The 72,089-nt window shown below is 45.7% G+C and overlaps 2 protein-coding genes across 4 annotated transcripts; one reads left to right on the forward strand and one right to left on the reverse strand.

The window, feature by feature from the left end:
• Window positions 1-11,716: 11,716 nt before the first annotated feature.
• Window positions 11,717-31,228, reverse strand: mtres1 (mitochondrial transcription rescue factor 1). Of its 3 annotated transcripts, none has more exons than XM_078212400.1 (5): window positions 31,083-31,228; window positions 21,655-21,735; window positions 20,103-20,543; window positions 16,459-16,531; window positions 11,717-13,291 (listed from the first exon to the last, which is right to left on the reverse strand). In XM_078212400.1, exons 3-5 carry the CDS (start codon window positions 20,528-20,530, stop codon window positions 13,112-13,114), a joined length of 681 nt encoding a protein of 226 aa, XP_078068526.1. In that variant the 5' UTR covers window positions 20,531-20,543; window positions 21,655-21,735; window positions 31,083-31,228; the 3' UTR covers window positions 11,717-13,111. The 3 variants fall into 3 exon arrangements, with proteins under 3 accessions (XP_078068526.1, XP_078068525.1, XP_078068524.1); XM_078212399.1 differs by having other exon boundaries at window positions 20,103-20,535; window positions 21,633-21,735; window positions 31,083-31,186; XM_078212398.1 differs by having other exon boundaries at window positions 21,633-21,735; window positions 31,083-31,186.
• A 15,297-nt stretch (window positions 31,229-46,525) lies between these two features.
• On the forward strand, window positions 46,526-49,698 carry LOC144493461 (uncharacterized). The gene is made up of 2 exons (XM_078212401.1): window positions 46,526-46,770; window positions 47,984-49,698. The coding sequence occupies exons 1-2, from the start codon at window positions 46,708-46,710 to the stop codon at window positions 48,242-48,244; spliced, it is 324 nt and encodes a 107-aa protein (XP_078068527.1). The 5' UTR covers window positions 46,526-46,707; the 3' UTR covers window positions 48,245-49,698.
• Window positions 49,699-72,089: the final 22,391 nt, after the last annotated feature.

Here is a 72,089-nt window from a genome sequence, read left to right on the forward strand (position 1 = left end):
GAATTCACTCCCATAAAGAGTTGAAGTGAATAATTAATGAGATATACTGATAGGGTGAGATGAAAGGAACATAAACACAGGCATAAAGCTGGGCGGCACGGTGGCACAGTGGTTAGCACTGCTGTCTCACAGCGCCAGAGACCCAGGTTCGATTCCCGGCTTGGGTCACTGTCTGTGTGGAGTTTGTACATTCTGAGTGGGTTTCGTCCGGATGCTCCAGTTTCCTCCCACAGTCCAAAGATGTGCAGGTTAGGTGAATTGGCCATGCTAAATTGCCCCTTAGTGTCAGGGGGACTAGCTCGGGTGAATGCATGAGGTTATGGGGATAGGGCCTGGATGGGATTGTGGTCGGTGTAGACTTGGTGGGCTGAATGGCCTCCTCCTGCACTGAAGGATTCTATGACGGATCAAAAGGGCTCTTTCTGTGCTGCACTTTCTATGTCAAGTGCTGCCAGATACAATGGCAGCACCGTTCCTCATGGGCAGTCTTGGCACTATCTTCTTGAGTGAAAACCGCCAGTTATTCCCAGACTCCCTTCTTTCGTGTAATACAAAGAAATGATCTCATCCTGATGCTGCCTTCTCCCTTGAGTTGTGTGCCCCAGGTCATCAGCGAATCATCCTGCTACTTACACCAGGATCCAAATCCTGTTGCTTTTCAACATCAAGATCTACAAACAGGTTCATCCACCAGACCACACAGGATTATAAACACAGGTAAGGGATTAACAAAGAGAACAAAGAACAAAGAACAATACAGCACAGGAACAGGCCCTTCGGCCCTCCAAGCCCGCGCCGCTCCCCGGTCCAGGATTGAATCCTGAATCCAGGATCCCCGCCCAATTTTCCAGCCTATCTACATACCAATATCCTATCCACCGAGCTGTCCCTCACAGCTACGATGCTTTGTTCATTACAACCTATTAACTCACCCCCACCCCCCCATTCCAGACCATGTGATCTCCAGGGAGAGGCGAAAACCCAGAGTGAAAAACCCCAGGGCCAATATGGGAAAAAAAAATCTGGGAAATTCCTCTCCGACCCCCTGAGGCGATCGAAACGAGTCCAGATCACAATGGCCCCGATCGGAAAATGCTTCCCAACCCTAGTCATTTCCACTTCCACGAACACCATATGAATTCCCTGCCCCCAAGACAGGTTCCCAACTATCCGCAGTCTCGCTCTGTACTGGCACCAGCAAGATGATCATAGAATGAAGCCTTGAAACGAGAAACAAGGAACAATTAGCCCGCGCCGCTCCCTGGTCCAAACTAGACCACTCTTTTGTATCCCTCCATTCCCACTCCGTTCATATAGCTGTCTAGATAAGTCTTAAACGTTCCCAGTGTGTCCGCCTCCACCACCTTGCCCGGCAACACATTCCAGGCCCCCACGACCCTCTGTGTGAAATATGTCCTTCTGATATCTGTGTTAAACCTCCCCCCCTTCACCTTGAACCTATGACCCCTCGTGAACGTCACCACCGACCCGGGGAAAAGCTTCCCACCATTCACCCTATCTATGCCTTTCATAATTTTATACACCTCTATTAAGTCTCCCCTCATCCTCCGTCTTTCCAAGGAGAACAACCCCAGTTTCCCCAATCTCTCCTCATAACCAAGCCCCTCCATACCAGGCAACATCCTGGTAAACCTCCTCTGTACTCTCTCCAAAGCCTCCACGTCCTTCTGGTAGTGTGGCGACCAGAACTGGACGCAGTATTCCAAATGGATTGAAAATATTTTTATTCCCATAATAGTTTACATCGAGAATTCACACTTAGGAGCTAAGAAACGATAGCATATGGTGTACTTTGTACTTGCTGCTGTATGTTGCTGTTCCTCAGCCCTGCACTGTTTGCAGTTGTACAAATGATCGCTAATTCAGTGTGTAAATCGCACACCAACACTATCTCTCTCACCATACAACCAACTTCTCTACACCAAGAACTTACCGCCGTATAAAATGTACTAATGTCCGGTAGAGGCGGCTGAGGGACTTCACTGGTACATTCTGGGAGAAGTCGGACCAGCAACATTTACCAAGTGGGGAGCGGAAGATCTGGTGTCTCAGAGCGGTAAGCCCGAAACACTACATTAGTGTTTCCCTCCCTCCCTCCCTCATCTGACCAAAAAAAAAGGCCACTGTGAGAAGGTAAAAGTGAAGGTAAGAGTTTTATAAATTTTCTCAAATAATCTAATTGGTGCTCGAAATGTCGGTCAGTGGGCTTAAGTGCTGCACGTGTGAGATGTGGGAGATCGGTGACGCTTCCAGTGTCTCGGACGACTACATCTGCAGGAAGTGCATCCAATTGCAGCTCCTCACAGACCACATGGATAGGTAGGAGCAGCAGTTGGATGCACTCAGGAGCATGAAGGTGGCGGAAAGCATCATCGATAGAAGCTTTAGAGACATGGTCACACCCAAAGTGCAGGCAGATAGATGGGTGACTGCTAAAAGGGGCAGGAAGACAGTGCAGGAATCCCCTGTGGTCGTCCCCCTCTCTAACAAGTATACCGTTTTGGATACTGTTGGGGGGATGGTCTATCAGGGGATAACATCAGCAGCAGCCAGGGCAGTGGCACCATGGCTGGTTCTGTCGTTAAGCAGGGAGGGACAAAGAGGACTAGAGCAATAGTTATAGGGGACTCTATAGTTAGGGGTGCAAATAGGCGCTTCTGTGGACGTGAAAGAGACTCCAGGATGGTATGTTGCCTCCCTGGTGCCAGGGTCCAGGATGTCTCTGAACGGACAGAAAGCATTCTGAAGGGAGAGGGTGAACAGCCAGAGGTTGTGATACATATTGGTCGTAACAACATAGGCAGGAAGAGTGATGAGGTCCTGCAGCAGCAGGTTAGGGAGTTAGGTAGAAAGTTAAAAAGCAGGAGCTCTAGGGTTGTAATCTCAGGATTACTCCCGGTGCCACGTGCCAGTGAGGCTAGAAATAGAAAGATAGTACAGCTCAACACATGGCTGAACAGTTGGTATAGGAGGGAGGGTTTCAGATATCTGGACCACTGGGGTCTCTTCTGGGGCAGGTGGGACTTGTACAAGAAGGTTGGGTTGTATCTAAACTGAAAGGGCGTAAATATCCTGGCCGGGAGGTTTGCTAGTGTCACACGGGAGGATTTAAACTAGTTTGGCAGGGGGGTGGGAACCAAAGCAAAGGTGAATTAACTAAAGGGGAACCAGAGTAGGGCCAGTAAGACTCAGAGAAACAGCAGGCAGGGTGGGATTGCTAATCAAAGCGGGTCTGGTGGACTGAAGTGCATTTGTTTCAATGCGAGAAGTGTAACAGGTAAGGCAGATGAACTTAGAGCTTGGATTAGTCCGAGAAACTATGTTGTTGTTGCCATTACAGAGACTTGGTTAAGGGAAGGACAGGGTACAGATGTTTTAGGCGGGATAGAGGGGGATATAAAAGGGGTGGGGGAGTTGCACTATTGGTTAAGGAGAATATCACAGCTGTACTGCAGAAGGACACATTGGAGGGCTCATACAGCGAGGCAATATGGGTAGAGCTCAGGAATAGGAAGGGTGTAGTCACAATGTTGGGGGTTTACTATAGGCCACCCAACAGCCAGCGGGAGATAGAGGAACAGATATGTATGCAGATTTTAGCAAAGTGTAAAAGCAACAGGGTTGTTGTGGTGGGAGATTTTAACTTTTCCTATATTGACTGGGACTCACTTAGTGCTGGGGGTGTGGATGGGGCAGAGTTTGTAAGGAGCATCCAGGAGGGCTTCTTGAAACAGTAAGTAGATAGTCCAACTAGGGAAGAAACCATACTGGACCTGGTATTAAGGAATGAGCCCAGCCAGATGGTCAATGTTTCAGTAGGGGAGCAGTTTGGGAACAGTGACCACAATTCAGTAAGCTTTAAGGTACTGATGGATAAAGATAAGCGTAGTCCTCACATGAAGGTGCTAAATTGGGAGAAGGCTAATTACAACAATATTAGGCAGGAACTGAAGAATGTAGATTGGAGGCAGATGTTTGAGGGCAAATCAACATCTGGCATATGGGAGGCTTTCAAGTGTAAGTTGATAGGGATTCAGGACCGGCAATTCCTGTAAGGATGAAGGATAAGTATGGCAAGTTTTGGGAACCTTGGAATTTGAGAGATATTGTGAGCCTAGTCAAAGAGAAAAAGGAAGCATTTGTCAAAGCTAGGAGGCTGGGAACACATGAAACATCTGTGGAATCCAAGGAAAGTAGAAAGAAACTTAAACAAGGAGTAAGAAGGGCTAAATGGGGTAATGAAAAAGTATTGGCCAGCAGGATTAAGGAAAATCCCAAGGCTTTTTACACATATATAAAGAGCAAGAGGGTAGCCAGGGAGAGGATTGGCCCACTCAATGACAAGAGAGGGAATCTATGCGTGGAGCCAGAGGAAATGGGCGAGGTATTAAATGAGTACTTTGCATCAGTATTCAAAGAAGAGAGGGACTTGGTGGATGATGAGTCTGGGAAAGGATGTGTAGATAGTTTGAGTCATGTTGAGATCAAAAAGGAGGTATTGGGGTTCTTGAGAAACATTAAGATAGACAAGTCCCCAGGGCCTGATGGGATATACCCCAGAATACTGAGAGAGGCAAGGGAGGAAATTGCTGGGGCCTTGAGAGAAATCTTTGTATCCTCACTGGCTACAGAGAAGGTCCCAGAGGATTGAGAATAGCCAATGTTGTTCCTTTGTTTAAAAAGGGTAGCAAGAATAATCCAGATAATTACAGGCCGGTGAGCCTTACATCCCGTGGTAGGGCAATTATTGGACAGGATTCTTCGAGACAGGATTTATTCCCACTTGGAAATAAGTGGACGTATTAGCGAGAGGCAATATGGTTTTGTGAAGGGGAGGTCGTGTCTCACGAACTTGATAGAGTTTTTCGAAGAAGTGACTAAGATGATTGATGAGGGCAGGACAGTGGATGTTGTCTACATGGACTTCAGTAAGGCCTTTGACAAGGTCCTTCATGGCAGACTGGTGCAGAAGGTGAAGTTGCATGGGATCAGAGGTGAGCTGGCAAGGTGGATACAAAACTGGCTCGGCCAAAGAAGACAGAGGGTAGCAGTGGAAGGGTGCGTTTCTGAATGGAGGGCTGTGACAAGTGGCGTTCCTCAGGGATCAGTGCTGGGACCTTTGCTGTTTGTTATATATAAATGATTTCGAGGAAAATGTAACTGGTTTGATTAGTAAGTTTGTGGATGACACAAAGGTTGGTGGACTTGCGGATAGCGATGAGGACTATCAAGAGGATACAGCAGGATATAGATCTTGGGTGGAGAGATGGCAGATGGAGTTTAATCCGGACAAATGTGAGGTAATGCATTTTGGAAGGTCTAATACAGATAGGAAATATACAGTAAATGGCAGAACCCTTAAGAGTATTGATAGGCAAAGGGATCTGGGTGTACAGGTACACAGGTCACTGAAAGTGGCAATGCAGGTGGAGAAGGTAGTCAAGAAGGCATACGGCATGCTTGCCTTCATTGGACGGGGCACTGAGTTTAAAAATTGGCAAGTCATGTTGCAGCTTTATAGAACCTTAGTTAGGTCGCACTTGGAATATAGTGTTCAATTCTGGTCACCACACTACCAGAAGGATGTGGAGTCTTTGGAGAGGGTACAGAAAAGATTTACCAGGATGTTGCCTGGTATGGAGGGAATTAGCTATGAGAAGAGGTTGGAGAAACATGGTTTGTTCTCACTGGAACAATGGAGGTTGAGGGGTGACCTGATAGAAATCTACAAGATTATGAGAGGCATGGACAGAGTGGATGGTCAGAAGCTTTTTCCCCAGGTGGAAGAGTCAATTACTAGGGGGCATAGGTTTAAGGAGCGAGGGGCAAGGTTTAAAGGAGATGTACGAGGCAGATATTTTGCCCAGAGGGTGGTGGGTGCCTGGAACGCGTTGCCGGGACAGGTAGTGGAAGCGGATACAGTAATGACTTTTAAGGGGTGTCTTGACAAATACATGAATAAGTTGGGTATAGAGGGATATGATCCCCGGAAGGGTAGAGGGTTTTCGTTAAGTCGGGCAGCATGGTCGGTGCAGACTTGGAGGGCCGAAGGGCCTGTTCCTGTGCTGTAATTTTCTTTGTTCTCATGTTCACAATGTTCTGCAATATGGCTTGCCAATCTCTTTAAAAGGCCACTGCTCTCAATTAGGGCGGCAAGGTGGCATAGTGGTTAGCACTGCTGCCTCACAGCGCCACGGACCTGGGTTTGACTCCCGGCTTGGATCACCGTCTGTGTGGAGTTTGCACATTCTCCCCGTGTCTGCGTGGGTTTCCTGCGGGTGCTCCGGTTTCCTCCCAATCTGAAAGATGTGCTGGTTTGGTGTATTGGCTATGCTAAATTCTCCCTCAGTGAACCTGAGCAGGTGCCGGAGTGTGGTGACTAGGGTATTTTCACAGTTAACTTCATTGCAGTGTTAATGTAAGCCTACTTGTGACACTAATAAATAAACTTTACTTTAGGGGGATCTTAAAACAGCTGGTGATGGTCTGGAATGCGCTGCCTGGGAGAGTGTTAGAGGCAGGTTGCGTCACATCCTTTAAAAAGTATCTGGACGAGCACTTGGCACGCCATAACATTCAAGGCTACAGGCCAAGTACTGGTAAATGGGATTAGGTGGGAGTTCAGGTGTTTCTCGTGTGTCGGTCCAGACTCGATGGGCCGAAAGGCCTCTTCTGCACTGTATGATTCCATGATGACAGAGACGTACTTGTAAACTTTAGGCGCCAAGTCAACAATTGGCTTTTCTTGCTTCATCAATAATGGTTTTAACATTTACAACATGATGTCTGGAGTTTGCCAGATGTGTACTAGACTTTTACATATGGTGGATCACCTGTTGCAGTTACAGTAGGCCATCCAGCTCAAGTTCCTGCAAGATAAAATAAGGAACACTATCACCATGGGGACAGTGTTTGGGGAGGTGTGGGACGTTTGTTGGTGACCATGGGGAGGCGGTGCTAATTGGTTTATGGTCACCTTACCTCCCCCTGGTGGCTGACAGTTGGCTGACAAAAATAAACAGAGGCGCAGGTCAGAGGAGACTCCCACCCTGTCCCTCACATCTGGCCTGGAAATAAGGCACAAAAGGGTCCCTTTGGGACAAACAGTCAAAACAACAGATAATCCCTTAAAATGAAGCATTTGGCCACCTTGTCCTTCAGGTGATTCTCTGATCATGCTGGCCTCGTATCTCAAATTCATTTACCCACCTTTGCTCCTTAATCCTTGGTGACAGGATGTGCCACCTTAGAATAGAATCATAGATTCCCTATAGAAGGAGGCTATTTGGCCCATTGAGTCTGCACAATCCCTAACCTCTCATTTTTACCCTGCTAATCCTCCTGACACTAGGGTTAATTTAGCATGGTCAATCAACCATGGCAGCACGGTAGCACAGTGGTTAGCACTGCTGCTTCACAGCTCCAGGGTCCCGGGTTCGATTCCCGGCTCGGGTCACTGTCTGTGTGGAGTTTGCACATTCTCCTCGTGTTTGCGTGGGTTTCCTCCGGGTGCTCCGGTTTCCTCCCACAGTCCAAAGATGTGCGGGTTAGGTTGATTGGCCAGGTTAAAAATTGCCCCTTAGAGTCCTGAGATGTGTAGGTTAGAGGGATTAGCGGGTAAAATATGTGGGGGTAGGGCCTGGGTGGGATTGTGGTCGGTGCAGACTCGATGGGCCGAATGGCCTCCTTCTGCACTGTAGGGTTTCTATGATTTCTATGAACCTAACCCGCACATCTTGGAGAGCGGGAGGAAACTGGAGCACCTGTTTGCACATTCTCCCGCAGAGACACGGGAGAATGTGCAAACACCACACAGTGACCTGAGGCCGGAATTGAACACGGGTCCTGGCGCTGTAAGGCAACAGTGCTAACCACTGTGCCGCCCCTTGATAAGAGTTTTAACAACACCAGGTTAAAGTCCAACAGGTTTATTTGGTAGAAAATGCCATTAGCTTTCGGAGCACTGCTCCTTCATCAGATGGAGTGGATATCTGCTCACAAACAAGGCACAGAGACACAAACCCAAGTTACAGAATACTGATTAGAATGCGAATCTTTACAGCTGATCAAGTCTTAAAGATACAATGTGAGTGGAGAGAGCATTAGGCACTGGTTAAAGAAATGTGTATTGTCTCCAGACAGGACAGCCAGTGAGATTTTGCAGATCTTCGGGTAAGCGTTCTCCAAGGCGGCCTTCACAACACATGGCAGTGCAGAGTCGCTGAGCAGAAACTGATAGCCAAGTTCCGCACACATGAGGACGGCCTCAACCGGGATCTTGGGGTTTATGTCACACTATCGGTAACCCCCCCACAGCTTGCCTCCTGGACCTGCAGAATCTCACTGGCTGTCCTGTCTGGAGACAATACACATTTCTTTAACCTGTGCCTCATGCTCTCTCCACTCACATTGTCTGTATCTTTAAGACTTGATTAGCTGTAAAGATTCGCATTCTAATCAGTATTCTGTAACTTGAGTTTGTGTCTCTGTATGCCTTATTTGTGAGAAGATATCCACTCCATCTGATGAAGGAGCAGCGCTCCGAAACCTAATGGCATTTGCTACCAAATAAACCTGTTGGACTTTAACCTGGTGTTGTTAAAACTCTTACTGTGTTTACCTCAGTCCAACGCCGGCATCTCCACATCATGACTGCCCCTTGGCGACAGGATATGCCACCTTACAGAGCCTGCAACACCATGTATTACTCTGGTGCTGAAAGTGCAGGTGCGCGGCACTTTTAGGCTATAACGTGTATTCGCAAAGTCAACCGTTGGGTGAAACACATGTCAGACCGGCTTTCTTCATATTTTTTAAAGACAAGTGCTATTGTGAATTTGAAGGTAGAATTATAGATGTTTCTGATCACTGTGGCAGTGTGGAAAGTTTCTATTTTGGAGTTCTTCACAATTTACAAATGATTGAAAGAAAGCCGAATATCTTTTTAAATCCACGGCTCAGAAGATTGAAATAAAATGTGGCAGAATTCCAGAAGATCTGGGATCTCAGGCCATTTCCTGAGCTGCAGCTGCACTGCGCCTTAATACCCAGCGGAATCTGAATCCTGGCTGCAAATAGGCGGTCAACGAGGTGAATTTCTCCATGCAATAAAACAAATGGATTTCTTTATCTGCGAGAAACTGTGTGAGCAATCCGGTTCAACAAACTTGAAAAGCAGCTTTAATTCTGGTAGGGAGTGGGATAGCTTGATCTTGGTTTCAGATAAAGCTCGGCACAACATCGTGGGCCGAAGGGCCTGTTCTGTGCTGTACTGTTCTATGTTCTAATTGTGACAGAACTGAGACCCGAGCATGTTGGAGATACACATCTGGACAGATATTAGACACTAAAATAATTTCAATGCTGTAACCTCCTCAGACAGATACTAAAAACCTTAACAGCTTTGTGTTCCTCGTTGGTTTAGCTGTATGAACCATACAATGAGGTTACAGCCTGGGTATTACTGTGACACTGCCTCCACGTCTCCAGACATACCTGCAATCACTGCCCGCTATCCATTATTTAACACTGCGACTGATGGGAAAATCAATGTCAGAAACATCAAGAGTAAATCATGAGAGACTGACTGGAAATTAGTTCCACTGTGATGACTGGGGGAGCAGCCAGGCTTTGTGGGGGCGGGGGGGGGGGGGGGGGGGGGATTGCGAGGTGATGTGGAGATTCAAATCCAAAATATACTATCTGACATGGATTATTCTAATTATAACCTTAGGAATGCTTTCAACTGAAGAAGGTATACACACTTTTAAAAAATTAATTTGTGGGACATGGGCGTCGCTGGCTGACCAGCATTTATTGCCCATCCCTAGTTGCCCTTGTTCAGAGGGCAGTTGAGAGTCAACCACATTGCTGTGGCTCTGGAGTCACATGTCGGCCACACCATGTAAGGACGGCAGATTTCCTTTCCTGAAAGGACATTAGTGAACCAGATGGGTTTTTCCAACAATCGACAATGGTTTCAAGGCCATCAGTAGATTCTTAAATTACTTATTCTTTTTTTATAGAATTCAAATTCCACCATCTGCCGTGGTGGGATTTGAACTTGGGTCCTCAGAACATTAGCGGAGTTTCTGGATTAATAGTCCAGCGATAATACCACTAGACCATCACCTCCTCTACATTGTACACGTAACAAAAGTCCTACTTACAGCAGTTTGCAAAAGGTAAATAATTATTGCTTAAAGTACACTGGCTTTTATCAGTACAAAGAGCTGATAAAATGGAAACACTAAGGGCCCTATTGTACCATTGCGTGGGCGCGAAAACGTGGTAAAGTCGGGTGTGAGGCCATTAACAAGCTCCGTGCCCACGCAGATGGCCACTTTACTGAGACCCGGGAATGGCCGCGATCCGATTCGCGCCCAAAACGGGCGCAACGGCGATTTAAATGTATTTGCATGCATTTAAATTGAATTAATGAACTGCCCGCCCAACTTTATCAACATTTCCCCCTTTACCATCGTGTTCGCCAATCCGGAATCGCACCGAAATGGACCTGCTGAATAAAAGTCTGAATCGGGCGCTCCACCTGCTGAAGAGGCGAGTTCAGAGCCTTCAACAGCTCTCTGACTCAGATCGGTGGTGGAGGGTCAGGTCATTCTCTGCTTGGGAATGTGGTGGGGTCAGGGAGGGGGGGCGGGGGAAGTGAGGCCAGATCATTCTCTTGGGGGGGGGGGGGGGGGGGGGGAGTGGGAATTGAGGCCAGATCATTATCTGGTTGGGGCGGGGGGGGTGAGGCCAGTTCATTCTCTTGGGGGGGGGGGGTTAGGCCAAATCGTTGTCTGGTTGGGGGGGGGCGATCATTGTCTGGTTGGGGGTGGGGGGGGGGGGGAGGGGAATGGAGGCGGACCAGGTTATTCTCTGGTGAGGAGGGAGGAGGAGGCGGGTCAGATGTTCCTCTGGGGGCGGGGGGGGGGGGGGTGGAGGAGTGAGGCCAGATCATTCTTTTGGTGGGGGGAGTGAGGCCAGATCGTTCTTTAGGGGGGGGTTGGGTGAGGAGGGAGGTGGGTACGATGTATCTCTAGTGTGGGGGGGTTGGGGGCAGGGGCGGGGGGAAGGCCCGATCGCTCACTGGTTGGGGGGGGGGGGGGGGGGCAGATGGATCTCTGGTGGGGGGGCAGGGAGGGTCTGCTGCCACTCTGTGGGCGATCGGTGAGGGGGGAAGGGGGCAGGGAGTCGCGATCGGTCTGGGTAGCTGGGTGGGTGGGTGGATAATGGGGAACAGTGATGTCTGTGGGGGCCATCGCGATCTGACACGGGCGCGCTTTTTCAAATTTTTTTTCTGACTGCGCATGCGCAGTTCAGAACTCCGATCGTTTCGGGCACGATAAGCCCCGCCCACAGCGCGAATGGGACCCGCGATTGTTTTTTCAGGCTGAGTGCGGATGGGAGCACCTGAAAGCAGATTTCCAAGTCGGATCTGAATTGCGCCCAGATTCAGCACTTAGAATGAAAATGGTAAAATCAGGCCCTAAGTGACAGTGTTGTGGTCCAGAACATTCGGCACCCAGGACTCTCCACATAGCACATTGCTGATCTTGTGTGGACAGTCAGAGAGCTCCTGAGTGACTGGGCCTGGCTTCTCACCCGCAGGAGACGCACCCTCGAGAGAAATTGCCCCTCCGTCCAAGTCCCAGTGGTGGATGCTGTCAGCAGGTCAAAAAGTTCAGCGGAGTTCAGGTGAACAGCTGACAGAAGCAGCAACTTTAATGATCTCGAAATGACTGCTGCTGAGTTACTGGACAGGTGCTTACCTCCAACTGTCATTCTCCTCCAATATTCCACTGTCACTTCAGTGAAGGCATTCACCAACTCAAAATAAATGTATTAAAGTTACAGCCAAAGGAACATGTTCATCTGCTGCTTTCACAAACAATAGCTAATGGGTTAAAGAGTTTTCTAGATGTGGATAACCAAGAACAGTAATAATACTACTTGGTATAGTGAGGATCTGTCGGGATTTAACTGCCACTGTAGCCGAATCCATCAGTTTATCACCTGAAAGGGCAACTTTGTAAATACACTCAAAGCTTTTCAACCATTGTTGTACATCAACAGATATGAGAGGTTATGAAGAGAGATACAAGAGGTGAGGGCTCTTCTTCACTAGAGTGGATTATAGAATTCCTACAGTGCAGGAAGAGGCCATTTGGCCCATTGAGGCTGTACCAACTCTCCAAAAAAGCATCGTACCCAGGCCCACCACCGCGCCCCCCCCCCCCAACCCTATCCCCGTAACCCCGCACATTTAGCATGGCCAATCCATCTAATTTACACATCTTTGGATATTAAGGAGCAATTTATCACGGCCAATCCACCTAACCTGCACATCTTTGGAGTTTGGGAGGAAACCGGAGCACCCGGAGGAAACCCATGCTGACACGGGCAGGACGTGCAAACTCCACACAGACAGTGATCCGAGGCTGGAACTGGACCCGGGTCCCTGGCGCTGTGAGGCAGCAGTGCTAACCACTGTGCTGCACTACTTGCACAGTTAATCGAAAGACCTGCAGCTCCTGTTCACACACAAAGCACAATCGTCACCCAAACCCAACTGGCTGCGTATCTCAAGCAAATTCATTTCAGGATCCCTGTTCTCATTTAGTCTTGCCCCTTGTTATCGGAGTAACCTTCTCCATCATATTGTCCAACCCTGACCCTCCTCCAAGCCCCAGTCTCCTTATTCCTGCTTCTTCCCCATTCCCTCCCCGCCACTACACGAGGCAGATTTTTGAAGCATTATTCCCTTGGTTGCTTGAACACATTTGGAAACATCCTTGACTCTCTTCAAAAAGCCTTTCTAAAACCTCTCTTAGCTCCCTCCCACCGCTCCAAGTTCCCTCACTTGCCCCGAGTGCTGTTGATGTATCTCCCTGGAAAACAATTGGGAATGGTCCTCACGTTACCAAAGTTACATCAATGCAAACTGTTGTGAATGTATGTTGTCATGGAGAAAAGCAGGAAAAGGAGAGCGTCGGCCACATGAATTCCTGTTGCGTCGTAAACTCTCTGCATCACATCTCGCAGATACACGGCTGCCCTCAGTGTTCCTCCTGGTGGGAGCAGAGACTTATTTAAACACCTCCTCCCTGGACAACCGGAGATGTTTCCAGCACCTCAAAGTCACTCTGTATTTATCCGTATTCGTCATTTCCTCATCAATCTTTCTCACTATAATCCTCATGACGGTGACAGTTTCATCTTCCTTATCCTCCCCAGTAAGGAAATCCAGGACATCACCCTCTTTCACCTGCAAACACAAAAAGAAAACAAATATTGGTTCAGACCTTAAGTCAGTTAAAGTTTATTTATTAGTGTCACAAGTAGGCTTACATTAACACTGCAATGAAGTTACTGTGAAAATGCCCCAGTCGCCACACTCCGGCGCCTGTTCCGGTACACGGAGGGAGAATTTAGCATGGCCAATGCACGTAACCAGCATGTCTTCCAGACTGTGGGAGAAAACCGGAGCACCCGGAGGAAACACACGCAGACACAGGGAGAACGTGCAGACTCCGCACAGACAGTAACCCAAGCCGGGAATCGAACTTGGGTCCCTGGAGTTGTGAGGTAGCAGTGCTAACCACTGTGACACCGTATTGCCATTATAAATGACAGGGACCCATTACCCACAACCAAAATGCAAAAGGGCAGGATTGAGGATCTGTCCTGGACTCTCGCAATTTTGGCAGAAGATTAGCAGATTTCCCAAACATCGATGTAAACACCAGTATAGATCCTACTTCCCTGGGACATCTGCTGAATTTACTGTAGGAGATTTGGATATTAATTCTACCCATGCTTCTTTCAATCCCATTTAAGTTGATTCCTTGAATATGACACATTAAACGAAGCGAAGAGGAGGTTTGATAGAGATGTTCAAAATCATGACAGGCTGGACAGAGTAAATAGGGAGACACTGTTTCCACTCGTACAAGAAGCAAGAGCAAGGGGGCACAGATTTAAGGTGATTTGCAAAAGAAGCAAATGTGATGCAAGAAATAACTTCTTCACACTGGGTCTGGAATGCACTGTGTGGAAGTGTGGTGGAGGCAGATTCAGTCAAGGTATTCAAGAGAGCATTAGGTGATTACTTGAATAGGAACAAAGTGCCGGGGTACGGGAAAGGCAGGGGAATGGCACCAAGCCATGATACTCGTTTGGAAAGCCAGTGCAGACACAATGGGCCAAATGGCCTCCTTCTGCGCAGTAACAGCCGTGTGTGTGAAACAACATTCTTGGGGAGGGGGTCAACATTGACCAGAAGCTTAATTGGACAAGTCTGTGGCTGCAAGAGTCGGTTAAAGGCTGAGAATTCTGCAGCGAGTGACTCAGGGACGTAATGGAATATTTCCCGCTCGTCTGGATGAGTGCAACTCCAACAACATGCAAGAAGCCACCCCACCCAGGACAAGGCAGTCCATCCACCAACTTAAACCATCACTCCCTCCACCAGTGGTGCACTGTGGCAGCAGTGTGCATCATCTACAAGATGCACTGCAGCAACTCACCAAGGCACCTTAGACAGGACATTCCAAACCCGCCACCTCTACTGCGTCCACTGACAAGGGCATCAAGCGCATGGGAACAGTACAACCTGCAAGTTCCCCTCCAAGTCACGCACTATCTTGACTTGGAACTACATCACTGGTCCTTTACTGTTGCTGCATCAAACTTCTGCAAGTCCCTCCATTGAGCTCAGGTCCTGGAGTGGGACTTGAACCTACAATCGTGACTCAGAGGTGAAAGTGCTACCAACTGAGCCCCAGACGACATCTCGCATCGTAATCTTTACTCTCTTTGGAAGTTAACATATTGGATAGACACAGTAAGAAGTCTCACAACACCAGGTTAAAGTCCAGCGAGTTTATTTGGTAGCATGAGCTTTCAGAGCACTGCTGCTTTATCAAGCGAGTATCATATTGGACAGCGACCTTGGGTCGGTCCTGATGAAGCCACAGCACTTCTATAGATGCTGACTGAGCTGTGTTGCATTTTAAGGATTTTGCTGATTTTACCTCAGATTTTCCACAGCTCTGTTTTGTTCCCTTTCTGTGTTTTTTTTTGATTTGATTTATTATTGTCACATGTATTCACATACAGTGAAAAGTATTGTTTCTTGCGCGCTATACAAAGCATACCGTTCATAGAGAAGGAAAGGAGAGAGTGCAGAATGTAGTGTTACAGTCATAGCTAGGGTGTGGAGAAAGATCAACTTAATGCAAGGTAGGTTCATTCTCTATCTGTGAATAACCGACCAAACAGAACGCTTGTCTTGGCTTTCCAGAACGAATGTTTAAAATTTTTATTTATCAGTGTCACAAGTAGGCTTACATTAACACCGCAATGAAGTTACTGTGAAAATCCCCTAGTCGCCACACTCGGGCGCCTGTTCGGGTAACACTGAGGGAGTATTTAACATGGCCAATGCACCTAACCAGCATGTCTTTCAGACTGTGGGAGGAAACCGGAGCACCCGGAGGAAACCCACGCAGACACGGGCAGGATGTGCACAGACTAGTGACTCAGGCCGGGAATCAAACCCAGGTCCCTGGCGCTGTCAGGCAGCAGTGCCAACCACTGTGTTAAACATCTCTTATCTTTATTACCACAGCAAACTGTAGGGACCCAGCATTAAGTTAGGTTCTGCTGCAAAGAGGAACGAGGAGAGGGGCTTCTCGAAATCTCTCGCAACCTCCTGTGCCCAGTGGGCGAGAGGAAAGGTGATTCTGAAAAGTGTTCCCTTCCCAGCGTACAATTGTGGCAGCAAAGTGTCAGCAGCTGGGACTGCTCAGCGAGAGCTGCAGGGTAATCTTATCACTGGGCAGATGGTTTCAATCCCTGCCTAGGTTAATGATGATACTACCCACCCACCAGGCCCAGAACCAGGGATTAGGCAAATGTTTCAATCTCCTGCTTTGGGCTCACGCGAATCTCTTCTATTATTCAGTGACATTTTCGTTTAAACGGGAACAGCTCGGTAGGATTACAACATCAGATCCTCTATTATCCGCCCTAAAAAGATTCCCCCTCCCGAGTGAATATTCAAATTTCCCAGTTAATTGGGAGTCCCCACCTCCAGCTGGGTCCCTGACTCAGAGTTTACCCCCGAGTGTAGGTAAAAGAACATTCTGAATCCTCAAACTAATCTGACTCCAATACTGCAGTCCATCAATCCCCGGTGCTCTGGTTTTTCAGTAATGAAGGGCTGTGGAGTATTTCAGTGTAAAACCCAGCCAACATCAGCCATTCATTCGGGGTGGGTGTGAAGGATTGTCAGTTTTGTTTAACAAGGGAGGCAGATTTTGCAAAGGATGAAGATCACTCTTCTCCCATCGACTAACTTTACGCAGACAGCTTTTAGATTGCACAATGCGTGCATTCGAAATAAATGGAGTTGAAAATATAAAAACGCACCACTTTACTTTTCTTCAATAACTTTTCTCCGTTCAGTCTCAGTTTGTTGCTGTAGAAGGAATCTTCCACTTTACTGCAAGGAAAAGCACAAGTCGGCATTAGAGCGTACTGGCTGGTGTAACATTTAGCAATAGCTGCAGGACCCACAGCTTCTAATCAAAGCCCAGCTCGTGGCGGTCGCGAGTGACATGAAAGCAGATCTAAAACCAATTTCGAAAGAACACAATATCACTTTAGCAGGTACAAGCTAATCTCACCATATGGATTTGGGAGGTGAAAGGGTTAATAATCATAAAAATCACAGTAGGAAGTCTCACAACACCAGGTTAAAGTCCAACAGGTGTACTTGGAATCATGAGCTTTCGGAACGTTGCCCCTTCATCAGGTGAGTCTTTCACCTGGTGTTGTGAGACTTCTTACTGTGCCCACCCCAGTCCAACGCTGCATCCCCACATCATAAAAATCACCAGCTGCAAGCTGTATCTCAGTCACACAGGGAAAGCTATGATTAAAGTAGACCCAGATAAAGAGTCAAGGACCATTTAATTGAACGATGTGTAGCTGCAGCTTATGTTTGCCCATTAGAACAAGGAACAATGGAAAGGGAGGTTGATATATCATTGCCCAGAGATAGAGCCATCATTGCTTTATGATATAATTAGGAAAACATGCACAAGTTATAGTTGGGCACTATACCTTTATGTATGCATGATGTAACCTTAATCAATAGCTGAGAGGATAGAGGTAACTCCTATATTTTGATTGGTATATGCTAATTACTTGTAATCGAATTTGAAACTATAATTGCTTGTGTATTTCGGAATTCTGCACTCGGACTGGTCTTAAAGATTTGATGTGGAGATGCCGGCGTTGGACTGGGGTAAACACAGTAAGAAGTTTAACAACACCAGGTTAAAGTCCAACAGGTTTATTTGGTAGCAAAAGCCAAAAGCTTGTGTGGCTTTTGCTACCAAATAAACCTGTTGGACTTTAACCTGGTGTTGTTAAACTTCTTACTTAAAGATTTGGTCAGGGTTCTGTAGCTGCAATAATAAATCATCTTAAATCACACTGTATCTTTGTCTAGCTACTTGAGGGGAACAATAGTTTTAACTACAACAAGAAAAACGTCGTGACAGCCCTATAACAGGAGGTCATAGACACAGTGTCAATGGGGAATGTTACTGTAGGGACGGCAGCGAACTAACAGTTGTAAGGTAGCAGTGACCTACATTGTCTGATCAGCTGATGCCTTAGCTATCAACTGAAACACACCAGAATACCTTTCCCTGCCTCTCCATTCCTCATAAGCCAAGTTATCCCAGGGAAAGGGAATCAAGTCCACCCAGTCCATTGAAAATCAACAGGAGGGAAGGGGAATACAGTGTCGAGTAGTGGCCATAGCCAGCCAGGCTGGCAATGGCAACAGCAACAAAGCGGGACCCACCTTGGTTGGGAAATGGTGTTTGGGTGATCTAAAGATGAGGAGGAGGGAGAAAGTAAAGGTGTAAGGGGAGGGTTAGGTCACTGTCTGTGTGAAGTTTGCATTTTCTCCCTGTGTCTGTGTGGGTTTCCTCCGAGTGCTCCAGTTTCCTCCCACAGTCTGAAAGACGTGCTGGTTAGGTGCATTGACCTAAACAGGCGCCGGAGTGTGGCGACTAGAGGAATTTCACAGTAGCTTCATTGCAGTCTTAATGTAAGCCTTACTTGTGACACTAATGATTACTTTGTTGAAATAGCCACAGAAATGCTAGCAACATTTGAGGTTAATGATTTCAACATCACCTGTATTTTAGACAGACTAACAATTCAAACAGATAACTCCCCAGGGCTAGAGACTACCCACTGGGAATGCCGTGTGAGTCTCGGGATAAAATGCTGACAGTCATCACGAGGGAGTAAAGCAGTCTAGAAAATTGACCAAACACACCCATGTAAATTCAGATCTATTAGGTTGCCTGTTACCGATAAACTAAGTTGAGGATTACCATACGGGAAAATAATCCACCAAGTGGCAGCCCAACTTGGTTTCAAACGTCGAAGATCCCAACTCCTGAATGTTTCTGACAAAGGGATACCCCAGCTGCCCAGTGGCAGTCCCTGTGTCCATGTAACTGGATATCCAGAGGTTTTTAATATAGTTCTATGTGAAAGGCTGCTACACCAACCTCAGGTAGCGGATATCCTGGGCTAAACAGTATCCTTGTAGTTACGGTGACAGCTCCACAACCTGCAGGTTCATCGAATCATACAGAGCAGAAGGAGGCCATTCAGCCCATCAAGTCTGCCCATCAAGTGATGACCACAATCCCACCCAAGCCCTATCCCCATAAACCCATGCATTTACCCTAGCTAGTCCCCCTGACGCTAAAGGGTAATTTAGCATGGCCAATCCACCTAACCCGCACATCTTGAGACTGTGGGAGGAAACCGGAGCACACAGAGGAAACCCAGACAGACATGGGGAGAATGTGCAAACTCCACACAGACAGTGACCCAAACCGGGAATTGAACCCAGGTCCTTGGCGCTGTGAGGCAGCAGTGCTAACCACTGTACTACCGTGCCACTTGGTAGATTATTTTCCCACATGGTTGGGACTGCACATCCCACAGCGGAGAAACGGAACTCAATATATTTTAAAAATCGCATCAGAAAGCTGCTGAATTGATGGAAAAACACAACTGGTTCACTTAACAGCCTTCCTGGAAGAGAACCTTGGCCCAGCCTATACGTGACTCCAGACCACTCTATATAGTTAACGCCTATTACATTCAGGATAAATAGGGATGGGCAATAAATACTTCCTTGCTAATATCACACACATCTCACAAAAGAGTTTAAATAAAGGATTCAACACTGTTGCAAGGCAAATAATGCAGAAGGAGCTTCATGGGATTCAACATGTTTAAACAATTGTGTGGCCTACAAATGGTCATTTGGTCATATAGAACTTGAGTATTGCTGAAAAAAGACTATGTGTTGAAGTTTTTCATCTTGCACTCAGCAGGACAATCACAAGAATACCAATGGCAGGGGAAACATCAACTTTATAGTGCATAAAAAGAGGGTGCTGATTGGTTGGCCAGTGGACTCTGATTGGTGTAGGCATTGCCATGGAGAATGCACCAGTTGATGGTGACTGACAGTTAACTGCCAAGCATTGTTTGAAATTTAAACCAGACAGCTTAATTCGCAGTGTGGCACATTTGCCTGTACTGAAAGCTACATATATTAATGCAAAGGGTCGTGTTCTGTGCAGACTGAAAGAAAATGTATGGATATTGCACCTGTTTCAGCTTAACAAAATAAGTGAAGCCATTCACTGGATTGTTCTAGAGGGTCATGCCTTGACCGGCAAGAAGCTGCCTGGTTGAACAATTGAGACCAAAATGTTGTCTGATTTCAAGATGAAATTAGGTATAGCTCTTGGAGCTAAAGGGATCAGGATATTGAATTTGATAATCAGCCATGGTCATAATGAATGGTGGAGCAGGCTCAAAGGGCTGAATGGCCTACTCCTGCTTTTAGTTTCTATCAGTGTGTCAGATCTGATTGGCATGTACCTGCTGCTGAAATACAATAAAAGCGTCGACATTCTTGCGCCTTCCGAGTGCTTTCAACAGTTCAAAGACAAGACACTTACTTCCTCGCCATATCCAGGCCCGCTTTCATGATGAGGTCAAATCGAAAAGATGGCACGACTTTCTCAAGGTCTCGGTAAGCTTTGGGCTGGGTGTCCTCCTCTTCCTCTTCCGACTGGTCCTCGTAGTCACTTTTCTCAGCATCATCTTCTTCGTCCGACTCCTCTTGAAGCATTTGCTTTCTCCCCTTTTTTGAAGTTTTGCTGCTCTTGTGTCTCTCAAACGTAAGCAGACCCCCCACCCACAGTGCAGGCTGCTCACAGAGCTGTTTGGATCTCTGCTCAGCATTGTTTAGCTTCAGGTAGAAATTCCCACAGCTTGCCCTCACGCTCCGCGCTCCACACAGCTCGGGTGACGCACACTTCCTCCAGAGGATCCTGCAGGTGCTGAAACTCTTCAGGGCACGGACTGGAGAGATCCAGCTGTTCATGCTGCCTGAAAAACTAACACAGCGCTAAAATCAGGACGTGTGCCACTATCATAGAATCCCTACAGTGCAGAAAGAGGTCATTTGGCCCATCGAGTCTGTACCGATAACAATCCCACCTAGGCCCTATTCCTGTAACTCCACCTATTTACCCTAGCTAGTCCCCCTTACACTAAGGGGCAATTTAGCATGGCCAATCCACCTAACCCGCACATCTCTAGACAGGGAGGAAATCGGAGCACCCGGAGGAAACCCAGGCAGACACGGGGAGACTCCACACAGACAGTGACCTGAGGCCGGAATTGAACCTGGGTCTCTGGCGCTGTGAGGCAGCAGTGCTGACCACTGTGCCACCGTGCCTGTCACTGTCGGGAGATACCATCTTTCACATGAGATGTTAAAACCAAAACACCATCTGCCTGCTCGGGTGAATGTTTTTTGGGGACTTATTTCGGAGAAGAGCAGGGGAGTTATCCCCGGTGTCCTGCCGAATATTTATCCCTCCATCAACATCACTAAAGAGAATATCTAGCCTTTGTCACTTTGCTGCTTGTGGGAGTTAGCTAAGAGCAAATTGAAAAATTAGTAGACCTCAAGATATTCAAGTTACTAGACCCTAATGGTTTACATCGGCGGCTACTGAAAGAAGTCTAGAGTTTACTTATTAGTGTCACAGGTAGGCTTACATTAACACAGCAATGCAGTTACTGTGAAAATCCCCCAGTCGCCACACTCCGGCGCCTGTTTGGGTACTCTGAGGGAGAATTTAGCATGGCCATTGCACCTAACCAGCACGTCTTTCGGACTGTGGGAGGAAACCGGAGCACCCGGAGGAAACCCATGCAGACACAGGGAGAATGTGCAGACTCCGCACAGACAGTGACCCAAAGTGGGAATTGAACTGGCGCTGTGAGGCAGCAGGACTAACCCACTGTACCACCCCGGTGAAAGAGGCATTTGAGGCCCGTGAACTTATGGCACAGATTGCTTTATAGATATTTTCCACACAGGATTTGATAGGGAGCAGAAGGAATTTATGTGGCTCTGTTGATGGTACAATCGCAAAACATTGAGATTCAAACAAGCGACTGTTAAAAAAAGTTACCGTGTCAGTCGATTTGACTCACTCTTGCTTCTGTTGCTCCAGCTGCTCGGGACATGGGACGGCAGGAGACAGGTACGGCTGGATTATCGAATCAATTCCTCAACTGTAGAATATAAAATTTCACCCATTTACAAAAAATAAGAATCTCACGCTTCCAATTTCTCGTCCTCCATCTAAACACGACCACCAGCTTGCCTTTCCACAAGTATCAGAGTGATGGGATGTTACCATAGCAACGACATACTGAGTGGATCTGAGAGAAGTGCCTGGCTTTTCAGATGTTGTGACTGAGCCAAGGCTGTTGGCATCATGGTGCTAACTCCCTCTTAAAACATGCCCTGCTGACAAATGAACGCCCCCCCCCCCCCCCCCCGCAATGGGAGTCTCACTCGCTGCAGCTCTGACTGTTCCTGGATGAAGCCTCCCTGCTCTACACTGGCCAAGCAGTGCTACACTGCCACACACAGGAAACAGGCAGAACACAGGCAGGAGGGGATAGGAAGGCTATGCTTGCACTGGAGGGGGTGCAGAGGAGATTCACCAGGATGCTGCCTGGGATGGAACATTTAAGTTATGAAGAGAGCTTGCGTAGGCTTGGGTTGTTTTTCGTTGGAGCAGAGAAGACCGAGGGGCGACCTGTTCGAGGTGTACAAGATTATGAGGGACATGGACAGAGTGGATAAGGAGCAGCTGTTCCCCTTAGTTGAAGGGTCAGTCACGAGGGGACATAGGTTCAAGGTGAGGGGCAGGAGGTTCAGGGAGGATGTGAGGAAAAACGTTTTTACTCAGAGGGTGGTGACAATCTGGAATGGGCAGCACTACGGCACAGTGGTTAGCACTGCTGCCTCACAGCGCCAGGGACCCAGGTTCAATTTCAGCCTTGGGTGGCTGTGTGGAGTTTGGACGTTCTGCCCGTGTCTGCGTGGGTTTCCTCCGGGTGCTCTGGTTTCCTCCCACAGGCCGAAGATATGCAGGTTAGATTGACTGGCCATGCTACAACTGCCTCTCAGTGTCAGGGAGATTAGCAGGGTAAATACCTGGGGTTACAGGACTAGGGCTTGTGGGGGGGGGTATCATTGTCGGTGCAGCTCGAAGGGCCAAATGGCCTCCTTTCTTCACTGTAAGGATTCTATGATTCTGTGGAATGCGTTGCCTGGGAGGATGGTAGAGGTGGGTTGCCTCACATCCTTTAAGAAGTACTTGGATGAGCACTTGGTATATCATAACATTCAGGGCTATGGGTCAAGTGCTGGTAGATGGGATTAGGTGGGAGGTCAGGTGCTTCTCACATGTCGGTGCAGACTCGATGGGCCGAGGTGCCTCTTCTGCACTGTATGATTCTATAAAACATGAGCAACCTAAGACTACTTTAAAAAGGCAGCTCATCATGGCGGTGGCACAGAAGGAACATCTATTTATTAGAAAATAATATTAGACAACACCAAACATTTGCACTAATATCCAGGTTTGACCCTTTCACCATAGCTAATTGAGGAACGATACGATGTGTGCAAAGGACAATAACAGAGGTACAATACACTCACTCAAATCGAGACCCACTAAAGGAGGTTAGATAACGTCATGAAACGTGAGCACAAACGCAGAGCTGTTTCATATGTTACCTGAACTCCAAGTGCAGATTACAGGCGTAAAAATTGCTTCCATCTGTCCATTTATAAAATAATATTTACTGTGGGGTTCAAGGCGAGGCATTTTCCTGCTTTGAATCTATCTGCTGCTTGCTAGGGTTCTGATGATTGATGGTGGTTATGCTATTTGGTTTAGTGACAATGTTATAATTGAACGATAATTTAGACCCTCTTTCTCGGATTCACATTGCTCTTTCGGAATACTGAACTGTTGCAATTTGCACCGCAGCCTCGTTAATTCAACTGATAGAGGAAAGTTTGCAGAACAATATTCAGTCGCTGCATTTACAGCATGCGAGGATAAAATACCAACGGCAAACCATGGACCGAAAGATGGCTAACTGCCAGGAGGTCAGTACTGTCTTATCTAGACAGCCATATGAACGGAGTGGGAATGGAGGGATACAAAAGAATGGTCTAGTTTGGACCAGGGAGCGGTGCGGGCTTGGAGGGCCGAAGGGCCTGTTCCTGTGCTGTATTGTTCTTTGTTCTTTGAATCTGGGGAGTAAAAGTGAGGAAGAGTTGGAATAAGAACAGAAAATGCTAGAAACCTCACTGTCCAAGGCCTCAAACACTCCTTCCAGGTGAAGAAGCGATGTATTTGTATTTTTTTTTCTATTTAGTATACGGTAATCACTTGTCTGAATGTGGTCTTCTCTACATTGGGCAGGTGAAACACACGTTCGCTAACTGTTTCAGGGCACACCCATGTTCAGTCACAAGCAGGGTCCCACGTTTCTGTGGCCTGCCGCTCTAATTCTCCACCTTAGTCTCATGCTGATGTCTCCTGGCCTCAGCTTCCAATGAAGCTCAACGTAACCACAAAGAACAGCACCTTTCATAGACATAGGATCCCTAAAGCGCAGAAGGAAGCTTTTCGGCCCATTAAGTCTGTACTGACTCTCCGATTAGGCACTTTCCAGGCTTAACATTGAGTTCCACAATCATAGAACCCCTATAGTACAGAAGGAGGCCATTCGGCCCATCGAGCCCGCACCGTTAACAAACAATCTCACCCAGGCCCTATCCCTGCAACCCCACACATCCACCCTGCTAATCCCCCTGACACTAATGAGCAATTTAGGATGGCCAATCAACCTAACCTGCACATCTTTGGACAATGGGCGGAAATCGGAGCACCCGGAGGAAACCCACACAGACATGGGGAGAACATGCAAACTGCGCACAGACAGTCATCTGAGGCCGGAACTGAACCCCCAGGCCCCTGGTGTTGTGAGGTGGCAGTGCTAACCACTGTGCCGTAACCTCTGCCGCCATTTTATTTCCTTGCTCTTTGCAGGTTTTGCTTTCATAGTTGGGCAGCAGCTGTCCAAGGTTCTGCCATTCAGACTAACTCAAGATGCATTTTTTTCCCCCTTTCCCTGTCCCATTACAATTCCTTTTCGCCATGCCCCACTAATTCTTTCATCAATTAATCTCTCCTGCCCTCCATCCGATCATAGACCCTCCCTTATGTTCTTTTTCCACCTCCCTCCCCCTTTTCTCTTGTTTAAAACCACTTGCTAAAATATCTAACTTTTCCCAGTTCTGAGGAAAGGTCATCAACCCGAAACATTAACTCTGGTTTCCCTCCCCACAGATGCCGCCCGACTGCTAGGTATTTTGCAGCATTTTCTGATCTCCAGTGTCCACAATGTTTTGCTTTTGTGTTATTCAGGAAAGGTTAGACCAGCAATGACATTTGGCTCTTGGGATGTTGACATCGCTCATGAGGAACATTCATTGAAAGGCCTTAATGGCTATTCCTGCATAATGTAAGACAGGGCAGCACAATGGCACAGTGGTTAGCACTGCTGCCTCACAACTCCAGGGACCCGGGTTCGATTCTGGCTTTGGGCCACTGTCTGTGTGGAGTTTGCACGTTCTCCCCGTGTCTGCGTGGGTTTCCTCTGGGTGCTCCAGTTTCCTCCCACATTCCAAAGATGTGCAGGTTAGATGGATTGGCCATGGTAAATTGCCCCTTAGTGTCCCAAGATGTGTACATTAGGGGGATTAGTGGGGTAAATATGTGGGGTCTACTCTGTCGGAAAGTCGGTGCAGACTCGATGGACCAAATGGCCTCCTGCAGCACTGTAGGAATTCTATGAGAATTATGTGTGTCTACGGGAGGGGGAGGTTGGTATTTACGTGCTGTAAAAGAATAAATAAAATGCTTCACTGGCTGTTAAGATGCTTTGGAAACTATCATTGTTTTAAAAGTTGCTGTATAAATGCAAGACAGAGTGAGACTGCGGATAGTTGGGAACCTGTCTCGGGGGCAGGGAATTCAGATGGTGTTCGTAAAGCAGAAGGGGAAATGAATAGGGTTGGGAAGCATTTTCTGATCTGGGCCAGTGTGATCTCCTGGACTCGTTTCGATCGCCTCAGGGGGTCGGAGAGGAATTTCCCAGATTTTTTTTCCCCATATTGGCCCTGGGGTTTTCACTCTGGGTTTTCGCCTCTCCCTGGAGATCACATGGTCTGGAATGGGGGGGTGGGGGTGAGTTAATAGGTTGTGATGAACAAAGCATCGTAGCTGTGAGGGACAGCTCGGTGGATAGGATATTAGGATGTAGATAGGCTGGAAAATTGGGCGGGGATCCTGGATTCAGGATTCAATCCTGGACCGGGGAGCGGCGCGGGCTTGGAGGGCCGAAGGGCCTGTTCCTGTGCTGTATTGTTCTTTGTTCATTCTTTTTTGATTATAAAGATTGGCAGGTGGTGGTGAAGCTGTGAAGATATTTAAACAAGAGATTGGGAATATTTCAGTGGGAGGTGTTGGATGAGCAGAACCCAAGGTAGGTCAGTGAGGACAGCGTGACAGGCAAACAGGACTTGGCTCAGGGCAAGATATGGATTTCGATGAACTGAAGTTCATGAAGAAGAGTGTGGGAGACGAATCAGAGGAGTATAGTGATGAGGTGTCGAGAGAGGTCAAAGCCGCAGGCCTATGTTTTTAAACAGCGGAGGGGGCTGAGGTGGGCAGTGTTACAGGTGGTGGAAAGGAGGTGCTGCCTCATTAAACAGCATCACAGAATGGACAAGAGGAGCTTCCTACTATAAACTCCTGAGGCAGGGAGAAATGTGCAACCACTGACAGATACATTGGGTGCTGGTGGTTAACTCTGCTCGTTCACTCTGAATCAGGCTGGTCCTCACCGTGTACTGCTAAAAAGCTGCAATACAGAGATCCCTGCTTTAGGGAGAAACTAAGCAGAAATGAATCCTGGATGTCAAATTTTTAAAAATTATTTTTATTCATTTGTGGGACATGGGTGCCGCTGGCTGGCCAGCATTTATTGCCCATCCCTAGTTGCCCTTGTGAAGGTGGTGGTGGTGAGTTGCCTTCTTGAATCGCTGCAGTCCATGTTCTGTGGGCTGTCCCACCATGCTGTTAGGGAGGGAATTCCAGGATTTTGATCCACTGACTGCGAAGGAATGGCGATGTATTTCCAAGTCAGGATGGTGAGTAGCTTGGAGGGGAACTTGCAGGTGGTGGTCTGCCCATTTATCTGCTGCTCTTGTCCTTCTAGATGGAAGTGGTCGTGGGTTTGGAAGGTGCTGTCTAAGGATCTTTGGTGAATTGCTGCAGTGCATCTTATAGATAGTACACACTGCTGCTACTGAGCGTCGGTGGTGAAGTGATTGAATGTTTGTAGATGTGGTGCCAATCAAGCGGGCTGCTTTGTCCTGAATGGTGTCGAGCTTCTTGAGTGTTGTTGGAGCTGCACCCATCTAGGCAAGTGGGGAGTATTCCATCACACTCCTGACTTGTGCCTTGTAGATGGTGGATAGGCTTTGGGGAGTCAGGAGGTGAGTTACTCGTTGCAGTATTCCTAGCCTCTGACCTGCTCTTGTAGCCAGTGTGTTTATGTGGTAGTTGAGTTTCTGGTCAATGGTAGCCCCAAGGATGGGGGATTCAGTGAGGGTAACACCATTGAATGTTAAGGGGCGGTGGTTAGAGTGGTAAATCAGTTTGTACTTTTAGAAGTTGAAATATTCCATATTATGTTTGGGGCTTATATCTGGTGGTTCCATTAACAGGGGAGACTAGGACGCGGGGGCACAGCCTTAGAATAAAAGGGAGTCACTTTAGAACAGAGATGAGGAGAAATTTTTTCAGCCAGAGAGTGGTGGGTCTGTGGAATTCATTGCCACAGAGGGCTGTGGAGGCCGAGACGTTGAGCGTCTTCAAGACAGAAATTGATAAATTCTTGATTTCTCGAGGAATTAAGGGCTATGGGGAGAGAGCGGGTAAATGGAGTTGAAATCAACCATGATTGAATGGTGGAGTGGACTCGATGGGCCGAATGGCCTTACTTCCGCTCCTATGTCTTATGGTCTTATGGCTAGTAGGAGGAGAATTGAGATTGTTGATACAATGCATGCTACCACACAATTTCAATATTTTCTGGTGCATATAACTTAATGTGAAACAATTTGGCTTTAATCTCTAAGTGAATTACTGATAATAGTGGTGTAGCTTAATCTAGCTCTTTGTCACAGTAACTCCCAAACCCTCCACTGTGAAGAAGAGCAAAGTCTTTGCAATGGATAAGGCATGGGGTCAGGTGTTCATCTCAAGCTGAAATGGGGCATGAGGTTATGACAATTGGGGTCTGGCTGAGGCAGAGCTCAATGAGGGAGCTGATGGAGGAGGACGGGGGCACCAAGAGTGCGGTGCAGATTGACTTGGGAATATCAACTGCGGGGGGGGGGGGTGGAGATTGACCTGGGAATTGGGCGGGGGTTCTGTCAAAGATCACTGACCTGCATACATTCTACATTTTAGTTGAGAGTGGGAAGTGCAGGGGCACAGGCTAACATCGTTCAGTTTTCTCTCGAGATTCAAGGAAGTCTAGATTCCAAAGGACCGGCGGAATGCAAACATTTCATCTGTTCAAAAAAGATTGTCAGGATAAACGCAACAATTACAGACCAGTCAGTACAATGTATGTGGATGCCTCTGGAAATAATTATTTGGGGTAGAATTAATCCCATGGGAAAACGTGGGTTGATTAGGAAGAGCCAGCATAGATTTTGAAAGGGGAAATTGTGTTTAATTAACTTAGAGTTTTTTTGAGGAGGTAACAGAAAGGGTCGATAAGCGTAATGCTGCTAATGTGGTGTACATGGACCTTCAGAAAGCATTCAATACAGTGCCACACAACAGACTTGTGAGAAAAGTTATAGTGCATGCAATAAAAGGGACAATAGCAACATGGATACAAAATTGGCTGAATAATAGGAAGCAGAGGGCAATGGTCAATGGATATTTTTCGGGCTGGAGTGGTGCTCCCAGGGGTTGGTATTGGGACCCTTGCTGTTCCTGATATATTAATGATCTAGATCTTTGACAGTTTCAAAGTTTGCAGATGACACAAAACTTGTAAGTATAGTAAACTGTGAAGAGGACAGTATGGAATATCAGATGGACATAGTCAGGTTGGCTGAGTGGGTGGACAGATGGCAGATGAGGTTCAATGCGGAGAAGTGTGAGGTGATGCATTTTGGTAGGAAGAACATGGAGATGCAATATGAAAAAGGATACAATTCTTGATGGGGTGCAGGAGTGTAGGGAGCTGGGTGTATATGTGCATGGATTATTGAAAGTGGCAGGACAGGTTTAGAGAGCAGTTAGTAAAGCATACAGTATTCTGGGTTTGATTAATTGGGGCATAGAAGAGCAAGGAGGTTATGCTGAACTTCTGGGCACCACACTATAGGAAGGATGTGAACACATTGGAGAGAGCGCAGAAGAGGTTTACAAGAATGGTTTCAGGGATAAGAAACTTCTGTCGAGGATACATTAGAGGGGTTAGGACTATTCTCCCTGAAGAGGTTAGAACTGTTCTCCGGGGAGAGGTCAGGACTGTTCTCCGGGGAGAGGTCAGGACTGTTCTCCCTGGAGAGGTTAGGACTGTTCTCCCTGGAGAGGTTAGGACTGTTCTCCCTGGAGAGGTTAGGACTGTTCTCCCTGAAGAGGTCAGGACTGTCCTCCCTGGAGAGGTCAGGACTGTCCTCCCTGGAGAGGTCAGGACTGTCCTCCCTGGAGAGGTCAGGACTGTCCTCCCTGGAGAGGTCAGGACTGTTCTCCCTGGAGAGGTCAGGACTGTTCTCCCTGGAGAGGTCAGGACTGTCCTCCCTGGAGAGGTCAGGACTGTTCTCCCTGGAGAGGTTAGGACTGTTCTCCCTGGAGAGAAGGCGGCTAAGAGGAGATTTGTTAGAGGCATCCAAAATCATGAAGGGGCTGGACAGAGTAGATGGGGAGAAATGGTTCCCCCCTTGTAAAAGGATTGAAAACAAGAGGGCAGAGATTTAAAAGTGATTTGCAAAAGAAGCAAATGTGATGTGCAAAAAGACTTTTTCATGCAACGAGCGGTTGGGGTCTGGAATGCACTGCCTGGAAGTGTGTTGGAAGCAGATTCAATCAGGGCATTCAAGAGGCCATGAGATGATTATCTGAATAGAAACAACATGTCAGGAGTATGGGGAAAAGGCAGGGGAATGACACTAAGCCATAACGCTGGTTTACAAAGCTGCTGCAGACGCGACAGGCTGAATGGCCTCTTTCTGCACTGTAAAAAGTGTGTGATTCTGAAACATTAACCGTACCTTCCTCTCTGCATAGATAAGGCATTATTTACCTGATGAGTGTGAACGGTATTTTTATTTTTGCTTTTACGGCAAAATCTGAAATGCCCTAACTAAAACGTTTAGAAGGAGAATACTGTGCTGTCAGCACCAGAACTGCAGTGGTTCAAAGAGACCCATCACCACCTCAGGGGTCACCATGGATAGAGAATGAAAAACACTTTTTCCGGCATCATCCACATCTTGCAGACAAGTGAGCTTTTCAATAAAATCCAACCCGAGAGGATTTTAACAAAAGAACAAAGAACAGTACAGCACAGGAACAGGCCCTTCGGCCCTCCAAGCCTGCACCGATCATGATATCTGCCTAAACTCAAACTGTATCCACTTATGGAGTCCGTATCCTTCCATTCCCATCCTATTCATGCATTTGTCTAGTTGCCCCTTAAATGCCTCTATCGTACCTGCTCCCACCACCTCCCCGGGCAGTGCGTTTCCAGACAGTCACCACCCTCTGTGTAAAAATCTTGCCTCGCACACCTTCTCTAAACTTTTCCCCATGCACCTTAAACCTATGTCCCCAAGCGCTTGACTTTTCTACCCTAGGAAAGAGCATCTGACTATCCACTCTGTCCATGCCACTCATAATCTTGTAAACCTCCGTCAGGTCACCCCTCAACCTCCGTCGTTCCAGTGAGAACAAACCAAGTTTCTCCAACCTCTCCTCGTAGCTAATACCCTCCAGACCAGGCAACATCCTGGTAAATCGCTTCTGTACCCGCTCCAAAGCATCCACATCCTTCTGGTAGTGTGTCACAGTAATTTCACTGCAGTGTTAATGTCAGCCTACTTATGACACTCATAAATAAACTTTAAACATTGCCCTCAGTCAACTGGACTGCAGAATGTGACATCCAGGGAGGGGGCTACTTATCCACAAAATTAAATAAATCCATCGAGCCAAGCACACAAGAACTGCCAGAGTAAAAGTGAAAGATTCTAGGGGAAACCTTAAAGATCCAGTTGCCCAGTGGCAGTGTGGATAACCAGCACCATGCCTTACACAGATACAATGCCAGGCAGGCAGAGGGGATGGGAAAGGAAGGGCCCCAGGTGCTTGCAGACAGTCCCTGGCGCCCAGCAAGGGTTGTCCTCGCTCAAAGATCAGGGTTAAACGTTGCACAGTAACTTTGCACAATAACCTTACTTGTTTACAAGATGCCAGATGCATCGCTCTCTCTCTCTCTGACTTTTCCCCTTGATCCTTTCACTTTACATCCACACAAAGAGCGCACGGCACCACAAAGTGAACAAGATGAGCTTCCTTCTCTTGAGCTTCTGAACCACCAGCTCCTCTACAGGGAGAAATGTGCAACTCCCAGTATTAAAATTCAGCTCTGCAGTTACACCGAGTGGGGCTACTGCCTTTAGAGTTAGTCTAATTGCAACCCCATCCCCTGCAATGCAGAGACCCCAAATTCAAGGAGAAATTTAGTTATGTACATATGGTAAATCAACTGGTAACTTTAAATGTGGGTGTTTTCTTATGTTCTGCTGGTGAAATTAGAATACTGGTCTTGTATACTCTAAAATGAAACACCAGTAAAATGGGAAATAAGAATACTGGTCTGAACTGATCTTTTCTTCCAGGTCGAGCTTATTTTTTGGGGTGGGTTGGGGCAAGTTGTGATTGTTGACACACTATATTTTTACATTTATTTTCCATATTTTACATTATTTTCTGATAGGGATATGGCACATAAGAAAGAATGGGCAGAATTTAATGGAGACCTGGTGGAGTGGGCATGGGGCTGGGAAAATTCCCAGCATTGGGAAAATTGGCCCCAGGTATCACAGCTTGGAATGACTCGTGCCCTGACCAAGACCACAAACTACAAAGGGTTGTGAACGTAGCTCAGTCCATTGCGCAAACCAGCCTCCCATCCATTGACTCTGTCTACACTTCCCGCTGCCTCGGCAAAGCAGCCAGCATAATTAAGGACCCCATGCACCCCAGACATTCTCTCTTCCACCTTCTTCCGTCGGGAAAAAGATACAAAAGCCTGAGATCACATACCAACTGACTCAAGAACAGCTTCTTCCCTACTGTCATCAGACTTTTGAATGGACCCATTATATATTAAGTTAATCTTTCTCAACACCCTATCTGTAACTGCAACACTATATTCTGCACCCTCTCCTTTCCTTCTCCCCTATGTACTCTATGAACGGCATGTTTTGACTGTATAGTGCGCAAGAAACAAAACTTTTCACTGTATCCCAATTCATGTGACAATAATAATTCAAATCAAAAGATAAGGGCCTGATGTGGTAAACCTGCTCACCGCCAGTGAAATGTCAATTAGGTTCATTAATTAATTAGGTTAATTAATTAATTGTCGCTGAGCCCACCACAATTTGGTGGCTCTCCCACTCCTTCCGAAAGCTGACTTCCAACCCTCGTTGTCTGGCATTCGGTATCAGGAAAAGGGGTGGAGGGTGCTCTGAGAGTGTTCCCTGCCCTTGCCCCTGATTCCCCTGCCCCCTCACCCCACGACCCCTGCCCCATGACCCCCGATCTGAAGCAATGTACAATAGAGCCAAGCGATCTCACAACCAACGAATCAGATCTAGGCTCTACAGTCCTGCCAAATCCAATCATGAATGGCGATGGACAATTAAACAGCTAATTGGAGGAGGACGCTCCACAAATACCATAAATATCTCCATTCTCAGTGATGGACAGTGCAAGGCTGAAGCATTTGCAGCCATCTTCAGCCAGAAGTGCGGACTGGATGATCCTCCTTGGCCTCCTCCTAAGATCTCCAGTATCACAGATACTAGCTTTCAGCCAATTCAATTCACTCCACCTTATTTTTTGGAAAACGGCTGAAGGCGCTGGATACTGCAAAGGCTATGGGCCCTGACAACATCTCAGCCATCGTGCCGAAGGCCTCTGTTCCAGAACTAGCCAGCCCTCTAACCAAGTTGTTTCCATGCAGCTACATGACAGGCATCTACCCAGCGATGTGGAAAATTTTCCAGTTATGTGCTGTCTAAAAAAAGCAGGATAAATCCAACCCGATCAGTGACAGCACCATCAGAAATGGAAAGTGTCGACAATGCTATCAAGCAGCACTGACTCAGCAATGCTCCCGCTCACTGAGGCTCAGTTTGGGTTCAGTCAGGGCCACTTAGCTCCTGACCTCATTACAGCCTTTGTCCAAACATAGACAAAAGAGCTGAAGGCCAGAGGTGAGGTGAGGGTGATTGCCATTGACATCAAAGCAGCATTTGAGTGCGGCATTAAGAAACCCTAGCAAAACCGAAGTCAGTTGGAATCAAGGGCAAAACTCTCCACTGGTTGGAGTCATACCTAGCATAAGGGAAGGTGGTTGTGGTGGTTGGAGGTCTATTATCCCAGTTCCAGGACAAACTGCAGGAGTTCCTCAGGGTAGTGTCCTAGGCCCAACCATCTTCAGCTGCTTCCCTCCATCATAAGATCAGAAGTGAGGATGTTCGCTGGTGACTGCACAATGTTCAGGATCATTCATGGTTCCTCAGAAACTGAAGCGGTCCATGTTCATATGCAGCACATTATCTAGACTTGAGCTGATAAGTGGCAAGTTCACACCACATACGTGCCAGACAATGACCATCTCCAACAAGAGAGGATCTAACCATTGCTCCTTGACATTCAATGGCATTACCATTGTGGAATCCCCCACTATCAACACGTTAATGGTTGCCATTGACCAGAAACTGAACTGGACCAGCCATATAAATCCTGTGGCTACAAGAGCAGGTCAGAGACTAGGCATCCTGTGATGAGTAACTGACCTTCCCAAAGCCTGTCCACCATCTACCAGACACAAGTCAGGAGTGTGATGGAATGTTCCCCACTTGCCTGGATGGGTGCAGCTCCAACAACACTCAACAAGCTCGACACCATCCAGGACAAAGCAGCCCGACGTGATTGACACCTCATCCACCACCTTAAACATTCACTGTATTAACCACCAATGTAAGAAGTCTCACAACACCAGGTTAAAGTCCAACAGGTTTATTTGGTAGCAAAAGCCACAAGCTTTCGGAGCCTTAAGCTCCTTCAGGTGAGTGGGAATTCTGTTCACTAACAGGGCATATAAAGACACAAACTCAATTTACAGAATAATGGTTGGAATGTGAATACTTACAGCTAATCAAGTCTTAAAGGTACAAACAATGTGAGTGGAGAGAGCATTAAGACAGGTTAAAGAGATGTGTATTGTCTCCAGACAGGACAGCCAGTGAAATTCTGCAAGTCCAGGCAAGCTGTGGGGATTACAGATAGTGTGACATGAACCCAATATCCCTGTTGAGGCCGTCCTCATGTGTGCGGAACTTGGCTATCAGTTTCTGCTCCATGCAGACGCTGCGACAACGGATGAACGAACACCGCTCGACAATCACCAGGCAAGACTGTTCTCTTCCTGTTGGGGAGCACTTCAGCAGTCATGGGCATTCGGCCTCTGATATTCAGGTAAGCGTTCTCCAAGGCGGCCTTCACGACACACAACAGCGCAGAGTCGCTGAGCAGAAACTGATAGCCAAGTTCCGCACACATGAGGATGGCCTCAACCGGGATATTGGGTTCATGTCACACTATTTGTAACCCCCACAGCTTGCCTGGACTTGCAGAATTTCACTGGCTGTCCTGTCTGGAGACAATACACATCTCTTTAACCTGTCTCAATGCTCTCTCCACTCACATTGTTTGTACCTTTAAGACTTGATTAGCTGTAAGTATTCGCATTCCAACCATTATTCTGTACGGCATCTCCACATCTTAACCACTAATGCACAGTGACAGTAATGTCATACCTAAATTACATTGCAGCAAATCAATGTGCCTCCTTCGCCAGCACTTTCCAAACTCGTGATCTCTACCATCTAGAAAGACAAGGGCAGAAGATGAATGGGAATACCACTCCTGGTGATACTGATGGTAATGAGGAGCTGCCAGCAGCCCTTGGCGGGGGGCTTCCACCCTGGGGTTCACACACATTAATACCAATGACTTGGAAGTGGGAAGTGAATGTATTATTGCCAAGTTTGTGGATGACACAAAGTTAGAACAAAGAAAAGTACAGCACAGGAACAGGCCCTTCGGCCCTCCAAGCCTGCACCGACCATGCTGCCCTAACTAAACTAAAGAAAACTTCTGCCCTTACTCTGTCTATATCCCTCTATTCCCTCCCTATTCATGTACCCATTCAGATGCCTCTTAAATGTTGCTAATGTGCCTAGGTGGGATGGCAAGTGGTGAGGATGACACGAAGAGTCTACACAAGGATATGGATAGGTTAAGTGAGTGCACAGAAACTTGGCAGCTGGAATATAGTGCAGGAAAATGTGAAGTTATGCACTTTGGTAGGAAGCTGAATATAATTTAAATGGAGAAAGACTGCAGAAAGCTGCAGCACAGAGAGATTTGGGGATCCTCATACATAAATCACAAATGCTGTGTACATTCCAGGTAATTAAGACAGCAAATGGAATGTTGGCCTATATTTCAAAGAGAATGGAGTATAGAAATAGGGAATTCTTGCTAAAACTATGCAAGGCACTAATATAGAAACTAGAAGCAGGAGTAGGCCATTTGGCCCTTTGAGCCTGCTCCGCCATTCATTTTGATCATGGCTGATCATCAAATTCAATAGCCTGATCCCACATTTCCCCCATATCCCTTGTTCCCTAAGTGCTATATCCAATTTCTTCTTGAAACCACACAATGTTTTGGCCTTAACTACATTCTGTGGTAGTGAATTCCACAAATTTATCACTCTCTGGGTGAAGAAATTTCTCACCACCTCAGTCCTAAAAGGTTTACCCCTTATCCTCAAACTATGACCACCAGTTCTGGACTCCCCCACCATCAGGAACATTCTTTCTGAACCTACCACATCTAATCCTGTTAGAATTTTATAAGGTACCATGAGATCCCCTCTCACTCTTCTAAACTCCAATGAATATAATCCTAACTGACTTAGTCTCTCCTCATATGGCAGACTTCCCATCCCAGGAATCAGCTTGGTAAACCTTCGCTGTACTCCATCAAGAACATCCTTCCTCAGATAAGGACAATGAAACTGCACACAATACTCCGAATGTGGCCTCACCAACACCCTATACAATTGTAGTAAAACATCCCTATTCATGTACTCAAATCCTCTTGCTGTGAAGGCCAACATACCATGTGTCTTCTTTACTGCCTACTGTACCTGTGTGCTTATTTTCAGCGACTGATGCACGAGGACACCAAGGTCTCACTGAATATCCACCTCTCTCAATTTACACTCATTCAAATAATAATCTTCCTATTATTGCTACGAAGTGGATCAGCACATTTTTATCCACATTATACTGCATCTGCCATGCACATGCCCACTCACTCAGCCTGTCCAAATCATATTGAAGCATCTCTGCATCCTCCACACAGCTCACCCTCCCACTCAACTTTGTATCATCTGCAAATTTGGAGATTTTAGCTACCTCTCTGCCACATCTACCAACTGCTTCTATGCTGCCAGGCTACTTGTGTAACCTCAGCCTTAAATGAGATTTGCAGCATCCTCCAATTCAATACTGGGAAAACTGGAGACATTGTCTTCAACGGCCTCTGCCACAAACCCTTGCCACTGATTCCACCTCTCTTTTCACCACCCCCATGGGTAGAACCAGATCATCTGTAATCTTGCCGGCTTGCTGAACTGTGAGGAAATCTTCAACCTCACATACTATCCATAACCAGGGTTGCTTGCTTTAACCCTGCAACACGTGCTTGTCTTTTCCTCTACCTCAGTGCCCTGTGTCCCCCACCCTCCCCACTATTTGAAACTCTTACCAAAATCCTTGTCACCTCCAGATTCTACTGCTCTAATACTCCCTTTTACTAACCTCCCATCCTCCACCCTCAATCAATTTGTTCAAACCTCTGATGTGTCCTGTTTCACCATAAGGTTTGACTGCCCATCACCCTACCCTTGATAATGTAAGGAGCTAACAGAATGTCAGTGTGTCTGTCACATGTTAAATTTTTGTCTCTGTTTAAGAAAGCCTCAATGATTTTGCCTGAATGTAGCTAGCTGCCCTGTTTCTATTCTATCATAGAATATGGGCATTCCTGACTGGGCCAACATTTATTGCCCATCCCTAATTGCCCTTGAAAAGGTTATGGCGAGTCACCTTCTTGAACTGCGACTGTCCATCCAGTGTAGGTACGCCCACATGCTGTCAAGGAGGGAGTTCCAGAATTTTGACCCAGTGATAGTGAAGGAACATCGATACATTTCCAAGTCGAGATGCTCTGGAGCCGAACCAGCTGGTGGTGGTTTTCCAACACATCTACTGTCTTTGCATTTCTAGGTGGTAGAGGCCACAGGTATGGAGGGCTGAAGGAACCTTGGCCAAGTTGCTGCAGGAAATTTTATGGATGATACATCCCACAGCCATTTAAAGTTTTTAAAAGTTTATTTATTAGTGTCACAAGTAGGTTTACATTAACACCACAATGAAGTTACTGTGAAAATCCTCTAGTCGCCTGTTCGGGTACACTTTGGAGAGAATGAATATTTAAGATGGCTGATAGGGTGCCAATGAATAGGCTGCGTTGTGCTGGATGGTGTCGAACTTCTTGCACGTTGTTGGAGTTGCACTCATCCAGGCAAGCGGGGAGTATTCCATCAGACTCCTGACTGGTGCCTTGTAAGTGGTTAATGGGATCTTGTTAATAATATTTGATAGGTCTTACTATGGTTTGATGAATAGCGCTCTCCTCAGTATTCCTTTCTCTGCCTTGCCTCTCCATTCTCCTCAATCTACCCACTTTTCAATCTTCTTCCCCCTTGTATTCAATGATTAGGGAGCAATTAGAATTATACAGTAAAATTGGGGGGGGGGGGGGGGATTGTGGGAGGATGGGGGGTTGCAATACCTTCCTGCTCATAAGTATGTGGAAAGAACAGACAATTAATGAAGATTAGGGTAAATGAGATTATAAGTTTGTCAGACATTTGGGGGTTTTATCATGCTAGCAGTGAAGTAAAGCTATTAGACCACATTTTTTCAGCATTAAAAAAAAACCCCATTGTGTTCACATGAAAATTTATTTATTTCTCATTCATGCCAAATGATTTCTAGAGTTGCTGCCTTCTACAATTTACTTGGCAATGGGGAAAAATACTGAATTAAAATGCCTTAGTAGCTGCAGATTAGGGCATTGCCATCATAAACATTTGAGTTTCTCTAAAATACTGATGTGAAGAATTGATTTGTCGCTCCTGTCGTTCCCTCGTGCGTTATTTCTCTCCAGTTTATTTTTCAAAGGATTTGCCTGTTATTGAGTACAATAGTATCGGCTCAGACTCGAGAGCAGCACTGATGTGGTACTACATTGTCAGAGGTGCTGTCTTTCAGATGAGATGTTAAACTAAGGCTCTGTCTGCCCTCTCAGATGGATATAAAGGATCCCCTGACATTGCAGCGAGTTTGCTAGCGAAGGTGGTCAAGTTAACATTGCAGATTCCTCATAGTCTTTCTGGTTGCGTTTTGGACTGATTTGATTACTGTGAAAAGCACTGGTTAACATTAGCTGTGGAAAGGATCGGGATGGTGGCAACTCTTAAGAATTGAATGGCATTTCCTCCCACACTCCAAAAGATGTGCAAGTTAGGTGGATTTGCCATGCTAAATTGTCCCTTAGCGTTAGGGGGATTAGTGGAATAAATATGTGGGGTTATGAGGATAGGGCCTGGGTGGGATTGTTGTCAGAGCAGGCTCAATGGGCTGAATGGCCTCCTTCTGCACTGTAGAGATTCTATGATTTTGAAGAAGAGCTGTGGTGTTATCCCTGGTGTTTTGGCCAATATTTATTCCTCAATCAACATCACATAAACAATTTATCTGATCATTAACACATTGCTGTTTGTGGGAGTTTCCTGAATGCAAATTGCCAGATTTCCTCCGTTACGACAGTGATGGCATTGCAAAAACGCTTCATTTACTTTAAAGTAAAAAAAGATATAGTAACACTGGAGCCAGTCCAAAGGAGATTCACCAGGTTAATTCCTGGGATGAAAGGGTTGTCCTATCAAGAGAGATTAAACAGTTTGGGTCTGTAATCCTTGGAATTTAGAAGAGTAAGGATGACCTTATTCAAACCTATACAATCCTGAGGGGGCTTGGCAGGGTGAGATGATGAGATGTTTTCACTAGTGGGAGAGTCTCGAACAAGGGGCTACAAGATAAAGGGCCGGTCATTTAAAACTGAGGTGCGTAGAAGTTTCTTCTTGCAGAGGGTGATGAATCTCTGGAATTCTCTGCCCCAAAGGGCAGTGGAGTCTGGATCATCAGAAGTATTTAAAATGGAGGTGGATGAATATTTGATTTGATTTTATTTGATTTGATTTATTATTGTCACATGTATTTACAGTGAAAAGTATTGTTTCTTGTGCGCTATACAGACAAAGCATACCTTTCATAGAGAAGCATACCGTTCATAGAGATAGAGTCCATAGAGTTGATAGAATGAGGAATAGAGGGCTATAGGGAAATGGCAAAACTGCAGGTCAGTGGGACTAGGCAGAAAAATGGTTCGGCACAGCCAAGAAGGGCCAAAAGGCCTGTTTCTGTGCTGTAATGTTCTATGGTTCTATGGTAAAAGGAGTTGAGACTGACATAGGTCAGCCTTGAACGTATCGAATGGCGGGGCAGGTTTGAAGGGCCATCTGCTTCTATTTCTTGTGTTTAAAGCTCTTTGGGACATCTTGTGGTCATGAAAGGCACCATATAAATGCAAATTTTCTTTTTCAATTTTTAATTAGGTTTTCAAAAGTTTCCTTACCAGCATAAGATTCTGAGAGGGACTTTAACAGGGTGGATGCTGAGAGGATGTTTCATCTCATGGGGGAATCTGGAATGAGTGGGCACAGTTTAAAGATAATGGGTCTCCCATTTAAGATAGAATTGAGGAGAAAGTTCTTCTCCTGCAGAGTTGTTAGTCTTTGGAATTCTCTTCCACAGAGAGCTGTGGAGGATGGATATATTCAAGTTTGAGTTAAGACAGATCTTTGATTGACAAAGGAGTCAAGGGTTACAGGTTGTGGAGACGTTGGACTGGAGTGGACACAGTAAGAAATCTCACAACTCCAGGTTAAAGTCCAACAGGTTTATTTGGTATCATGAGCTTTCGGAGTGCTGCTCCTTCATCAGGTGAAGGTTACAGGGGACAGACAAAAAAGTGGGTTAAAGCCACAGTCAGGCCAGCCATGAATTGAGTATGCATCTGAAGATAAAATGTAATAGGATAGGAAATTGGGACAGGCTGAGCGGCTCTTGTGGAGACCCAGTAGGGATGCAACGGGCTGAATGGCGTTCTTCTCTGCTGTAACCATTCTATGATTTTATGGTATCACAGTATTCAATTCCTGTTGCTAATTGGTGTTGGTTCTTTTGCTATACATGTATGATACAGTCAAACCATTGAAAACCAATGTCACCAACAATTCCGAGAAAAGAAAGACTTGCAATTATATGGTGCTTTTCATGACCAGTTTAGAGGTACTTCTTCTTAAGTGCAGCGGTGTAGGAAGTGCAGAAGCCAATGCGTGCACAGCAAACTCTCATAAATAATGATATGATAATCGTTTATTGCCCAGGACACTGGGGATGAGTCCGCTGCTCTTCTTCGAGTGGTGCCATGGGATCCTTTTCACCCACAGGCAGATGGGGCCTCGGTTTAATGTCTCATCCAAACCTTGAATAGTACAGTACTCTCTCTCACTTCCTCAGTATTGCACTGAAGTGTCAGCCTTGATTCTTTTACTCAAGCCCTGAAGTAGGTTTTGAATTCAGAACCTTGTGACTCGCACAATAAAGGGAAGACAGAGACATATAAACTAAAAAAATAAAATCGTATACACACAGTGGCTATAAAGCAGATATATACAATTTCCTTCTCTTACTCTCTTGCATCCTTTCACTAAGGTTAAATAAATGGTTTAAAGTTGGGGTTAGAACTTTATCTGACTGGTGCCAATACTCCTGAGAGATTATTAGGGGGAAAACCTCAGACTTGCAGTTTGGCGTCACATCAACTGTAATGAAAGGCTTGCATTTATATAGCACCTTTCACAACCACTGGATGTCTCAAAGTGGTGTGCAACCAAAGCAGTACTTTTGAAGTCCCACCACTCTAGTAACATAGGAAACATGGCAGGGCAGGCAATGGCCTGGTGGTACTATCACTAGACTATTAATCCAGAGATTCAGCTAATGTTCTGGGGACCTGGGTTCGAATCCCGTCACAGCAGATGGTGGAATTTGAATTCAATAAAAAAAATCAGGAATTAAGAAATTACTGATGACCATGAATCGATTGTCGGAAAAGCCCATCTGGTTCACTAATGTCCTTTAGGGAAGGAAATCTGCCATCCTTACCTGGTCTGGCCAGATCCACAGCAATACGGTTGATTCTTAAATGCCTTCTGAAATGGTCTAGCAAACCACTTAGTTCAGCGCAATTAGGGATGAGTAATAAATGCTGGCCCAGCCAGCGACACCCACATCCCATGAATTAAAAAAAGCCAATCTAAATGCAGCAAACAGCGTTGTGACAATGACCAGATAATCTGTTTATTTTTGTGATGTTGATTCCAAAGATTCACCGCCCTCTGAGTGAAGAAATTCCTCCTCATCTCAGTTATAAATGGCCTACCCTTTATCCTGAGATTATATTCCCTGGTGTTAGACTCATTATGTGGAGATGCCGGCGTTGGACTGGGGTAAACATGGTAAGAAGTCTAACAACACCAGGTTAAAGTCCAACAGGTTTATTTGGTAGCAAAAGCCACTAGCTTTCGGAACAGGCTGTTCCTGCATCAGGTGGGTGGGTTCCGCACACATGAGGACGGCCTCAACTGGGATATTGGGTTCATGTCACACGACCTGTAACCCTCACAACTTGCCTGGATGTGCAAAATCTCACTAGCTGTCCTGTCTGGAGACAATACACATCTCTTTAACCTGTGCTTAATGCTCCCTCCACACACATTGTCTGTATCTTTAAGACTTGATTAGCTGTAAAGACTCACATTCCAATCATTATTCATGTAAATTGAGTTTGTGTCTTTGTGCCCTGTTTGTGATCAGAACTCCCACCCACCTGACGAAGGAACAGCCTGTTCCGAAAGCTCGTGGCTTTTGCTACCAAATAAACCTGTTGGACTTTAACCTGGTGTTGTGAGACTTCTTACTGTGTTAGACTCATTAGTTAGAGGATACATTGTATATACATCCAACTTGTCACACTCAGTAAGAATTTTGTAAATTTCAATGAGGTCCCCTCCCATTCTTTGAAACTCTAGGGAATATTAACTCAATGCCCTCAACCTCTCCTCACAAGACAATCCTGCTATCCCAGGGATTAATCCAGTCAACCTCTATTGCACTCCCTTCATGACAAGTATATCCTTCCTTAGATAAGGTACGAAAACTGGACACAGTGTTCCAAGTGAGGTCTCACCGAGGCACCGAGGCTCTATATCACTGCAGCAAGACATCCTTACTCCTGTACTCAAATCCCCTTGCTTTCCTAGTTGCATCTGCATCTGCATACTAGCTTTAGTGATTCATGAACAAGGACATCCAAGTCCCTTTGGAGCCTGCATTTCCCAACCTCTCACCATTTAAGAAATTCTCTGCCTTCTTGTTTTTTCTATTAAAATGAATAGCTTCACACTTATTCACATTATATTCCATTGGCCATATTCTAGCCCATTCATTAGCCTGTCCAATACTCTAGAAGTCTTCTTGCATCCTCCACACAATTTACAATCCCAATCAGTTTTGTGTCATCAGCAAATTTGGCAATATTAACTATCATTTATATGGATTATGAACAGCTGTGGATCCAGCGCTGATCCTGGTGTCACCCCACCAATAACAGACAGCTTGCCATCCTAAGAATGACCCATTTATTCCTACTCTGTGCTTTCTGTCTGATATCCAATTCTCGATCCACACTTATATGTTTCCCCCAATCCCATGTGTTCTAATTTTATTTACTAACGGGACCTTATCAAAATGTTTCTGAAAATTCAAATTCACTGCATCCACCGGTTCCCCTTTATCTATTCTACAAGTAATAACCTCAGAAACCTCCAAACATTTGTCAAACACGGTTCCCCTTTCATAGATCCATCTTGATGCTACCCCATCTTACCTTGGAAGTGACAGAACTGGTGGTGGATGATCCATTGAATGCAGAGGCTGGTGGGGTGGAAGATAAGGACAAGGGTAATCTGTGATAATTCTGGAAGGGAGAGGAAGGGGTGAGAGGTGGAATCTGTAAAATAGATTGGATATGGTGGAAGACTCTGTCAACTATGCTGTGGGGGCTAGATGGGGGTTGTGAATCCTTGCTTGGGGAAAAGGAATGCATTTCGGAAGTGCTAGTATGGAAGGTTGCAAATATACTTTTCACTGTGTACCAATACATATGACAATAATAAATCAAATCAAACTGGGAGAATGGACTAGAGTTCTTACAAGCAACTAGGGTGTGAGGAGGTATTGTGAAGCCAGCTCAAAGGGACCTTGGGCAGAGCTGAAATGTACATTCTTCTTCAATCTTCCCCCTCTTCCCTTGGCCCTGAAGCCAGTATTTGTAGCAGTCATCAACAAGGTGGATGTGTAAATTCTTCCCTTGGTTGTAAGTATGGATATGCTCACTAGAGGTCGCAATTGCCCCATTTTCATTTTCCGTCTACAGAATCATGTGTTTGATCAGTGATTTTAACACTGAACCAATTTCAATATGTAGGTGGCACAGTGGCTAGCACTGGTGCCTCACAGCTCCAGAGACCCGGGTTCGATTCCCGACTTGGGTCACTGTCTGTGCGGAGTCTGTACCTTCTCCCTGTGCCTGTGTGGGTTTCCTCCGGGTGCTCCGGTTTCCACCCATAGTCCGAAAGCTGTGCTGTTAGGTGCATTGGCCGTGCTAAATTCTGCCTCCGTGTACCCGAACAGGCAGCGGAGTGTGGCGACCAGGGGATTTTCACAGTAACTTCATTGCAGTGTTAATGAAAGCTTACTTGTGACACCAATAAATAAAGTTTAAACTTTATTCTCTTCATTCTGAACCAGACCTGAGTGAAATGAAAAGAAAGCTAGAGTTTAGGTCAAATTGGCTGAACAATTCAAATATTTTTAGATTATTTGGAAACCACTTTTCTCAAACTATGTAACGACCTTCAATGTCACATTGGCTCCCTTGTGAGTGTGTGAGTACTCCCGATGTGAGTATCATTCATAAATCAGCACCTAGGGTTCATTCTTATTGACCTTTCCCACACTCCAGAAAATGTCAACCTATCCCCCCTCCCCCTACCACACCATCTCACTGGGGCAAATTCTTCTCTGTGTCAAAGTTAAATTAATGCAATGCTTCAAAATTGAACATGTTATTCGTGACAGCAATCCGTGGAAAAGCCTCAAGGTTTCTATTGTTTTGTACAACTCGGCAGTACTGTAGTCCCCTACAGATCCATTCGTTAGATAGTGTACATGGCATTAGTGTTCAGGATAACCAATTACCTACTGAGAATCTGCCATTTCCTTCAGAAAATGTCCTGCTCCGAATAACGCAGAGAGTTCATTGGTTCAGTTTGACACTGAAATAAACCTTTTCTGTTGTGTCTGTTTATAAAAGTTTTATATTGGCATGGATGGAAGCTTGGCTAGCTAACAGGAAACAGGGAATTGGCATAAATGGGTCGATCATTCTCTGGTTGGCAAGATATAATGAATGCCGTGCCCCTTGAGCAGTGCTAGGACCTCAGCTTTTTACAATTTATGTCAATGACTTGGATGAAGGGATCTAAGGTATAGTTGCTAAATTTGTTAATGATACAAAGATAGGTAGGAAAGTAAGTTGTGAAGTGGACATAAGGAGGCTGCAAAGAGACATAGATAGGTTAAGTGAGCGGGCAAAGATCTGGCAAATAGTTTGGGAAAAAGTGAAACTTGATTTTGGCAGGAAGAGTAAAAATAAATGAATTATCTAAATGATGAGAGCTGACAGAACTCTGAAATGCAGAGGGATCTGGGTGCTTTAGGACATGAATCACAAAAGATTAGTGTGCAGGTACAGCGAGTAATTAGGAAAGCTCATAGAACTTTATCATTTATTGCGAGGGAAATTGAATACAAATTGTGTACAGTATTGGTCTCCTTTCGCAAGGAATGATGCAAATATGTTTGAAGCAGTTTAGAAAAGGTTTACTAGACTAATACCAGAAATGGGTGGGTTGTCTTATAAGAAAAGGTGGCGGTGGAAGCAGAGCTTTTCAATATCTTGAAGACAGAGGTGGATAGATTCTTGATAAGCAACGGGGTGAAAGGTTATGGGGGTTAGGTTGGAATGTGGAGTTAAGGGAGGGAATGTGGGGTTGGGGTTACAATCAGATCAGTCATGATCTTATTGAATGACAGAACAGGCTTCTTGGCCTTTTGACTAACGGATCAGATCAGGTCCAAGACGGGGTTCAGCTTGGATCTTGTTTGTCTTTCTTGTGGGGGCTATGAATTGGATTCAGTTGGAATTTGGTTTTTGGAGCAAGCAAGGAGATACTTGCTCAGTCTGCACTTTGGCTTTGTAACTTTAAGAATGGAGCCATTTTTATTTTAAGAAGAGTGGGATCCAGGGGCTGAGTGGCTTCCATTTGCTCCTTATTGGGGTGTTCAGTCCAGTGTGTGGGGCTGGGGCTGCAGCATTAGATATTCACCTGAAGAGCGTTCTTTTATTTCCCCAGTAGTGTGACTGGAAGAGGGGGCGTAATTGAAATGCAGGCAGAGAGGGGCCAGCCCAGCTTGACCTCTTCCCATTCCCGCCTCAAACACTGAGCTGGGAATTGGTCAGGGCGGTGCAGGGGGAAGGGGAACATTGGGACTCGGGTTCAATTCCAGCCTCGGACCACTGTCTGTGCAGAGTCTGCACATTCTCCCCGTGTCTGCATGGGTTTCCTTCTGATGCTCCGGTTTCCTCCCATAATCTGAAAGACATGCTGGTTAGGTGCACTGGCCACGCTAAATTCTACCTCAGTGTACCCGAACAGGTGCCAGAGTGTGGCAACTAGGGACTTTCACAGTAACTTCATTGCAGTGTTAATGTAGGCCTACTTGTGACACTAATAAATAAACTTGAACTTTAAACATTGGGGAGAAGTTGGTGATTTTGGAATGTGTTTAGGAATGAATGGTCAGTCGGTTGGCTGTTGTGGTTTCATTAAACATTATACATCTCATGTGCTGAGGAACATAATGTACGATAAATGTAAAACACCACAATCTGAAGCTGGGATTCTTTTCCACCGACAGCTGTGAAGAAGTTTTATTTTTATTTTTTTCTCTGGGGAGGTTTTGAGATAAAAGGAAATGGATGGTCAGTACACATTTCTTCATTGCCTTCTCTCACACCCCCTGTGCTGCTGTTGGCCAGTGGCTGTTTGTCTGTCTAGGAGGGAGGGAGACACCAGAGGAAAATTCAGCCTGATCCAATCTCACGTCATGGGCTCTCCTCATATAAAAGCCGGTTCGCATCTCAATCCCGCCGACACTCGGTAGGGACGGCAGTCAGATCCACACCTCACGGACAGCAAACAACACACACACACAAATAACAGCAGAAAGGCAAAGTTGGAGAGAAAAATAATTTACCGAGAAGGAGGGGAGAGAAGAAAAAACAACAAAGGAAACTCCAAAACGGAACACACTCTCTTCCAAAGGCAGGCGAGATGACTAAAATGTGGATGCTATGCTTCGGGGTTGTTGCACTCGCCGCCTTAATACAAATCCAGGTATGTACAAAGCTTCATGCTATCCGTGCGTGGCTGTTTAGTGTCGCTTGCTTGGATGTTTCGGTAAGTTAATGACTTCTTTGCTCTGGTAGAGGTTTTGAATGTGGAACACAAAGCCCTGATTCTAAAGGATGCTGACGTTTTGTCCACATTTCAGATCTTAGAAGGAGCAATATGCTGGCGCTGAAATTGTGAGATTGAATTACCTGTTAAATAATGGAAGGGGCGAGGATGGTATATTTGGAGCGGAGTTGATTCTTTGCAATCCACTCACTTAAATTATTTCAGAAGATGGGATATAGAAAGCTCCTGGTTGAGGGCTCCTTTTTGCACCTGGTTTTGGGGGGAGGGAGAATGGGATGAATGGGAGCTATTTATTCCCTTTCACTCAGTGTGTAACTCCGGATCGCTCTCCGCTTCCCGAGTCCTGGGCGGGAGATGTTGGGGAGTTGTGGATCGGACAGTCTCTCTAAACGGGGCATTTACCCTCAGGAGGGTAAGGGGGTTCCCTCTGGAAACACTGTCTCTCTTGTGTCATTCTCTCCTGCTCTCGACCCCAGATCTGCCCAGTTGCACATTTCCCGGTAGATCCGGATTTGGAACAAAAAGCGGTCGCTCACGGCTCTCACTCGATTTTAAGTCCGTGGAACTAAAGATTGGGAAAGATTTACACAGATCACCGCCCATTTTACACGACCACACAACAATGCACTTATCCGAATACCTACTTCTTTCCGTTCCTCTGTGCGCTGAGATATTGATATCTAGATATTCATCCCTCTACTGTGATATATCGATATGTTTTTGATTTTCACCCCTCTGCAATGTTAGATATCGATATATTGATGTCCATCCCTTTACAATGAAAAATCTATATATTAATTTTCACTCCTTTACAATGATATATCGAAATATTATTGATTTTCACCTCTACTATGTTATATCTCGATATATTGGTTTTCACTCCTTTACAATGATATATTAGGTTTGGGAGTTTAGTTTTTCTCACCAAGTAGACCCTGGGTAAATATTTGAGTGCAGAAGGCGCTTCACTCTGGAAGCAGATTGGCGACAGGAACTGGGCAGAAAGTCCTGGGTGCTGAGCATGTATGAGAAGTGGGCAGCTGTATGTTCTGCGCTTGGGGAGGGAGGCTGAGCTGGATTCTGGACCCTGTTTGACGGGCTGTGTGTGTTCACCTCTCTCCCATTTCAGGTGGCAGGCAATTCGACATCCACGGCGCAGTCCGCCACCACCAGCAGCGGCGGCAGCGTGGGCACCCGCAGTAGCAGCAGCAGCGATTCCTCCATGAGTGGCAATAGCAGCAGCACTAGCGAACCCCCCACCTTAGGAGCCGGCGTCAACTCCAGCCAAAGCACCACGGTGAACAGCACAAGCGTCAGCCTGCACTCCCCCGGCGGCATCTTCCTCCTCCCCTTCACCATCACTACCTCCATCCTGTATCTGTCCTGCTAGAGAAGGCGCCGCCGACAAGAGAGAGCCAGCACTCCATTCAGACATCTCCCGCGCCGTGGGACTCATGAAAGGCAGGCAGCAAGGCAACTTCATTCTCCAAGAGATTTTTTTTTATTGTGTGTGTTCTTCCTCTCGTTCTCTGAAGACCAAATCATCAACAGTGAAGATTTTAAACCAAAATGATCTCACTTCTCCCTGAAGTCGGACTGAAATGAGTTTGATGGGACTTTAATTTCTCTCTGTCTCTTCCTCTGTCTCTCTGTGTCTGTCTGTCTCTCTCTCTCTCTCTGCATATTGGACTGCGCCTCCCTTGATTGTTGCCATGGTTGACAGGAGAATTCAGCTCAGAACCTTTCTACTGACGCTTTGCGCGTCTCCCTAATGTGTAAATAAATAAATGGGAGAACCGACGATTGTTTTTCTTCTCTCTGTTGAAACGAGGCCAGAGATCCTACAAAAATACAACATAAAAAAAAGTCCTTAAATTTACTCTGCCAGAAGCCAATCCCCCCTTAATGAAGAAGGGGGCACTCAGAAAACCAACCGGGAACCCGGAAAGCAATACAGACGGAGAATGTTTCGAGTTGAAGCGAGGAGCAACTTTCCTCACCGAAGATGGGATTTCCCCAACACACATCCACCCAGTGTCTTCATTTAGAAACTGCCGGAGGAGATGAAATAAAACAACAGGCTGGTTTGTTTTTTAAATACCTCGAAGGGAAAGTCGCTAAAACAAGTTTGAGTATCTAGTAATAACGGATTGGATATTTATTGGCACCTTTTCTCAAACTACCCCTTCGCAACATCCACTGAGCATTCAGATTTAGCATTAAAAAAAAACTTCAAAAAGCAAAATAGTCGATTTGAAATTCAAACCGGGTTGGGAGGGCGGGGACACAGTCACACACCTTCTTTGTAAATGTTACCTTGTGAGGGTATTTAAGTCGGAAGGCGAAGTGTGGACCCCTTTCCAATATCTTTTCTAAATGAGAGGTTGATGTGGTGGGCTAAGGGTCTGGGGTTCTCCGCAATGGCAGTAACATGGGGGTTGGCACCGATTTAGTGAGGGGTCCGAGTAAACTTCTGGGATTTTTTTTTAACGGAGGACTTCGTTTCCTATCGGATTCATTTCTTTTTTAGCTACATTTAATCGCATTTGGCAAACATGATTTCTGATTACATTTTAGACTAACGTTTCTTCCTGCTGCGACCATGAAACCAATTTCCCGATGCAATGGTTCATGGATTTTTTTTTGTACCGCTTTATGGGAATTAATTGCGGTTATTGTTGATTTAAAGGCAAATATTGTTTCCCCGGGGGGGATTTTAATGTATTTCTGCTGTAAATAAAGGTTACCTGGCAAATCATTTAAATGGATTCGAAAATTTAAGCCCTGCTTCAAGCTACTGTGAAAAATTAAAAGATCTTTGATCTGTTTCAATAAACTGATTGTAAAACAAGACTGTGTGTATGTGTGTGTATGTGGGAGAGAGAGATCATGCTGGGAGCCGTACAGATGTCCCAGAGGATGGGTTCTTCCAACTTTTCTTTCCAAAGTTCATTTTAAAGTTAAAGTTTATTTATTAGTGTCACAAGTAGGCTTACATTAACACTGCAATAAAGTTACTGTGAAAATCTCCTAGTCGCCACATTCCGGCGCCTGTTCAGGTACATAGAGGAAGAATTTAGCATGGCCAATGCACCTAACCAACACATCTTTGGAAGGAAACCGGAACACCCGGAGGAAACCCACGCGGACATGGGGAGAATGTGCAAACTCCACACAGACAGTGACCCAAACCTGGAATTGAATCCAGGTCCCTGGCGCTGTGAGGCAGCAATGCTAACCACCATGCCACCCCATTTTATCCCCATTCTGAGGCAAAAATCTCTGGTCACTAATTGCGATTCAGTTATGCAGCAACCTGGGGCTATTGTCAGATTTTAGGTTTTATTGTGTTACCTGACTCTCCAAATACAAAAGGCCCCAGGAGTAAGGAACACAAAGACAGGCTTGTGTTTATAAAGCGTCTTTCATTACCTTGTAATCAGGTTTGTAAAGTCCAACAGGTTTGTTTGGTAGCACGAGCTTTCGGAGCGCTGTCCCTTCATCAGGTGAGTGAATGAAGGCGCAACAGTCTGAAAGCTCGTGCCACCAAATAAACCTGTTGGACTTTAACCTGGTGTTGTGAGACGGCTTACTGTGCCTACCCCAGTCCAACGCCAGCAACTCCACATCATTTCATGACCTCAATTCTTCCCTGAGTGCTTTACAACCAATTAAGCACTCTTCAAGTGAATTCACTGTTGTAATGTTTTAAAGTTTATTTATTAAAGTAAAAGTAAAGTACATTTATTTGTCACAAGTAAGGCTTATATTAACACTGCAGTTATGTTACTGTGAAATTCCCTTAGTCGCCACACTCTGGTGCCTGTTCAGGTCAATGCACCTAACCAGCATGTCTTTCAGATAGTGGGGGGAAACAGGAGCACCCGGAGGAAACACAAGCAGACACTGGGAGAATGTGCAAACTCCACACAGAGAGTGACCCAAGCCGGGAATCGAACCCGGGTCCCTGTGAGGCTGCAGTGCTAATCACTGTGCCTACTTCTATTACTGTCACAATTGGGCTTACACTAACACTGCAATTAAGTTACTGTGAAAATAATGTTAAAAACAGATTCAACCAATGCACACCCAGCAAGGTCTCCACAACTGTGTTCATTATCAGGTATTTTGCTTTAGTGATGCAGGTTGAAGGATACATGTTGTCCAGGACACTGCAAAGAATCTTCTTGCTCTTCTCCGTGTAGTGCCCTGAGATCTTTGAACTCCATCTGGGAAGAGAGACTGTGCCTCAATTTAACCTCATTGAAAGACAGCGGCTGAAATTCTCTGGCCGTTCACGCCGGCAGGATTCTCCGGTCCAGAGAATCCCACCACTGGCAAATCACGTGCCATCCTCCGCTGGCGGGAAACACACGGCTGGGAGGCCAGAGAATCTCGCCCAGTATCTCCAACAGAGATAATCCCATTGTATGGCCCACAAGCATGGGAACTGATCACAACATTGTGAAGGCATTTGTGAAGAGTTCCTTGTGTTATTTATAGTGAAATCATACGAGAACTCAAATAAAATCTTCATATTTACACTATTGTTCCACATTGCCATTACAGCAATTCTCTCCTAAGCTTTCATTAAATCTTCTTTCTGCCTTGGTCTCTTCTTTTGTCCTCTTTCCAACTTCCACCTCTTCCCATGCTTCTTTGCCTTTCCCAAGAAAATCTGTCACTGTTCTTCTGTTAGGCTTCTGCTGATGTAGTTTTCTAAACCAGTCTTGGATGATTCTTCCTCCCTCACCATTGAGAAGTTGTGTTCGATGATTGACACCTCTCCCTAACGTGTACTGTGGAAGGAATCGCAAACATGATTGTCTCTGGGATAGAGTATTTGAACCAATCCTTTCTGTCCTGCTTTAATCAGCCATGGGCAGACATAATGGCATAGAGTTCACTTGACAATAAAAATCTTTAATTCTTTCCACAGTAACATTCCCAGAATCCCTTTTATGTTTATAAAAGTGAGAGAACATGCATTTTTTTGATATTTAATAATACAATTTTATATTAACTGTAGAAAATAGTTATGTTTTCCTTAGGAAATGTGAATTATGTACCAAACCTCTCCACCTAAGCTCACCAACAGGCACTTTCATAGAATAGAATCCCTACAGCGCAGAAGGAAGCCATTTGGTCCATCTCGCCTGCACTGACAGCAATTCCATCCAGGCCCTATCCCTGTAACCTCGTGTATTCACCCTGCTAATCCCCCGACACTAAGGGGCAATTTAGCATGGCCAATCAACCTAACCTGCACATCTTTGGAGTGTGGGAGGAAACCCACACAGACACAAGGAGAATGTGCACACAGGCAGTAACCCGAGTACACACACGTACACACAAAGACAGTAACCTGAGGCCGGAACTGAACCCAGGCCCCTGGTGCTGTGAGGCAGCAGTGCTAACCACTGTGCCGCCCCAAGAACTCCACCTGAGAGAATAGACTGTGCCTCAATTTAACCTCACTGTAAAGCTTCATTTTCAAGTGCATCTATCAGCACGTTGCATCTGATCAAAATAATGAGGGTTGCACAAATTGCTGGCGGAGATCTCGATAATTCACAACATCAAGAAAATAACTGTTGACGTTCTATCACAGTGACTGTGAACATTACAACGTTTGTGTCATTTTCCCTTTCCCATCTAAGTCAGCGGTCAAACTTGGCGGAAAGCAAAGTGTGGATGAGGGGCGGGCCGGGGGTTGGGTACAAGTTTTAAACTACGGGCCAAGTAACCCCTTCTAGAGAAAGTTTTGCACAATGTTCCTGACGTGTCACACTCTCTTTACATTAAAGGGACTCTGCAGTAAGTTTATGAAGCACTCAGTAAATCCAGTGGGCTTGTAAGGCCGAGATAATTTGGGTACAAATCAAACATATTCCCGTACAGAGGGAAGCTGGGGCTTCTAAAGTTAGAGCCTCCTGGATGACAGTGTAAATAGGGGTTAACATAAAGCAGAATAGTGTCAGGTGCGGAATACAGCAGAATACAAAGAGGGCAAGAGGAATTTGATAAAGGATATAAAAAAAGCGTAGCATAAGTGTGTGAAAAAATTAAGAGTTAACATATAAAGGAAATTGAAAAATCTTTTATAAACATGTAAAAAATAAAAGGAGAATTAAAAGAATGGTGAGGCCAATTAAGGGCAAACCTTGTGGAGGCAGAGGGCATGATTCTTGTATTGAATAAATACTTTCCACCTGTCTTTTTAAAAGAAGAGGATGGTTAACGTTACAGTGGAAATGGGGGGATGTGGTGGGTGAGAGCAGCAGAGAGATTTTGGATACAATAAACATTGGCAGAAAGGAGGAGCTAAATATGTTGGCAACACATGCTTTCAAGGCTATAAGGTACGGTGGCATAGTGGTTAGCACTGCTGCCTCACAGTGCCAGGGACCCAGGTTCAATTCCCAGGTTGGATCACTGTGTGGAGTTTGCATATTCTCCCTGTGTCTGTGTGTTTGCTTTGGTTTCCACCCACAGTCCAAAATGTGCAAGCTAGGTTGATTGGCCATGCTCAATTGTCCCTTAATGCTAAGGAGAATTGTTGTCGGTGCAGGCTTGAATGGTCTCTTTTTGTGCACTATTGGGATTCTATGATTCTAAGGCTGCTGTGGGAAGCTGGTGTGGCAATAGAAGAATCTCTGACCACAATATTTCAATCATTCTTCACACAATCAGAATTGTTACAGTGCAGAGGGCGCCTATTCAGCCCATCCTGTCTGCAACTGGCTCTCCAACTGAGCAATTCACCGAGTGCCATTCCCCCATCTTCTCCCTGCAAGTTCTTCCTTTTTAGATAACAGTATAATTCCTATTTGAATGCCCTTTGTTGAACCTGCCTCTGCCACAAGCCTTGGCAGTGCACTCCAGACAAGTTGAACGCATTGAATATGGGAGTGATGCCCGAGGACTTACGGATTGCAGTTGTTACATTTGGTAACACCAGTGATGGGGGAAACTTTGAGAGAAGCTTATATAGGTAAGTGCAAAATTGAGAAGAATGGGTTAAGAAGACAAATTCTGTCTTACCCAACTTATTAGGTCACTTGATGAAATTTTTTAAAAAATTCATTGCCTGCTGGCATTTGTTGCTCATCCCTTGAATGGAATGACAGAGATAATCACATTGCTATGGGTCTAGACTTACATGTAAGGACAGTAATGAAGCAGATACATTTTATGACAGTGGTTTCATAGTCATCAATTGACTTTTTAATTTTAGATTTATATTGAATTCAAATTCCGTCTACTGTGGTCAGATCCGAACTCATGCCCCCAGAACCCTGGATTACTAGTTTAGTGACAACACCACTATGCCACCACCTCCCCTAATAGAGGTTTGACACAGCTGTTGCAGTAAATGTTGTATGTACGGACTACCATATAATAAATGACCTGGACTTGGGTATAGGAAGTACAATTTCAAAGTTTGCGTATGATACAAAATTTGACATCACAGCAAAGAGTGAGGAAGATAATAGCAGGGGAACTTAGACTGGTAAAATAGTCAAATGTAATTCAATGTGGATGTGTGAAGAAACAAAATGGAGAAAAAATTTCATATAAATGGTCCAATTTTGGGGAGGGTGCGAGAGCACAGGGACCAAGGGAAGCACTTCCACAAATCCTTGAAGCTGGCAGGGCAAATTGAGAAGGCAGTTGCGGGATTTTTGACTTTATAAAAAGGGGCATTAAATGCAAAAGGCAAGAAAATCATGCTGAACTTTTACAGATTACTAATTAGGCCTCAGCTGAAATTTTGTGTCCAATTCTGGATAACACACTTTAGTAAAGATGTGAAGGCATTAGAGTGGGTGCAGAAAAAAAATCACGAGAATGGCTCCAGGGATGAGGAACTTCAGTTACATGTACATATTGGAGAAAGGATGCCAAGTCCTTGAAGACTCTGAAGACATCACAAGTTTATAAGGATGGTATTTGGGATGAGGGAAGATTGGAGAAGCTGGACTCTTCCCCTTAGAAACATAGAAACATAGGAACTAGAAGCAGCAGTAGGCCATTCGGCCCTTTGAGTCTGCTCCGCCATTCATTTTGATCATGACTGATCATCAAAATCTATATCCTAATCCCGCCTTCCCCCATATCCTTTGATCCCTTTAGCCCCAAGAGCTATATCTAATATAGAGCAGAGAAGGAGAATTGATAAAATGATTCAGAGTTATGTGGAGCTTTGACAGCGCAAATAAGGAGAAACTGTTCCATTTGGCAAGTAGGTTGATAACTGGAGATTGTAGATCTAAAATGATTAAGAAAGGAATTTGAAGGGAAATGGGAAATGGTTTTACACAGAGAGGTTTTCGAAATCAGAAATACATTACTTGAAAGGGTAGTGGCCCTATATTCCATTGGAAATTTCAATAGGCAATTGGATATTTATTTGAAGAAAAGTAATTTGCAGGGTTATGGGAGAGCCTGGAATGTGGGAACCCCAGCAAAACTGAAGTCAATGGGAATCAGTTGCAAACTCACCACAGGTTGGAGTGATATCTGGCACAAAGGAAGATGGTTCTGGTTATTGGAAGCCAATCATCTCAGCTCAAGGACATCACAGCACAACTTCTTCAGGGGAGTTTCCTTGGTCCAACCATCATCAGCTGCTTCATTAATGACCTTCCGTCCATTATAAGGTCAGGTTCGCTGACGACTGCACAATGTTCAGCACTATTCGCGACTCCTCAGATACTGAAGCAGCAAGACCTGAACAATATTCAGTCTTGAGCTAACAAGTGGCAAGTAATGTTCATGCCACACAAGTGCCAGGCAATGACCATCTCCAAAATGAGGGAACTCAACCACCTCCTTTTGACATCCAATGGCATTACCACTGCTGAATTCCCCACTATCAACATCCTGGGGGGTTACCATTGGCCAGAAACTGAACAGGACCAGCCATGTAAATACTGTGGCTATAAGAGCAGCTCAAATGCTAGGAATTCTATGGTAAGTAATTCACTTCCTACTTCCCAAAGCCTGTCTACCATCTGCAAGGCACAAGTCAGGAGTGTGATGGAACACTCTCTACTTGCCTGGATGAGTGCAGCACCAACAATACTCAGGATCATTGAAGGTGGCAGAACAGGCAGAGAAAACAGTTAATAAAGCATATATTATTCTGGGCTTTATTAACAGTGACATAGAGTACAAGAACAAGGTGGTTATGCTGAACTTATTCAAGACACTAGTTAGACCTCAGCTGGAATAGTGTGTACAGTTTTGGGCACCACACTATAGGAGGGATGTGAATGCATTGGAGAGAGTGCAGAAGAGGTTTACAAGAATAGTTCCAGGAACAAGTTTTGACTTATGAGGATAGATTGGAGAGGTTGGTACTATTCTCCTTGAAGAGAAGGAGGCTATGAGGCAATTTGATAGCAATAGGGGCTGGACAGAGTAGACAGGGAGAAACTGTTCCCCCTTGTGAAAGGATCAAGAATGAGAGGGCATAGACTTAAAGTGATTTGCAAAAGAAGATTTTTCACACAATGAGTGGTTTGGATTTGGAATGCTCTGCCTGGACGTGTGGTGGTGGCAGGTTCAATCAAGGCATTTGAGAGGGCATTAGATGATTACTTGAATAGGATCAATATGCAGGGCTATGGGACTAAGTAGAGGAATGGCACAAAGCTAAAATGCCCACCTGCAGAGCTGCTGCAAACACAATGGGCCAAATGGCCTCCTTCTGCACTGTAATAATTCTGTGATTCTGTGAAGCTCAACACCATCCAGGGCAAAGCAGTCCACTGGTCCTAGATCAGTTCAGGTGAAGACTGTCCCAATGGTACAGATCCCTCCTGTTCCAATACTGATGCCAATGCCCCATGAAATGAAACTCTCTTTCCTGCACCATTCCTGGAACCACCTGTTAACTTTCCTAACTTTCTCAACCCTATGCCAATTTGCACATGGTTTGGGTAGTAATCCAGAGATTATAACCTTTGAGTTCTTTCTTAAATTAAAGAGTTCTTTAATTTAGCTCCGAGTGCCTGATAATCCCCAAACAGGTCTTCTTTCCTAATCTTTCCTATGTTGTTTGTATCAATGTGGACCACAACAACTGGATCCTCCCCCTCCCACTCCAATATCCTTTCAAGCCGCTGAGAGATGTCCCTCACCCTGGCACCGGGCAGGCAACATACTATGCAGGACTCACGATCTGGCTTACAAAGGATGCCATCAATCCCCCTAATTATACCTACACCACATGGACTGTAGCACTTCCCACTGACCCTGGCAGCATTAATAAGGAATGATTCAACCACACTTGGAAATTTCTTTGGAGATGGGTGAGTTTTGTACTGGCCTTGAGGGAGGCAGGGCATAAGTACGCTGACAGATCCTGTTCCCTAGAAAAAGGCACCCCAAGAACATTGACAACCTCCCCACAGACATCACGACCACCCACAGACAAGGGGAACCAACCCTTCAATATACAGGGGTAACCTCCCCCCCCCAACCACTAAATGCTCAGGTCACCCCTCCCCCCACCTAATGCAGGCATCAGGATGACATGAACCCCACCCCAATCGTCACCAAGTGAGCAACATTCCACTCTGGGGTTGCCATAGGCCCCGCCTCCTTCAGAGTCAACCTGGGACTGCGCTCTCGCACCCTGATATTTCCAACCTGGCAGGGCCAAACGTTCACTGCCCTGTTGGAAATGCCTTGGGGACCAAGGGCAGTGCCTGGGAATTGTACACCCATGTCACTGACCAGCAATGGGCTCCAAAGGCCTCTGAAGCCCTCTGCTGTGGTCACCACATCCATCCAGAGATTTGTACATTGGCTGTGACAAGGTACTCATTGAGGAACCCCTGCACTTCAATGTCTTGAATGGTGCCAACTGCTTACATGGTGGAACACCACCTCCAGTGCTGGCATTCTGTTCCAACAGGAGAGGTTCTGAAAAAGCAGCTTAAAAATATTGGGGCTAACAAGAACACTGCCCTTGTTGTAATCCACTTCAGAAATGAAATAATCTACTGTGAAAAAAACTAAAAGATAACCTGCTCCCCCCTCTTAACCAGTTCAGACCTAAGGGGTTCGGCCTTTGATAAAACACCGCAGTTAGAGAACACAGCCGTTCAAAGAAGGAAGTACTTCATAGTTAATGGATCATAAAAGAGCTTGTGTAAATAAACAACCCCACTGCCTGCTTTGAACTAGCCTGCACCTGTCAATCAAAAGGGTTGCAAAAGCTAATGTAGTGTGACGTGATTCCATAAACAAGCAAAGCTAATGGCTACTTTGAAATATCCTGGGAGGGAAATTTGATACGGCTCTTCAGGGAGATTTAAACTAATTTGTCAGGGGAGTGGGAAAAGGAGTTGTAGTCCAGAAGTCAGTGTTGAGGGTGGTGAGGTATTGGGGAAGGTATCAGGGTCAAGGGTGGGTACCGGTAGACAGGAAGGTGGGTTGAAGTGTGTCTACTTCAATGCAAGGAGCATCCGGAACAAGGTAGATGAACTTGGGGCGTGGATTGGTACTTGGGACTACAACGTTGTGGCCATTACGGAGACGTGGGTAGAACAAGGACAGGAATGTTTGTTGGACGTTCCGAGGTATAGATGTTTCAGTAAGTGTAGGGAAGCTGGTAAAAGAGGTGGAGGAGTAGCATTGTTAATCAAGGATAGTTACACGGCTGCAGAAAGGCACTTCGAGGGGGATCTGCACACTGAGGTAATATTGGCTGAGGTTAGAAATAAGAAAGGAGCGGTCACGTTGTTAGGAGTTTACTATAGGCCCCCAAATAGTAATAGAGATGTGGAGGAAGAAATTGCTAAGCAGATTATGGATGTGTGTGGGGGTCACAGGGTAGTTGTCATGGCGGACTTTAACTTTCCAAATATTGATTGGAACCTTTGTAGGTCAAATAGTTCGGATGGGGCAGTTTTTGTGCAGTGTGTGCAGGAGGGTTTCCTGACACAATATGTGGATAGGCCGACAAGAGGTGAGGCCACATTGGATTTGGTACTGGGAAATGAACCAGGCCAAGTGTTAGATTTGGTTGTGGGAGAGCACTTTGGAGATAGTGACCACAATTCGGTGTCTTTTGTTATTGCAATGGAGAGGGATAGGGCCGTACGGCAGGGCACGGTTTACAATTGGGGGAGAGGTAATTATGATGCGATTAGGCAAGGATTAGGGGGCATAAGTTGGGAACAGAAACTGTCAGGGAACGGCACTAATGAAAAGTGGAACTTTTTCAAGGAACAAATACTGGGTGTCCTTGATAGGTATGTCCCTGTCAGGCAGGGAGGCAATGGCCGAGTGAGGGAACCATGGTTCACGAAAGAGGTGGAATGTCTTGTGAAAAGGAAGGGGGAAGCTTATGTAGGGATGAGGAAACAAGGTTCAGATGGCTCGATTGAGGGTTACAAGTTAGCAAGGAACGAGCTGAAAAAGGGGCTTAGGAGAGCTAGGAGGGGACATGAGAAGTCCTTGGCGGGTCGGATCAAGGAAAACCCCAAGGCTTTTTACTCTTATGTGAGGAATAAAAGAATGACCTGGGTGAGGTTAGGGCCGGTCAAGGACAGTAGTGGGAACTTGTGTATGGAGTCAGTAGAGATAGGCGAGGTGATGAATGAATACTTTTCTTCAGTGTTCACCAAGGAGAGGGGCCATGTTTTTGAGGAAGAGAAGGTGTTACAGGCTAATAGGCTGGAGGAAATAGATGTTCGGAGGGAGGATGTATTGGCAGTTTTGAATAAACTGAAGGTCGATAAGTCCCCTGGGCCTGATGAAATGTATCCTAGGATTCTTTGGGAGGCGAGGGATGAGATTGCAGAGCCTTTGGCTTTGATCTTTGGGTCCTCGCTGTCCACGGGGATGGTGCCGGAGGACTGGAGAGTGGCGAATGTTGTTCCTCTGTTTAAGAAAGGGAATAGAAATGACCCTGGTAATTATAGACCGGTTAGTCTGACTTCGGTGGTTGGTAAATTGATGGAAAAGGTCCTTAGGGATGGGATTTACGACCATTTAGAAAGATGCGGATTAATCTGGGATAGTCAGCACGGATTCGTGAAGGGCAAGTCGTGCCTCACAAATTTGATAGAATTTTTTGAGGAGGTAACTAAGTGTGTTGATGAAGGTAGGGCAGTTGATGTCATATACATGGATTTTAGTGAGGCATTTGATAAGGTCCTCCATGGTCGGCTTATGATGAAAGTGAGGAGGTGTGGGATAGAGGGAAAGTTGGCCGATTGGATAGGTAACTGGCTGTCTGATCGAAGACAGAGGGTGGTGGTGGATGGAAAATTTTCGGACTGGATGCAGCTTGCTAGCGGAGTGCCGCAGGGATCAGTGCTTGGTCCTCTGCTCTTTGTGATTTTTATAAATGACTTAGAGGAGGGGGCTGAAGGGTGGATCAGTAAATTTGCTGATGACACCAAGATTGGTGGAGTAGTGGATGAGGTGGAGGGCTGTTGTAGGCTGCAAAGAGACATAGATAGGATGCAAAGCTGGGCTGAAAAATGGCAAATGGCGTTTAACCCTGATAAATGTGAGGTGATTCATTTTGGTAGGACTTTGGTGGATTACAGGGTCAAAGGTAGGGTTCTGAAGACTGTGGAGGAACAGAGAGATCTTGGGGTTCATATCCACAGATCTCTAAAGGTTGCCTCTCAAGTGGATAGAGCTGTGAAGAAGGCCTATAGTGTGTTAGCTTTTATTAACAGGGGGTTGGAGTTTAAGAGCCGTGGGGTTATGCTGCAACTGTACAGGACCTTGGTGAGACCACATTTGGAATATTGTGTGCAGTTCTGGTCACCTCACTATAAGAAGGATGTGGAAGCGCTGGAAAGAGTGCAGAGGAGATTTACCAGGATGCTGCCTGGTTTGGAGGGTAGGTCTTGTGAGGAAAGGTTGAGGGAGCTAGGGCTGTTCTCTCTGGAGCGGAGGAGGCTGAGGGGAGACTTAATAGAGGTTTATAAAATGATGAAGGGGATAGATAGAGTGAACATTCAAAGACTATTTCCTCGGGTGGATGGAGCTATTACAAGGGGGCATAACTATAGGGTTCGTGGTGGGAGATATAGGAAGGATATCAGAGGTAGGTTCTTTACGCAGAGAGTGGTTGGGGTGTGGAATGGACTGCCTGCAGTGATAGTGGAGTCAGACACTTTAGGAACATTTAAGCGGTTATTGGATAGGCACATGGCGCACACCAGGATGATAGGGAGTGGGATAGCTTGATCTTGGTTTCAGATAAAGCTCGGCACAACATCATGGGCCGAAGGGCCTGTTCTGTGCTGTACTGTTCTATGTTCTATGTAGCTGTCAAATCAAAGGAGTTCAAAGAACTCATTGGACCATCTGTAAATATTCCATGCTGCCTGAGGGATTCCTGCTTTGAAATGGACTGGAGCTGTCAAACCAAAGCTTTTTAAATGTTCATGGGGCCTAAAAGCTTATAGAACATAGAACATAGAACATAGAACATTACAGCGCAGAACAGGCCCTTCGGCCCACGATGTTGCACCGACCAGTTAAAAAAAAAACTGTGACCCTCCAACCTAAACCAATTTCGTTTCGTCCATGAACCTATCTACGGATCTCTTAAACGCCCCCAAACTAGGCGCATTTACTACTGATGCTGGCAGGGCATTCCAATCCCTCACCACCCTCTGGGTAAAGAACCTACCCCTGACATCGGTTCTATAACTACCCCCCCTCAATTTAAAGCCATGCCCCCTCGTGCTGGATTTCTCCATCAGAGGAAAAAGGCTATCACTATCCACCCTATCTAAACCTCTAATCATCTTATATGTTTCAATAAGATCCCCTCTTAGCCGCCGCCTTTCCAGCGAAAACAATCCCAAATCCCTCAGCCTCTCCTCATAGGATCTCCCCTCCATACCAGGCAACATCCTGGTAAACCTCCTCTGCACCCTCTCCAAAGCCTCCACATCCTTCCTGTAATGTGGGGACCAGAACTGCACACAGTACTCCAAGTGCGGCCGCACCAGAGTTGTGTACAGTTGCAACATAACGCTACGACTCCTAAATTCAATCCCCCTACCAATAAACGCCAAGACACCATATGCCTTCTTAACAACCTTATCTACTTGATTCCCAACTTTCAGGGATCTATGCACACATACACCTAGATCCCTCTGCTCCTCCACACTATTCAAAGTCCTCCCGTTAGCCCTATACTCAACACATCTGTTATTCCTACCAAAGTGAATTACCTCACACTTCTCCGCATTAAACTCCATCCGCCACCTCTCGGCCCAACTTTGCAACCTGTCTAAGTCTTCCTGCAAACTACGACACCCTTCCTCACTGTCTACCACACCACCGACTTTGGTGTCATCAGCAAATTTGCTAATCCACCCAACTATACCCTCATCCAGATCATTAATAAATATTACAAACAGCAGTGGCCCCAAAACAGATCCCTGAGGTACACCACTTGTAACCGCACTCCATGATGAATATTTACTATCAACCACCACCCTCTGTTTCCTATCCGCTAGCCAATTCCTGATCCAATTTCCTAGATCACCCCCAATCCCATACATCTGCATTTTCTGCAGAAGCCTACCATGGTGAACCTTATCAAACGCCTTACTAAAATCCATATATACCACGTCCACTGCCTTGCCCCCATCCACCTCCTTGGTCACTTTCTCAAAAAACTCAATAAGGTTAGTAAGGCACGACCTACCTGCCACAAAACCATGCTGACTATCACCTATCAATTCATTACTCTCCAAATAACTATAAATCCTATCCCTTATAATTTTTTCCAACATCTTGCCGACAACAGAAGTGAGACTCACCGGTCTATAATTCCCGGGGAAGTCTCTGTTCCCCTTCTTAAACAATGGGACAACATTCGCTAACCTCCAATCTTCTGGTACTATACCAGAGGCCAACGACGACCTGAAGATCAGAGCCAGAGGCTCTGCAATCACTTCTCTTGCCTCCCAGAGAATCCTTGGATAAATCCCATCCGGACCAGGGGATTTATCTATTTTCAGACCCTCCAGAATATCCTGCACATCCTCCTTATCAACTGTAATACTGTCTATTCTACTCCCTTGCAACCCAGTGTCCTCCTCAGCTATATTCATGTCCCCTTGCGTGAACACCGAAGAGAAATATTGGTTCAATGCTTCACCAATCTCCTCCGGTTCCACACATAACTTCCCTCTGCCATCTATAACTGGCCCTAAACTTGCCCTAACCAACCTTCTGTTCTTGACATACCTATAGAACGCCTTAGGATTCTCTTTAACCCTATCCGCCAAAGTCTTCTCATGTGAATGAAGGACTTGAAAGTGACTCAAAGTTACGGACAGATGAGTCTGCAGGTCAGTCCGAAAGCTGCTTGAAGTTCATATGCCGAGGATTCAAGGCTACATGGGGTTGACCATCCACATGAACCTATCCTGGGGAAGACCACCGAGGTCAGCCCCTTCTCCCGAGCCCAAGTCCCTATACCCCCAGGTCCTTTGAGGGACCACCCCTCTGCAGCCTGGCAGTGTCTGCGTGGCCCATGAGCACCATGGTTGTAAGTAAAACTGATACTTATCTCCTTGCTCCCCTTTGGAGTCCATAGCACCTGGTCTCCACTTTTAAGGAGCAGTAGTGATTGGCGCCCACAGGACTTCCAGCTGGAGAAGCTGGTGGGGGAGGTTGGGCGGGTGGCGGGAGGAGCATCCCAGGAGGCCGCAGCGTTCAACTTCGATCTTGCTAATGGGATTGAAATGGATACTAATGAGATCTGATCAGGTTGAGCTCTGACGAGGGCTCATCCAGACACACAACCTGCGGAGCAGGCTCGAAGGACTGAATGGCCTCCTCCTGTTCCTATCTTCTATGTTTCTATGAAACATTGGTTCTATCCTCTCTCCACAGATGCTGTCAGATCTGCTGAGATTTTGCAGCATTTTCTGTTTTTGTTTCGGATTCCGGCATCCGCAATATTTGCCTTTATCTGATCAGGTTCTCACCATTTTTAAGCACTTATTGCCCATCCCTGAGACATTCAAGAGTCAATCACATTGCTGTGGATCTGGAGTCACATACCTCGATTATACCGAAAATATTTTCTCTTTTAAGGCAGCCCATTGGTCCATTACAGTTTTGTTCTACCAGTCTTTGGTTGAGTCCGCACCCTCCCTTGTACTGAAGATACTTCTGGTAATTTTTCTAACCTTGTTCCCTGATGCTCAGGCTCGGTCCTCTCTGCTGCTGTGAAGGATCCATTTCCTTCCTATTTTTACAATCAAAGGTTAAGGGTAAAAACACGCAGGGCAGAAATCACCATGGCTGGAAAGAGCAAAAATCATAATAGGTAAATCACTAGATTGATTAGGTTCACTAGATTGATTCCAGAGGTGAGGGGTTTGTCGTATGAAGAGAGATTGAACAGTTTAGGCCTATACTATCTGGAATTTAGAAGAATGAGGGGAGATCAAATTGAGGTACACAAGATACAAAAAGGTATGGATAAAGTAGACGTGGAGTGGATGCTTCCTCCTGTGGGGCATTCTAGGACAAGAAGTCATAGTCTTAGGATAAGGGGGAGCAAATTGAAAACAGAGTTGAGGAGAAACTACTTCTGCCAAAGGGTTGTGAATTTGTGGAATTCGCTGCCCGAAAGTGCAGTGGATGCTGGGACAGTGAGTAAATTTAAGGAGGAGTTAGACAGATTTTTAATTGGTAATAGGTTGAAGGGTTATGGGGAGAAGGCAGGAAAATGGGGATGAGGAGCATATCAGCCATGATCGAATGGCGGAGCAGACTCGATGGGCCGAATGGTCTAATTCGGCTCCTAATATCTTATGAACTTATGAACTAATGTAGTAATGTGTGGGCATGCCTTACTTTGATTACCAAGGGGAAAAAAACGTTTTTGCACTTAACCACTGGACAGCCAAAGCAATTTAACAGCCAATAAACTCTTCTTAATATGTAGACACTAACGTCGGGTGATTTAAAGGCTGAAGGTGCTCAGAGCTTTTTGCAGTTTGCAAACATTTTATGGAAAGGTACAGGAATTGAATGGTTTAAACATCATCCCTTTCAACATTTAAACTGTTTTACATTGTCATTCCGGTCCGAATTTTCAGCTGCACAACACAAAAACACTTTTGTTCTTTACTCTTGTGTCTGCAAAAATGGTTAACGCTGACACAATCAGCTTTCAGATGAAGCAATGTCTAGACCAGGACAAATCGGTGGCTCATGTGATTGTGTGTGGTGTGTGTACTGCAAGTGATATTGCATCTCCCTTAACTGGTAGCGTCAGCATAGCTTCAGAGTTCATCAAACATTCAGATGTAGAACACAATAAGGATATCAAATCAAACACTGTTATGTAGTCTTCTGAAATATATGCAGCGGCAGCAGCTGCAGGGAGAAACAATGCTTACAGTACAACTGCAAATGGGGCAGGATCATGACTCATGACTTGGATGCTCCAATTGTGATCATTGCTTGATTATGCTTGGGCTGTTGCCCAGATATTGATTGCATAAACTCTCAACAATTCTCATAATCTGTTGTTGATCAATGTCTTTAGATGTACTTTTTCATTGCGTACCTTTTACCATGATGGGCTCTGGTGCTTCTTTTTAAGAACCTTTAAGAAGTGCTGTTGGCCACCTGGATGATTGCGGGGAGGGGGCAAAGGACATTCTCAGCTTGCTTCTTCCAAATTTAGCATTGGGATCCTCGACCTAGCCTTAGGCACTGATTAGTCTGGGGGAGGCAATGGCCTAGTGGCATTATCGCTCGGCTAGTAATCCAGAAACTCAGTTAATGTTCTGGGGACCCGGGTTCGAATCCTGCCACGGTAAATGCTGGAATTCAATAAAAAATAAATTTGAATCTATTGATGGCCATGAAACCATTGTCGATTGTCGTTAAAAACCCATCTGGTTCACTAATGTCCTTTAGGGAAGGAAATCTGCTGTCCTTACCTGGTCTGGCCTACATGTGTTTTCAGAGCCACAGCAATGTGGGTTGACTCTCAACTGCTCTCTGAAATGCCCTGGCAAGCCATTCAGTTCAAGGGCAATTAGGGATGGGCAATAAATGCTTACCAGCCAGTGACGCCCATGTCCCACGAATAAAAAAAAAGCATATTTGAGGTCTTAACGATTGTTTCAGGCAGGCAGCCCAGACTCAGTTCATTAACCGTGCGAACGTAAGTCCTTCTTAAATATACATGGTTCAATTGGGACTTGAATTCAGAATGTCTTTCCTAATTTGAGCAGCCGGCCAGTCCTTCCAGGACTTGCTGCTGTTTTTGTGAATGCTAATTACCGTTCCCAGTAAAACAGGCATGAAGACAAAACGCTGCAGGATAAACCAGTTAGACCACGGCCAGATATGAAAGACTGTTCTGATTATGATCAGAGTTCTGCTCCATTTGTCAGCTTTCTCTTTCTCTGCTTTCCGTATGTCCTGCTGCTTATTGTTGCGGGAGGTTCATTAGTTAGTTTAGGGGAGACAGTCACAGAGTGGCAGTAATCCAGAGGTCCAGACTAATCATAGAATCCCTACAGTGCAAAAGGAGGCCATTTGGCCCATCAAGTCTGCACTGACCACAATCCCACGCAGGCCCTATTCCTGTTACCCCATATGTTTACCCTGCCAATCCCCTGACACGAGGGTTAATTTAGCATGGCCAATCCACCTAACCCGTATATCTTTGGGCTGTGGGAGGAAACCAGAGCACCCGGAGGAAACCCACGCAGACACGGGGAGAATCGGAAAACTCCACACAGTGTCCCAAGGCTGGAATTGAACCCAGATCCCTGGCGCTGTGAGGCAGCAGTGCTAACCACTGTGCCACCGTGCTGCCCTTGTGGAACAAGAGTTAAAATCCCACAACGGCAGCTGAATTCAATTAATAATCTGAAACTGAAAAGCGAGCCTCAGTATTGGTGAGCCTGAAACTACCATCTGGTTCATTAATGTCCTTTAGGGAAAGAAATCCTTACCTAGCCTACTTGTGACTCCAGACCCACAGCAATGTGGCTGATACCTAACTCTCCTCTGAAATGGTGTTGCAAGCCAGTGCGTTTAAGCGTAATTAAGGATCTTGAGGAGGTATTTGAAGGTGAAGTGAATTAGAATGGAATTCTTAATAAAACAACTGAAGTGGTTCAAGGCTCTGTTACCAATGGTGAGGTTAAGGGCGGATATAAAGAAAATATCAATGACAGGACCACATTTTTGTTTTCTTCTTCCGCTTCTCATCCGGCAGCTGGCCAGATAGACAGCCTGTCTGGCTGTTGTATCGGAATGCCCTTTGCGGTGCTCCGATGCAGAGGGATCTGGGTGTCCTCGTTCATGGGTCACAGAAAGTTAGTATGCAGGTACAGAAGAAAGCAAATGGAATGTTGGCATTTATAGCTAAAGGAATAGAATATAAAGGTAAGGAAATATTGTTGCAACTATACAAGGCACTGGTGAGGCCACACCTGGAGTATTGTGCACAGTTTTGGTCCCCTTATTTGAGGAAAGATGCAGTGGCATTGGAGGCAGTTCAGAGGAGGTTCACTAGATTGATTCCAGAGATAAGGAGTTTGTCGTATGAAGAAAGATTGAACAGTTTAGGCCTTTACTCTCTAGAATTTGAAGAATGACGGGACATCACATTGAGGCATTAAAGATGATAAAAGGTATGGATGAAGTAGACATGGAGTGGATGCTTCCTCTTGTGGCGCTTTCTAGGATGAGAGGTCATAGTCTTAGGATAAGGGGTAGCAAATTTAAAACAGAGTTGAGGAGAAACTACTTCTGCCAAAGGGTTGTAAATCTGTGGAATTCGCTACCCCAAAGTGCAGTAGATGCTGGGACAGTGAGTACATTTAAGGAGGAGTTAGACAGATTTTTAATTGGTAATGGGTTGAAGGATTATGGGGAGAAGGCAGGAAAATGGGGATGAGGAGCATATCAGCCATGATCGAATGGCGGAGCAGACTCGATGGGCCAAATGGCCTAATTATGCTCCATATCTTATGAACTTATGCCAGATGTAGGAGGCCATAGACATGGAATGTTGTGAATGGTCCTTGGCAATCGGGGTAGATCAAGGTTTGGTGTGAGAGGGGATGGTTTGGAACCCAGGAATTTGGATAGAAAGAGACATTGAGCTTGGTGATGGGTGGAGAGAGTCACCAATCAGAACCGCATTAGGGATGCTGAAGATTTTATAGATCAGCATGTCTGTTCCTCTTGGCTCCCGGGGAGTGTGATGGAGCCAACAGCAATCACTTACTCCGTGTGACTAGGATCATATCATGGCGATACCACGGGGAAAGTTTCACCTCCCCTGATCTTACCGCACCCTTCGTGAGTTGCACCCGTGAGGTTCAGGGTCACCGGAGGCCGAGGTGAATGGTATGGTGGACCAATCCCAACTTAAAAAGTGCAGAGAGTATTCCAATGACTGGGATGAGTGACATTAGCTCTGTGCATTGTGGGCGACATCTTCATTCCTTACGAGATACAGGCATGACTGATGTGTTCAGTCACTGGGAAGGGATGCCACCAATGTGCTGGCATTCTTGCACAAAGCACATGGAGAAAGCCCTGGACAGAGAACCCTGTCTTTTCCTGCTGCAGGAATCCAGTTTTCAAGTTGGGACTGTAAGAACACAGCTCTAGAACAAGGAGCCATAGAAAAGGTGCAATTAGTGAGAGCTTATTTACAGAGGTGAACGTTATGTACAAGTGCTTAACACCCCATGCCCACGCTGTGCAACTAGAGCTTCTTAACCTTTCTAACCCTGCTGTTACATCCTGGTGCAGCCCCAACATCCACAGCAGAGGTGGAAGCAGCCTGCTATCTGCTACTCCCTGTTGTCTGTGATGTCCTTGGTGGGCATCCTCTGGAGGGCTGAAACGTGGCAGGCTGTCGGGGTCCTGCTGTGTGATGTCCTCAGCCTCTGGAGCTGGCCTGAAGCGCTCACAGGGAGAGGGATATGGGTGAGTGGGATACTCAGAGTAACCTGGGTGGATGGCCCTGGGATGTGCACTAACTGCTCTTCCTCCCTATGGCTGCCCAAGGGGCCTTGGCTTCCTCCTTGGGATAGTGCCACAGCTGGAGTGAGTTCAAGAAGACCCCCACCGTCCTCTGTCATTGGCCCCTCGTGGATCCCAGCAAATGCCTCACCATGGAATGCATTACCTCCCGCCCACCATTGTCCTTTGCCAGTCCCCAGGAACATCTTGCCCAGAGCCTTTAGTTTAATCTTTGTTACAGCGTTGTAATATCCAATCTTAATTCTTTGTGCATTCTTAGTTTTTTTTCTCTCTGTTCCTCGTTTCCCATATTACTATTTTCCTCTAGCTATATAAAACCTTGGTTAGGCCGCATTTGGAGTATTGCACGCAGTTCTGGTCACCACACTACCAGAAGGATGTGGAAACTTTGGAGAGAATGCAAAGAAGGTTCACTAGGATGTTGCCTGGTCTCGAAGATGCTGACTATGAGGAGAGGTTGAATAAACTAGGATTGTTTTCACTGGAAAGTCGGAAGCTGAGGGATGTCTATAAAATTATGAGAGGCATAGACAGGGCGGATAGTGAGAGGCTTTTTCCCAGGGTGCAAGTGTCAATTACAAGGGGGCACAGGTTTGAGTTGAGAGGGGGAAAGTTTAAGGGCGATACAAGGGGAAGTTTTTCACACAGAGAGTGGTGGGTGCCTGGAACGCGTTGCCAGAGGAGGAGGTGGAAGCAGGCACATTAGCAACATTTAAAGAGGCATCTGGATGGGTACATGAATAGCGAGAGATACAGACCAAGTAAGGGCAGAAAGTCTTTTTCTCGTTTAGTTAGTGTATCATGATTGGCACGGGCTTGGAGGGCCAAAGGACCTGTTCCTGTGCTGTACTTTTCCTTGTTCTTTGTTCTCTTTTCCCTTGTCTCAATGCTTGAACGTACCACATTTTTCCACATTTGATTCCTTTCCCACACCAATTAGTTTAAAGTTCTCTCTAATTCCCTGGTTACGAGGGCCACAACAACACTGCTTCCATCATGGTTCATGTAGACCATCCCAATGGTCCAGTCCCCATGTTCCCCAGTACTGATGCCCAGTGCCCTGCACTGGAACCCACTTCTCACTATACTATCCTCTACTACCACTACCTTCTATTCTTGCTCCCCCCACTTGAATGGCCTCCTGTACCATGGTCATTGATGTTTGAAAGGATAGGAAGAAAGGAAAAGGAGGTGGGGTAGCTCTGGTAATAAAGGATGAGATCGGTACAGTCATGAGAAATTACCTTGATTTGGAAGATCAAGATCAAGAATCAGTTTGGATGGAGATAAGAAATAATGAGGGTAAAAAGTCACTAATGTGAGTAGTTTATAGGTCCCCTAAAAGTAGCTACATTGTAAAAAATCAAGAAATAATCAAAATAAAAACAGTGTAAAATAGGTACTGCAGTAATTGTGGGCTATTTTTAATCTTCATATAGATTGGACAAATCAGACTGGCAAAGGAAACCATCAGGATAAATTCATAGAATACATTCAAAACCGTTTCCTGGAACAACTTATTGTGGAATTAACCAGGAAATAAGCTGTTTCAGGCCTGGTAATGAGTAACACGACTGAATTAATCAATGATTTCATATTAAAGGGTCCTCTAATGAAGAGTGATTGAAGCATGATCGGATTTCACAGTCACTTTGAGCGTGAGAAATGTGGGTCTGAAACTAGTGTCTTAAACGTAAAGAAAACAGAAATGCTGGAAAATCTCAGCGGGTCTGACAGCATCTGTGGAGAGAGAATAGAACTATTGTTTCGAGTCAGGAGTGCTCTGATGAAGGTTCATCCTTCACAATTTAAAGAGATTATTTTAAAACTTTCACCAAATTGAGAAAGAAAGTCGATGAAAGGAATGGCTAATCGTATCTAACTGAAGATCTTATAGAAACATATAATATTATGAAGGGAATAGATAAGATAGAAGCAGGGAAGTTGTTTCTACTGGCAGGTGAAACTAGAACTAGGGGGCATGGCCTCAAAATAAGGGGAAGCAGATTTAGGGCTGAGTTGAGGAGGAACTTCTTCACACAAAGGGTTGTGAATCTGTGGAATTCCCTGCCCAGTGAAGCAGTTGAGGCTACCTCATTGAATGTTTTTAAGACAAGGATTTTTGAACAATAAAGGAATTAAGGGTTACGGTGAGCGGGAGAGTAAGTGGGGCTGAGTCCACAAAAAGATCAGCCATGAGCTTATTAAATGGCGGAGCAGGCTCGAGGGGCCAAATGGCCTACTCCTGCTCCTAGTTCTTATGTTCTTATGAAAGAAAAGGCGTACAACTTTGCGATGATTAATGGGAGGCCGGGAAATTGGGAACATTTCAGAAACCAATAAAGGATGAATAAAATAAAATCGAGAGAGAAATTAGAATGAGAGACTAAACTAGCAAGAAATATAGAAACAGACGGGATTAGCTATAATAAATATTGGTCCTTTTAGAGGATGAGACTGGGGAATTAACAATGGGCGACAAGGAAATGGCAGAGGTTTTGAACAAAGATTTTATATCTCAACATCTTCAAAGTAGAAACCATAGAAAACATCCCAACAATGGAAAATCAAGAGGAGGGAGGAATTTTAAACAAGCGTGAATGGTTTCAATCGGGAGATAGACATATTTCTAATTTAAAAAAGGGGAAAGAGGGATATGGGGAATAGGTGGGGAGGTGGGAGAGATCAGCCATGATCTGATTGAATGGCGGAGCAGGCTCGAAGGGCTGAACTTGCCTATTTCTGCTCCTAATTCCTATGTTCCTGCTAGCTCGGGAGAAAAAATAATTTGATTTATTATTGTCACATGTATTAACAAATAGTGGAAAGTATTGTTTCTTGCGTGCTATACTGACAAAGCATACCGTTCATAGAGAAGGAAACGAGAGAGTGCAGAATGTAGTGTTACAGTCATGGCTAGGGTGTAGACAAAAATCAACTTAATGCAAGGTAAGTCCATTCAAAAGTCTGATGGCAGCAGGGAAGAAGCTATTCTTGAGTCGGTTGGTATGTGACCTTAGATTTTTATATCTTTTTCCTGACGAAGGAAGGTGGAAGAGAGAATGACCGGGGTGCGTGGGGTCCTTAATTATGCTGGCTGCTTTGCCGAGGCAGCTGGAAGTGTAGAGAGAGTCAATGGATGGGAGGCTGGTTTGCGTGATGTACTGGGCTACATTCACAACCTTTCGTAG

This window comes from Mustelus asterias, chromosome 5 (genome assembly GCF_964213995.1).
Source record: "Mustelus asterias chromosome 5, sMusAst1.hap1.1, whole genome shotgun sequence".
NCBI lineage: Eukaryota > Metazoa > Chordata > Chondrichthyes > Carcharhiniformes > Triakidae > Mustelus > Mustelus asterias.

Excerpts from the sequence above, each read along its gene's own strand:
- mtres1 (XM_078212400.1), bottom strand. The coding sequence starts at position 20,530 with ATGAACAGCTGGATCTCTCCAGTCCGTGCCCTGAAGAGTTTCAGCACC. Across the intron at positions 16,532-20,102 it reads GGCCTGGATATGGCGAGGAA|TAAAGTGGAAGATTCCTTCT; the intron begins GTAAGTGTCTTG and ends TTTTCCTTGCAG. Across the intron at positions 13,292-16,458 it reads TATTGAAGAAAAGTAAAGTG|GTGAAAGAGGGTGATGTCCT; the intron begins GTGCGTTTTTAT and ends TTGTGTTTGCAG.
- LOC144493461 (XM_078212401.1), top strand. The coding sequence starts at position 46,708 with ATGACTAAAATGTGGATGCTATGCTTCGGGGTTGTTGCACTCGCCGCC. Across the intron at positions 46,771-47,983 it reads CCGCCTTAATACAAATCCAG|GTGGCAGGCAATTCGACATC; the intron begins GTATGTACAAAG and ends CTCCCATTTCAG.